Raw genomic sequence first — 61,743 nt, forward strand, 5'->3', positions numbered from 1 at the left:
ATTCTTGGCAGTATATACTATAGTACTACTATGGTAGTACCATCCTGCAGTATTTTACTATCCTGTGCTCTGAACCGTAAACCCTGCCACACAGAAAAATCTGCTAATTTGGCCTAGTTGTCAACTGAAAATATCTATGATTGGGATATGTGTGTGTGTGTATATATATAGACAAATACAATGCCTTACCCTTTAAACAAAACAGGGATTGTTTGTCCATATATTGCAATATAATACACAAAAGCCAAGAATATCTTGTAAAATATATCCTGACATGTTTTACCTCCATAGTTATTGAAGTAAAGAAGCAGTTCATAGGTGCACTGTTTTATTTCATATAATTAATGATAATCATACATACTTAATTGTATGTCACTTTATAAACAGCCCAACAAAAATGGCTTTATCTGTGTATGATACTATAGAAATTTCATTGTAAAATTCTCTGTATATAATACTATGCAGCATACATGGAGCATGTAGTGCTGCACACATATTATGCCAAAACTAAATGTGAATAATAATTATGTTATACTGAGTATAACATACACTTCCCAGTGTAACATGTTATTATGCTGGCTGGCAGGCTGCTCTAAACCACTTTGTGTATCGCCTATTACAAGGAGTACTACACCCTTGCCCTGTGTATAATCTCCTATTCTGACATTGCAGTTTACTACTGTGTGAGGCCAGCACATGTTGAATAATTTGGTGTTATTATCTCCACAGTTACAGGGTAAGGTCTGTTTTTGTCTCACTTTCATTCCTGCAGTTGTCACACTGGTGTAAAGTGTCTCAGGGAAGTGCCAAATCAGTTAAAATGCCTGAGAAACCCAAACTAGGTTCCATATTTTGCATGGCCAATTTGTCTCCTCTTGTCACAAATAGCTATCACATTCCACTGCTTTATTCAATATTTGGCCCTAACTCAAATATTTTTTCCAAACTGCTTTTTCACTGTCATAGTTCTTAAAAAATGCCATTCCCTGTTAACATCATAGGTACATACAAGCTGCTGTGGAGACTCTAGAGCAGATTTATGATCACAACCAAAAGACACATTTTATGGGACTTGTGACCTTGCAGATCCTGCATGTTGTGACCATTATGATTCAAAGCTGCTCTTTAGAGATGCAGTGTCCTACAAGAGACACTGCAGACACTGACTTATAGTTTATGCATGCATATACTGTATGTATAACATAGACATATGCAACTTATGTACTTTGTAAATGTATATAGTGCTATTTGTATACACATTTTTTACAATACAATAACAGAATGGTGGACAGATGTTGCAATAACTAAATATAAAGTTGTAGTTCCATGTGCTACCTGCCCTGATTCTTTCCTATTCCTTTCACCTGGGATTTGTGATCAGCAATTGAAAATGCATAGTGGGCGGTGTTCACGATTGCTAAACATGGATGTAGGCTGACGTGGCACTAATGAATTGAACAGAATACAATCTGGTGAGTGTAGCAGCATTTTTATCTCTACCACAAATACCCAGTGAAATGAAAACAGTTTTATTATATTAGATATCCATACAAAGATAGAATGGGAATAAATAAGGTATTTGAGTCAGGCATTGCAATAATCCATAACAATACTCCCCACTTCCTAGAAGTATGGGCACCCTAGGAACTACTAACCTCTGAAAAACTGAACCCCCATAGTACTGTACTTTACTTATGATGTGTAATATGTTTCTTTTTTTCTCCCATATTATTTTAATCCCAGCATGTTATTTTTACTACTACCACTGTTATTATCACCATTTTTTTTATATTTCTAGCCTTAAGGACACTGGTGTCCACAAAGTTGATCTACTACTATGCATCTGTTATACGCTGCTTTGTAATACTTGCATTTGTATAACACAGTCCGAGAAACATCCTGTTCACTCACCTCCACTCTGTTATGTTACTGCACCTACAGGCATGACATTAGCCTGGGTTTAGACAAACGAAGCGTTCCTGCATTCCTGTGCCGACATCTGCTCTGTGTGTCTGCACTCAGGCCAGTGTTGCGCGGTAGGTTTGGTTTTTCTAGGTTTGAAGCTATTTTAAACAGAGTTTGAACGATGCATGAAATAACCCCCTAACTTATATGGATGATACTGTATCACTACTGGATTCAACCTAATCCAGGAAATAAGGAAGCAGCATTTTTTTCTGAAAAAATGTCATCATATATGCAGAAGGATGCTCTCTCAGCTCGCTGCCAGCTGGGTCAGAGATGTCAGCCATTAAACACTGCTAGGTCTGAAGCCTGGTCTTCTAATGCTTTCCCTTATGCACTTCTTAATCAATGATACAGGTGAAAATGGGCCTTTGGAGGGCTAGAAATACAATTAATGTGCTGGAGGATGAGGGACTAAATGGCAGAATAGTAAAACGACTGCCAAGGGCTAAAGCTCGGTCAGATAAATGCATGTGTCCCCACCTAACCATCCATAGACTAAAGCACTGATCTGCTGGCCCTAAATGGACAATAATGTGTTTGATGGATTGGTTAAGCTTCAAAAATATGACCTTATATCCCCAGGAATATTGTTTCCCGGTAAAAAGACTTTTATATTGGAATTTCAAAGAAGAGCCTGCAAAATAACATTTCTCATGCCCCTTATACACATGTATGCACACACACAAATGCAATTGCTAGGTGCAAGGTGCAAAACCTGCACAAAAAATACATATTTTCTATACAAATTGTGTTCTACCCCTCTGCAGAATTTCAGCATATTAATATTTAAAGATATTTTGTAATATTTAAAAATTGATTAGTGCTAGCACAACTTTACATTTGGTATAATTTTTCTGGAGAAGAAGACAGCACACTATTGATCAGGTGAAACCTAATTGAGCCTAGTAGTCAACTGAAAAGATTTATGATTGGCCAAATATAGCTGATCCAAATGTTTATCCCCCTAGGACCTAGGGGATGAACATTTTGATCAGTTTTATTTGGCCAAGGTCATTAACTGGAATACATGGGTTATGTATTCACGATATAATTACAATTTTTTTTTTTTATCATGGTCATGGAATTCCTCGCTAACCTACAATATCCTTAGATTTTAAAAGAGGGGGTACTTTATTCACTATGTAATACACAAAAGCCATGAATATCCTGTAAATTATTAATTGAGTCCAATAAAAAGGTAATTTGGGAGTTTTGGCTTGGGAAAGCAAGTTGCAGGTAAAACTCTGTGCCTATGGAAATGCATAAATAAATGCTAGAATTCTTTATGAGTAAGATGAAAGTGAGGGTAGTACTGGCCAGACCAGGAATAACTATGATGTAGTTAGCCAGCTTGAATCTATTGACAATATTTCAATATATGGACAAGCAATCCCTGTTTTGGGGAGGACATTTTTTGGTAGATGAATGCACACAATGTCTCACTGTCCTTAATATACTGATTTGGGTGAGTGCAGAGTGTGTTAATACATACAGTATAGGAGACACAAAGTTATACGCGAAGGTGATAGCAAACAGGTTACAAAAGATCCTCCCAGAAATCATCCATAAAGATCAATCTGGCTTCACCACAGGAAGGCAGGGTGCGGATAACACAAGGAAGCTCATCTCACTGATAGAAAAAATCACCCACCTGAACACACCAGCAATACTATTGGCCTTGGATGCAGAAAAGGCCTTCGATAGAGTTAATTGGATGTACATGGAAAAAACATTGCAAGCCTTTGGATTCCAGGGCCAGATAATCCGATCAATCTTGGCACTGTATACAGCACCCACGGCACAAGTTAACAATATGGGCTTCCTCTCAGCACCATTCCGTATCACTAACGGAACGCGGCAGGGCTGCCCTCTCTCGCCGCTCATATTTAACCTGATTTTGGAACCGCTAGCAAAAACGATTAGAGACATGTCAGATATCACAGGAATAAAAGGCTCGACTGCAGAATATAAGCTAGCACTTTTTGCAGACGACATCATGCTAACCCTTACCAATCCGGAAAAATCCCTCTCTAAGTTAACCCAGGTCTTACAAGCGTATAGCCGAATTTCCTACTATAAATTGAATGTGACCAAGACACAAGCACTTCCCTTAAATATCAAGAGAAATAGCAGAGAAGAATTACAGAAAACCTACCCATTTCAATGGAGGAAAGACACAATCACCTACCTTGGAACAGAATTAGGAACCACAGTGGCCAAAACGTACAGCAGTAATTTCCCAAAACTCTTGAACGACTTCCAAACGCAGTTGGAAAAATGGAAATCTCTCTACATCTCCTGGCTGGGACGGATAGCCACAATAAAGATGATGTTGCTGCCCAAAATGCTGTATTTATTCAGATCTCTCCCAATCACCATACCTAAAAGCTATCTTCAACAAGCCCAAAAACTATTGGAGTCATTCATCTGGAATGGGAAAAAACCGAGACTTAAGAGAAGTCTAATGCAACTCCACAGGCAGGAGGGAGGATTTGGGGTCCCTAGCATTGAACATTACTACAAAGCCTCTATACTGGAACAACTTACCCTATGGAACTTACCTGTAGCCCACAAACCTTGGCTAGAAATCGAGCAAGAAAGAACCCACCCATATACCTTACAACAACTCATGTGGACGAAATCACCTTTACAGGTTATAAAAACTAAACCTCTCTACCACACTACCGCAACGGCACTTAGAATTTGGAGCCAATTCAAAGGGAAGAAACAAATTCATATGTATCCAGCAAAAAACTCACCCCTTAGAATATTGGAAGCAGAAATCCCAGAGCTCTCACTAACCAACTGGGAGACACTAGGACTGACAAGAATCTCACAGCTAGTCTCAGACGACTTGCTCAAACTCTATGCAACTTTACAAACTGAATTCAAATTACCCAAACAGGACTTCTATAAATACCTTCGCTTGAGACACTTTCTGAGTCCTTTAGTTGGCAACCTCTCCAGACCACAGACACCCTTTGAACAATTATGCTTCCAAAAAGCAGGCAATAAAAAAGCTCTATCCAATATTTACAGACTAATCCTTCCTGGACTAGGAGGCCTCAAACCATTGCATGCCAGAAAATGGGAGGGAGACTTGCGTCTAGAACTTACAGAACAACAATGGGCCAAATTAGCAAACATAGCCTCCAAGTACACCAAATGTACCAACCATATTGAAAATCATAAAAAGATACTGCACAGATGGTACAAAACACCCTCGCTCCTACACAAAATATACCCGACCATACCTGATACTTGCTGGAGATGTAACATGACATCGGGTGATATGATGCATATATGGTGGAGATGCCACAAAATTTCCCCTTTCTGGACAGTGGTCAATTCCTTGCTTACAGAAATACTAGGTTTACGAATTCACCTGACACCGGAAATGGCACTGCTCAACCAGGGCTTACAAGAGCTATCGCCTACTATAAGGAAAATTACATTTCACGTGCTCACTGCTGCACGCCTGCTGATACCCAGGCACTGGAAAAACACAAGTATTCCCAGCAAGGACGACTTGATTACCCTAATAGACTCAAACCTCACGCATGAGAAATATGCAGCTACGACCCCAACGCAAATCACAAAAGACATTCCCACCCACAGTCTTTGGGTCACCTGGAAAGGGAAACACTACACTACGCAAACTGACTTAACAGCAAAGGATGAAGCGTACTCTGACCCTCTACAGCAGAAAACATGTAATTATGTCAAACTAACCCCCCCCCCCTCCATTCGGCTACGTACCAAGGACTATTACAACCCGCTCCATAGACTATCCCTATACCCCCCCCACCCTGTTCTATACTTACCTCTCTATTCACCACTTCTTTTTTCTCTACTGTTCTTCTCCTTTTCATCCTGAAAATCAATAAAAATTCAAATTTAAAAAAAAAAAAAAAAAAATACATACAGTATATACTGTATATAAACACACACACACATACACACAGTATATACTGTACATATATATGTTAGTTGATTAATAAGTAATGTGGTTTAGAAAAGCTTTAGGACAATAACAATGCCATTAAGAAACAAAATGAAGAGCAAAATGAAGCAGGCAGGGGAAAGTAGTGTAAAAGACTCTACGAACCAAGTTGTAGTAGGTAGAAGAAACACATGAAGGTTAATTACAAACATGCAATACAGTATTTACGTAGCCACTCCCCTGGGAAATGTCAGTTATTGGTACATTTAGAGTATATGTGTTAATAGGACCATTTGATCCAAAGTGTTATTGCAGGTAAAAGTGTTTTGTGGTCTGAGGGCACAAACTAATAGTAAATAGTGAAAACTAAGTGTGTTTATACTTCTCCCGAGTCTGGTTATTTCCATCACTAGAGGAAAGGTGCACAGCCTTTTACCTTGTCAAAAATACAGCAGATTTGGTAACTCAGAACTACAGCTGATCATTTTTTTATCAATGGAAATATTGCAGTTTATGGCAAGCAGGTTTCACCATAAGACAGTGATCCCGAACTAGTGGCTCGTGAGCAACATGTTGCTCTCCAACCCCTTGGATGTTGCTCTCAGTGGACTCAAAGTGGGTGCTTATTTTTTAATTTCTGGCTTGAAGGCAGGTTTTAGTTACATAAAAACCAGGTGTCCTACCAAACAGAGTCTCCAGCCTCCATAGGAGCTACCAAATAGCCAATCACAAACCTTATTTGACATCGCCAGGGACCTTTTTCATGCATGTGTTGCTCTCCAACTCTTTTAATATTTGAATGTGGCACACAGAACAAAAAGGTTGGGGACCCCTGATATAAGAGATGAACAGCAGTTGTAGACATTTCAATCACTGCAAACTTCCCTTAAAAATGTCAGTTCCCTGATCCAAATACCATCTGTGTCAATGTCTTTAATCTGGAGAACTTTGGAATGGACTGTAGTATTGTCAAGCAGCACACATTGGGACTGTAACAAAACTACTTTGTTTGACTATAGCAGGGGTCCCCAACCTTTTTTACTGGTGAGCCACATTTAAATGTAAAAAAGAGTTGTAGAGCAACAGAAGCATGAAAAAGTCCATGGGGATGTCAAATAAGGGCTGTGGTCGGCTGTTTGGTAGCCCCTATATGGACTGGTAGCCTACAGGAGACTCTGTTTGGCAGTACACTTGGTCTTGCAACCAAAACTTGCCTCCAAGCCTGGAATTCAAAAATTTGCACCTACTTTGATGCCACTAGGAGCAGCATCCAAGGGGTTGGTGAGCAACATGTTGCTCACGAGCTACTGGTTGGGGACCACTGGACTATAGCATTGCATTAAACATAGACTACTTCATCATTTGCCATATGAGTTCCACTCTGAGGTACAGATCAGTTTGTTATACCCCAACGCCAACAGTCACTGCAGACTATGAGCCTGGGGGATCCAGTCAAATACTACCCCTCCTCCACTAGCCCCCCCTTCATCACAGGCAAGGTTCAACAAGTCAAACAGCATTATGAAAGTTCTTAGTTTTCCTTTTAAGCTTTCCCCTGTTTCAGATTTCAAAATCCTATTCCTTTTTTCCCTTTGTCCCCACGTCTGCTCTGCCAATAAGGAGAAGGGTCCTGGGGTCCTGCCCTGCAGCAATGATCCAGCACCATAAATTATCCAAACTCTGCCCCATAAAAATCCACAGAGTCAAGTGTTTATTTTGTGGCGTAAAACCTTGAGATTTGGGGTCAGGGAGAAGTGAGCATTTTCAGAATTTCTATTCAACCATTTGCCCCCACTATTTTTTTATTACGGGCGACCATGAGCTAGAGAATATGTATTTATGGCAGGGCAGCTGGAAAACCAAAATGCAACCCAAATCTCTGACCCACTGTTGCACTCTCTGTGCGAGAAAGTAACCCTTTCAGCTTCATACCCTGTAACAGGCCAGCACAGTAATTCTGCAAGAAGCTTTTGTTATTTCAGATATTAAGGGTTTTAAAATTTAGGTTAAATGAGTGAAAAGTCATTGAAGGATGATATACTCGTTTGTGCATGGGAATATTCTGCTGGAAGTGAAAAAATTGACAAATATAAAATAGTTTTGCCCTTCTATGGATCAATACCACTGGAAGCAGGTTTATGAAGGTATGATCTTGCTGGATTTGTTTTCTAAGTTTTTTACATTGTAAAAAGAATGGTAACTAGTTTAAGAAAAAATATGTGCTGGTAAAAGACAAAGGGCATAACCTTATTTATGTATATAGAAGTGATTTTGCTGAAACCTTTGGAGTTGGCCATGTACAAGCTAATCATTATAAACAATTTAGTTATCAAACTATATTCTCATTGGTATGTGTATGAGCCCCCAAATAAGCTATTTTGCTAGTTAAGCTTGGTACAATTGAACGAACTTATAATGTAAAGAGTTTAACTGAAAGATGGCATATAGCTGATCACAATGCTGATTTTAGTGCTTTCTAGGGCAACGTTACTGCAACCATTATTTCTGCTACCATAATCTCATTGGCCCGATGGGCAGGCTTGTGATAACTCTGGAATCAGACACAGTTATCCAACTAGCAACTAGTCTTAATGTATGGAGCACTGATAAAATCATTGGCTGTATGCCACGGATAATGGGCTCTTATTGGCAAATTCTGCAACTTTTATTTAAAATCTGTTTTTTCCATGTTTGGGGCCCTAAATGGACAATAATGTGTTTGATGGATTGGTTAAGCTTCAAAAATATAACCTTATATCCCCAGGAATATTGTTTCCCGGTAAAAATACTATTTTTATTGTAAGTTTAAAGAAGAGTCTCCAATATACCATTTTCTCATTCCCCTTATACACATGTATGAACACACACAAATGCAATTGCTAAGTGAAGGTGCAAAACCTGCACACAAAATTGACATTTTCTATACAATGTGTGCCCCTCTGCAGAATTTCAGCATATCAAGATTTAAGGATATTTTGTAATACTTAAAAATTGATTAGTGCTAGCACAACTTTCCATCTAGTATAGTTTTTACTGGAGAAGAAGACAGCACCCTATTGATCAGGTTATACCTAATTGAGCCTTGTAGTCAACTGAAAAGATTTATGATTTGCCAAATAAAGCTGGTCCAAATGTTCATCCCCCTAGGACCTAGGGGATGAACATTTGGATCAGCTTTATTTGACCAAAGTCATTAACTGGAATACATGGGTCATGGACCCTGGCAACCAAAAAAAACTGAGTAACCGCCAAGCTTCAATATAATTGCAATTTTTAATTTTAACATGGTCATGGAACTCTTTGGTAATCTATAATATCCTTACATTTTACAAGAGGGGTATTTTATTCACTATATAATACACAAAAGCCATGTATATCTTGTAAATTATATATTGTAAATTATTTATTATATTATTGAGTCCAATAAAAAGGTAATTTGAGAGTTTTGGCTTGGGAAAGCAAGTTGCAAGTAAAACTCGGTGTCTATGGAAATGCATAAATAAATGCTAGAATTCAGATTGTCGTTAACCAGCTTGAATATATTTATTTTAAATTACAGGTGGTTTTTCCATGTTTGGGGCCATTGACCAACAATATCCGCAATCAACTTCCAGCTTGGGTAGATCTGAGTAACAATCTGAGAACAATAATGTGGGAAGTTGTCCACCAACAAGGAATTAAGGTGGTCAGAGTTCTCCATCTATTTCTGTGTGCATATGATATGGAAACATACAAAAAATAGTATCATCTAGGTTTTCAAGGGTGCTGAGTCTACCATCCTATTCCTCATGAGGCAACTTCGGGCAATTTTGGAAATCCGAAGAGATTTGTATGCCATCCCGCTGGCAAATTGTATTTTTGCCAATGGGAAAACATTTTTGGGAGATTATTGGTACCCGCAGTAAAGAAGATTTGTCTCTGGGCGACTAATCTCCCCATCTGCCAACACCCTAACAGTCTGTCTGAATAAAGTGAGCAGTGTTCTTAATCTAGTCTTTATCTATATCATTACTTATTGCTGTAAAGCCTAGTGAAATAAACAAAAGGTAAAGGGACAATATAATCATTTGTTTTCTTATCATCTCCACTAATTTTGTGTAACCAAATCATCATACTGCTGGTTTGGGACATCAGGGTCAGGCACATATGCTGCTATGACCATTGAGGACATATCTGTGAGAACTGCGAAAAAATACCTTTGATTACCTGTCACTACTTCCTATTAAAACAGCAGGTAAGTTATTTTTTTATTTTGTTCTTATTTCTGATATTCTCTGCATTTGTTTTTTTATATTTCTTCTATCCTAACATTTCTTTCCTATACAAGTAAGTGTTAGTAAGTCCTTAACATTTAGCATGTATCACACTGTGCTAAATACTGAAATAAAAAACCTACTACTCACTGAAATGTAAGCCTTAATGCTCTAACTATACATGTAGAGGTTTTGTGCTAGAAACCACAGGAAGGTTTGGCAAGCCCTTGATAATGTAACATGGTGTTGTCCAGTTGGCAGGTGAAGTGATACAGGAACAGAAACTGAAAGTTTTAAAGAAATGATAAATGGAAAAATCAAGAGTGAATTAAGGAGAATGTAAAAACCAGATAGAAATTATTAAAAAGAAAAAGCAAATGAAACAATTGTGACAGCAGGAGAAAAAGAGATACACTATGACCATTATGTGTGATTAGAAATCTGGATCAAGAGCAGTCATTTTTGCAACTATTACAAAAATCTGAAGGGAACCAGTGAAGTGGATGACAGAGTCAGAATGTAACCACAGTACAGAAGTGACTGGTGTAGTGTTTGAGCCTGGCAGTGCCAATTATAATACACTAGGTCAGTGCTGTTTCCCTTAGCAATCACTGACTGTTTAAATTTAATTGCATATTGGTTGCTAAGGACAACATCAACAGCAATGTTTGTCTCCAATGTTAATAAACATGCCCTTAGAAAAGACAGTCTGTAAAGCAGGAAGCTGGATCATAGGGCTGACTATTTCAGGCTTTTTGGGTTCAAGCCCACTTTCCACTCCAGCAGCTAGTCAGACCCCCTTTTACTCATAATAAAGATACATAAAATCATTGTTACAATGTTTATTTTGCCGAAGCTTCAGATGTAATTGAAACAGTAAAAAACATTTACACCAAATTTTCTCCTAATTGACTTTCAGTTTAGGGCCCCCAACTACTCCCCTGGGACACATTTCTGGAAACTCTGCCAAAGTGGGTTGCCAAGAAGTTATGTAATGAACAAGTGATGTCTTAGTAGGAAGTATCTGCAGTGAAGCTATTTGTTTTTCTGACTGCCAGTGGAACCAACCACCAACTGCTGGATGTTGATGTGTGGTGAACAGGAGTGGGTGAAGTATCATGTCATTTTCATGTTATTTATGGGATAGATATATGATCAAGAGACAGCTGTTTTGGCCAAATATCAAAGTAAAATCCCTAATTTAATATTCAATGGTGGGCAAAGAGCAGAATTGCAGAAGTTTGTTAAAGTGATTTGTGTTTCACTATTTACTGTACCTAGATTCTTTTTGTTGCTAATGTTGTTGAGGAAGGATTGACAGAACTATGGAAGGATTGAAGAAAGTGAAATTTTGAATGATAGGTGATTTCTCAAGAGGAGAAAAATAAATGGTACAGACAATATCTCTCTTTAATATCAGTATTTAGTATCACAATTAGCATCCTATAACAAATATATCTTGCTTGATTGAGAGAGTCCAATTATATATTTATATATATTTGACAAAAACACATTTTTAACTAATGGTCACTCATCACAAATAGACCCTAAATAAACCCTAAAAATCAATATGGCTAAATATGCCATATTTTATATACTGACCTCAGTGCACCAGCCTAAAGTTTCAGCTTTTCAATAGCAGCAATGATTCAGGACTTCAAACTTGTCACAGGCTCAGTGGGCAGCTTTTGAGAAACTAAGCTTCGTCTTAAATAATTAAGTGGAAAATATGGTTGTCCTGTAATATAAGCGGATACTACAGGGTTGATTATTAAATTCTGACGCTAATTGCACTGGTTTCTGTGCTGCCATGTAGTAATTATCTGTATTAATTACTAATCAGCCTTATATTGTGATATTTATATTCTATGTGTACTGTAAATTGTGAGTGGGTCCCTAAGCTCAGTAAGTAACAGCAGCACAGAGCATGTGCAGTGAATCAGCAGAAAAGAAGATGGGGAGCTACTGGGGCATCTTTGGAGGCACATATCTTTACTGCTAAAGGGCTGTGGTTGCCTTGGGCTGGGACAGAAGCCCAAAGCTTTTTTTTCCAAGGGAAGATGGCTCATATATTACCAGATAAATGTTCAGATGAAGGCATTAGTGCACTCACCATTCCCCTCCTCATTTACATTTTTACTTATTAATCGGATTTTTGGTTTTCCAATAGTGTGGGATCATATTTCTAGCAATTGCTATCATAAATTTAATCAAGAGATCAGCAATAATACTCTTATTGATATAATCATATAGCAATGAGACACATGGGGGGAATGTAATATGCTTCATTATCGCAAAAAACTTTCGCAAAGACACTTGCACCCATTAGGGACCATGTTTGAGCCATTTTTTGACACATTAAGACCTTAATGACTTCCTTGCAAAGTTTAATAATCAGTGTATGCAATACAATTTTGCAATCGTTTTTTGCGACAAAATATTTAACGAAACTCCAGAGCAGGTGTTAAAGGTTCCCAATGCACAATTAAGATTCACAATGCAATAAAAGCCTAACGAGCAATATTCAGTGCCGATTCTAAGGAAAACGCTGCCTGAGGTGGCTCCTGCAATGCCGCCCCCCCTCGCCGGCTTACCTGTCGGGAGGGGAGACAGGAACACTAATGCGGAGAGATCAATTGCGCTCTCTCGCATTAGTAAAGCCGAATTTCTGGTTTAAAAACTGGAAATTTGGCTCTTAAAGGTACCAGGAGCCACTTTTTGTTGCCCCTGGAAACCTCTCCAGCGTGCCTCATTGGCGACGCGCACCGGGCAATATTACATTGCGTCAGGAGAATTTTTATTTTTTTATTTTGCTCTTAGCGAATTGTATTACATTTCCCCCTAAGAACATCTATGTGCAGCTTAAATATTTGCATTTTTTAAAAAATACTCTGTATATATATTCAAAATGGTTTGATGATCTCGTACTCAAACCAAATATGGGTATAGGTACCTCTACCCTTCTCACACCTCAACCCAATCTCTTTAACACTGCCATGTTAATTAAACCCTCTTACTCTTTTAACCCCTTTTCCTTGCTCACATTGATCTGTGGTTTCTTACTTTCTTTGCAACAACTTTACACTATTTTATCCAATTGTCACCTTTTTCCATTCTACTCAATATAGCTTTGATCCTTCCACATAAATAGTATTGTTTTTGGTCACTTAGCTCTCATTCTGCCTCACCTGATCCATTAACTGCTGCCCATCTCTCCTAACTAGTCCATTGGTTTTCAAAATCCTAAATCTCTTTAATACATCTAAATTTCAGTTGTTTAATTATCTCAGCCCCTTTTTGCCTATTGACACTTGTAAAGTTGGATCTGCCAGTGTATTTCTGCTAGTGGAGCAACTTCTGCCACCACTTGTGCTGCCTGTCATTGCCTTGAATGACAATGAATGTGCATTTGAATACATTTGGGCCAAACGCCGCCTGAAGTAGAACAATGAGTAAAATGTATCCTTATATATTGTGGAGAAAACGCTTTGTGTGCCATTGGCCTTAATGTTTATTCTGCGTCCACAAACTCACCCACTTACCCCTTTTCCAGTTAATCCTAAAGTACTTAAGTCTCACCTTCATCCATTGTTCTAACCTTCTTCCTAGTGCACTCTTGTCTCAAACTCTTTTTGGTAGTAGGTTTTTTAGGTTTTTAGCTTCCTGGATTTGTTTTGTTTGTACAAGGTATTAACCCAGAGGTCAGTGAAAGGCCAGTGATTCCTTTTACCTTCTCCTTTTCTTGGAGAAGATCCAGATCTTATCTACCACATGCAACAAACCCACACCTCTGTTCTGGAACAACATGTCTTTGAATTCCCTCCACCCCAGGAGGCACAAACTGTCCCCAATAGAGCCTGAATACTGATGGCAGATAAGTACACTCATAGTCCACTCCTTCCTCCACATTTGTTTCAGACTCTCCCATTGTCTGCTCTCTCTCTCTCTCTCTCTCTATATATATAGTGAATAAAGTACCCTCTCTTGTAAAATATAAGGATATTATAAGTCACCGAGGAGTTTCATGACCATAGAAAAACACGAGCCCGAAGGCCGAGTGTTTTTATACAGGTCATGGAACTCCGAGGTAACTTCTAATATCCTCATATTTTACAACTGGGGGTACTTTATTTATTATAATACACAAATTTTAGTAAGTCATGTGACAGAAATGACATCACTACTCACCGTTTATAACTGATGACATCAGAACTCACCGTTTATAAGGATATAATTTACAGGATATTCATGGCTTTTGTGTATTATATGTATATATATTTATATATATATATATATTTTTTTTTAAATTAGTGGTGAGCACAACTTTCCCTTGTTTGTTATATATATATATATATATATATATATATATATATATATATATATATATATATATATATATAAAACAGTAAGGTATATTATATGTTATCATACACAAGATGAACTTATGGAAAATGAATAAACTATACAATTAAAGTAGGTTCAACACTTATCACTGAACTGGGTTGCTCGCTGATGCAGCTAATGGGCTAAGTCTTAGTAGGTTGTAGGTATATGTAAATGAGACGGGGGGCAAAATAAAAAATGTGATTTTAGCAGGGAATGGTATCATATTAAAGACTTTACTAGTTGCAACTTGTAAAGTGTCATCTTCTTTCCTTTTCTTCCCCCTGTGTACTCACAAGGCTTTTTAAACCTTTATTCTACCAAACTCATACTGTTGTCATTGCATCACTAGAACACCAGACCTCCATGGTTAAAATGTTTCTGTATTGATATGTAAATAGGTTATAATTCCCATGGTGTACTGTGAGGTCTTCATTCAAATAAGGAAAGCAGTCCACCATATCAATCTAGATGTAATCTTTCTTTAATAACATCCACATTCCCCTAATTGCCACCTGCCCGGTATTTTACCGGCCTGGCGGGTAAAAATGTTGCTTGATGCCAATGTTATGTATAGGGAAATACCACAATAATATAGAAAGGCCGGTATTTTTTTCCAGAAAAGGTGGCAACCCTAAATACACTGTAAGTTATTGCCTCAAAGGAGAGCAGCTGTTTACAGTGATTTAGCCTCTGTTTTTGCCATTTCAAAATATGCTGTGCTCAGATTTTATAGTTTTTCAAAATTGAAATGTTTGAATGGACTACAAAGCCCACAAGTATTACAAGCTATTTACTCACATGAGGGAAGTATGTGCAACAGCCATATACTGTTATTGCTGCCATTGCATTTATCAAATTTTAACCCCATTGAATTGTGGCCTTAGGTCACTAGCTTGTGCAAATCCCAGAATGCACTATGCACTATGAAGTTCCTCACTACTGTCTGACACCAGTAAATATTTAAAGGGTGACTGTGACACAGAATAAAGACAAAGGTTTATAATGCTTACTGTGATGTAGTCGGTAATTTATCAATAAATTGGACAATCATCCCCAATGCACCACACTCTACAGGCACAATTTGTATCCCCATAACACTGACCCTGGTAGGCAGCAGACTTAGTTGGCGCAAATTCATATTTAATATATACCTCCATTTCCTGAGAGCTTTCACCACCATGCAAGTTTTTTCAGCAAAAATCCCAAATTTAAATTTATTGAGTGCACAAAACATGGAAGCGCAAATAAAAAAATACTACTTTCACCACCATTCAAGTTTTTTCAGCAAAAATCCCAAATTTAAATTTATTGAGTGCACAAAACATGGAAGCGCAAATAAAAAAATACTACTGGTAGAAGTCAATGTGAATCAATAGGAATGAAGGGCAGGTGTGATTTCACTGCATGTTTTTCTTAACACTTCTAAACAATCTAATTTTCAATATTGAGTTTTCAAGTTTTATGTTTTTTAAATGAAAAAAAAAACTAAAACATTTTTTAATTTTTATAAATCAGCCTCCATTTGTGTTTGTTCTTCTCCAGGCCTGGCAATCAACTGACTTCTGCAACACTGTTTCAAGAGTCAGAGCCAGGACAGCAAGAATGTAAACACAGGCACATTCTGCTTTAAATAGCAATTACATTTACAAATTCCTTTAAAACCTTTCAAGTTTTTTGTTTAATAAATAAAGGAAAATTGCTTTGAATTATATTGTCTCTAATTGTGCAAAAACTGTTTTTGGGTGAAGTTCACTTTTCTCTGTAACTTATGGTTCTGCTGGATAATTTTTCCATAGCAGGAGATTATGGACTGGTGGGAAAAATTCAAGGATATAGTGTTTGGAATAGGAGAACTTCTGTAAGTGTCTATAGTGCTTAGTGTTTACTATCCAATATAACATACCTAGTGAAAAAAATTTTTTCCAAATGTGTTGTGTTAAAGTGCACCTTGCAATAACCATAGCCTACAGAGCGGAGGCAGAAACTCAGAGTTGTGTCGTGGCCATGGTTACATGTAAATACTGTGCAATTTCCGTGTATTTAAATACTTGGCAGATGACAGTAACATTAATTTTTTCTTTTCTTTTTTTGTGTTTTTAACAGTCATAATTCCCTAGAAAAAAAAGTAATATGTTAAAATTAGGAGCAATTGGCTGCTCCACGTAGACATTTTTGTAACTCTGCTGGGAAAATGCATGAATGCAAAAATTCAAACAGAGTTTTTATGCTGTCTTTTCAGTAAAAGGAAAAAAAATCCCTTTATGTGAATTTCAGTCAAGAGCAGTTGCTGTGTCATTAAAGTGATAATGTAGAGGCAAACTGTTTTTTCAGGGGAGATAGCAAGCATTGTTGCCTGGCCAGAAGAATTCCCTCCATTTGGCTAGATGTGAATGCTAATTGCAGGGCAGTAGGTGCATGGATTGCACAGTCACACAGAGTGGGATGAGGGGAGGGGGCTGGCCCCAAGCTCACTGGCTGGCTGAGAAACAAGCCCAGTGACCAACACTAGCAGTGCAGGAGTTAAAGGCCCTTCTATTTCCGGATTTGCTCATTGCTGAAGGCTTGTAGTGGAGCTGGAGAAAGAGGGAGGGAGACAGGAGCATCCCCTACACACAGCAAGAACTGAGCATCCTCCAGGAGGAAGGTAGGAGAGGAGCTGCTGCTGCACCATGCCAGTCTGAGACACACACACACACAGCCTGTGTTTGTTCTGTCTGGAGCTCAATCTCATCTCTGTCTCCATACTCACAGGAAGCCACAGAAAGGGGGTGCATAGACTGGAGCACCAACAGAGGAGGCTGTTTGGGGGGCTGCCGTTTGCACACCTCCCTCCTCCTTCACTCCCCCCACCCACTGCTCCTGAAGATCATCAGTCATTTGGATTTTGACAGATCTTGCAACCTTGATGGACAGACAGAGAGAGCAGCTTTAAGATACCCAGAGAGGAGAGGGAAATACGCACAGCTCCTGTGGCTCTCCATGCTCTAGTCTCCAGCTTGGGCTTCACCCTGGACTCAGGTCCCACCTTGTTCCCTTGCACTGAGGACACTTCCAGTCTTGTCCAGGAACAGCTGCCCTTCTTCCACAAGTCTCCCAGGCGGACCCAACTCGGAATGGCACAAAGGGTAGGTGCTTCCATTGTGGCCAGTTGGCATGCACCCTAGGCCAGCTGGTGGTGGGAGCCTGCTCTGCTGGGTTCCACTGGCTGTGCCTTGGCTGCTTGTATTGTCTTTATAGATTTATCTTAGGTGCATTCCCTAGAAAGTCAGCAGTCTGAGATTTTGTTTTAAATGTAATTTTTTAAATTGTACTTTATGGAAAACACAGTGGGATTTCTTAACAAGTATCAGGGTGATACATGTTTTACGAAAATATTTTATTTAAAATGGGATACAATAAAACATGGTTTCTTTTTTTTTAAATGAGCATACTAACAGACACACACACAACCCCAAATAGATAATTTAAAGTGCACTGTAAAGGGATTTTACTTTTGGACTAAAATCCTGCTGTCCCTCATTAAGCTTACATTTTAACATTCAAAGGAGTACTTAAGGGTGCCCCCCTTGCAGGGCAGTATATAGGATCCTGGGGCTTGGAGTGTGTAGAGCAAGGCAGGGAAGTCAGATTGTGTTTGTAGCATTGTTTTTATCCCAGCTTATTAGTTGCCTGGTAAGTTTTAGTTTAAAAACTTTCTTTTCTAGGCAACCGAGAGGCGTTAACATTTCTCCCCCTGCAGCCAAAACATAACACATCAAATGAGCAGATCCTTATCTCCTGAGCCTACAGCACGTTCTGCAAAAATGTGTGTGCTCAGTTGTTCACATGGCAAAAAGAGTTTCTTAGAAGCTTAAAAATAATATATATTATATTTATAGATATTTGCAACTGTGTGTGTACATTCACACAGAAGCAAATCTAGATATTAACACAATTGGGCAGTTTTACAAATAAACTTTTCTTAAAAAAAACTGTTTACTAATGAGTTCAAGGGAAATTAGCATTCTAGCGCAAGCCTCTCTAAATGTGTGATTTACACTTATATGTTTGTATATATTTGCTAAATAGCCTTGGGCACGTGAGAAAAGGCACTGTTAGAAAACTTTTGCATTAAAATGGTCTCTCTTTAAATTTAAATTACCCCTGCATACTACATTTCATCTCTGTGTAAAATAAAATAAAGCCCAATTTAAACTGTTTTCAGAAGGTGGACATAAAAAGCACATAAAAGCAAGATTTACAAGCATAAAATATTTAACTATCTGTGGTGTTGATTACAGATATTTATTTAGAACATAAATATATAAAGCTTAAAAAGAGAAAATTATGAGTATGCACACTCACACACTGGCACACAAACACACATACACATATATATATATAGATATATGTATTTATATATATATTTATATACACGCAGGAAAGCCTTTTTCTTAAAGTTAAAAACTAACATTTGTACAGAGTACTGAACACCGAACAAAGATAGGATCATTTTATAATAAATACCAATGAGGTTAGAAATTCCCTTCTTAGAATTCTGTTTAAAATTTGGTATTAAGTGAGAAAAAAGGGCTACTTGTATCAAAAAATCCCCAAAAAGCCTATCACACGGTCTTTTCACTGTCTGTAAACTCTACAACTGCTGTTAAACCTCCAGGGCAGGGAACAGGAAAAGTTGAAAAATCCGAGCTTGCAGGGTAAACACAGATATTTAGATTTCTGGAAAAGTTCCTGAACAAATCCCTAAAGTTTATACTGAGCAAATGCCTGACAATGTTGTGAGATTAAATGAATAGAAATAGATGTTTTTAATAGCCAAGAATGGCAGTGTGAGGGTGAAGTATTAGGAGGCTTTAGGAGACTTTTTATTTGCATTCTGTGTATGTGTTTTAATCCTGGATAAACTGGTAAATTTATAATTTCATTTGATATTTTTAAAGGGTTCATTAAAATAGAATATTATGCTTTTTAATTCCCTATAGGCCACAGCAAAACACGCATTGCAAGAAGTTAAATAATTAATGCTTTACTAGGCTTGTCACATTATGACAGAACTTCTGCAGAACTTCGGCACTTTTAAGTTGTAAAATGGCAGTATTTAGATAAAGCAGATTTTTGGACTTTTTTAGCTTAAATAAAGAAATATTTTTTCAGAGTTTTTTTAGAAGTTCAATGGAAACATACTTGTTGAATTCCAGAAATGATGTAATTCATAATGCAGATCAAGCACATTTTATTTTATTCATTTTATCATATAACATTATGGATTCATTTTACAGATTCCGAGTTGAGATCTGGCAGGGAGGTATATGTAATTTTAGGAGGGTGACTTTATTTATTGTTACTTATGAGGGAGATTGGCTGTGTGTTTGCAAATGTATTTGAAATTAAGTTCAGTAAATGGCATGGTATTCCTGTGGGACATATCCAGGACATAGACTAGGTTGCAAGCTAATGAAACTGTTTTCTTTACATGCATTACTAAGAATAAAGGCCAGATTTCCCAAGGCTGATTAAGAGCCTAAGTAATTCTTTTTTAGAATCTGATCTTATGCTCAGTAGAGTTATTTATTTAAACATGTTTAATGTCTATTACATGTAAGAAATATATACGGACATGGATTATATATTTATTTTTATTGCATAACTGTCTATGTAATCTGTTTGTAGATGTACGCATTACTAAAACAAACTGCTTTCATGCTAACAGTACAAGGATAATAATGTAACTCATGGAGAATGTGTATCTTATAGTAACATGCAGTATCTGAATCAAAAAGTAATCACGGAGAATAAAATAAAGTGTACAGATGTTTTTTGCACAGAGCTTCCCATTTAACTGTGTTTGTAAGGAAAAAAGGACTGCATGTTATTAGAATGATATCATTATGGGAGAACCCCTAATATATATGGTTTTCTCATTCTCAGTATGATGAGATGCTGCATTACCCAACGTTGGATGGGATGCCTCTGGCAGGATTTGGGGATGCACACACAGGCCGAGCACTACAGCACCACTCACTTAGCCAGAGTGCACCCTATGGATCTACAGGAGCAGGTCACCGAGTACCAATGCCCCCTGGAATGGGCAGCAACGATGGTCTGAAAAGAGAGAAGGATGAGATTTATGGGTAAGTTAAATGTGCCTCAACATCTTGCACATGGTGCTACTCAATATACCTTCATGTCCTTTAACACTATATTTATATACAGGACTGGAATTTTCTTCAACTCCTCCAAAAAAAAGAAAAAAGAAATCTACTGTATATACTCATTCACTTTTATATGAATGCTGAAGCAGTCACACTTTCCCTACAATGTGGTTGTGTCTTGTATATATTTATACTGCCGTTGTTGTTTTCTATTGTACTGTTTAGTTGCCTGGGGTATAGATGATTATACTGTCCATATTACTGTGTATATAAGGGCATTGGGATGCATGCTGAGGTTAACCAGTCAAGTCTTACTTTTACAGCTGTATTGGTGAATATAATGCGAAGGATAAGGTTAGGAATAATTGAGTACAGTGTGTAAACTGGAGTACTTATGTGAGATTTTGTCCTGCAGTATGATTCCAAAAAACAATGACTTAATACAGTATTTATAGTATACTGTATATGTAAGACTATGATGTCTTAAACAGTGAAGGGTTAAATGGGGTTGTGTTGCCCGTGGGCTAATCTGGTATAGAGTATTTATCTCAGTAGCTGTGGATACTGTATTACTGCAAAGTATGGCCAGCATTGTTTTTTATGGCATTTTTATTCTCATTAACTGATGTTTCTACCAAGCTGTACATTCTCAAAATACTGCCACTGCCTCTACCCTGCATTGTGTTGTTTTAAGTGTTATAATGTTCTTATTCAAATGATTGGATATAGATTTATTTAGTGCATTTATATGTATAATCTGCCTGTATGTTATGTGGGCAGGTTCACTATGTGCATTGTAAGAACAAGTAGCACTGAATAACTGGATACATAAAAGCAAAGATCTATTTTATGGTAGTTCTTATTCTTTCCTGTTTTGGTTGTGGAATCTAAAATTCTCTGCAGTTAAAGTTTGATCTTTAACCATGTAGCAGGCCAGGCGTCTGGATTCTGTAGATCGGTCCTGGTAATTGTCAGCCATGTCTCCAGTACATATTTCTTTATTATAGCCGAAGCATTAGATTACAGGAGCCCACTCTTACTGATGCGAGGCTCACATAACCATAGTGAATGAAAGCTAAAATTCAAGTGCTGCCTGTATTTGTTATTTGCCTTTAATATACAAGGAGTGTGCATATGAGTTTGGATATATCATACTTTTGCTTCTTCAAAGTAACAAGCTTTACAAACACATATTTTGACCAAGACTTACTGGTTAAATGTGGTCAAAGACTCTTCTAGATGGGTTTAGAAGAAGTAGAAGAAGCTTTAAGTAGATTTTGGATCGGGTTTTACATACCCTTTATTGGAAGGCAAGTGTCTGCATGCAGCCAAAGAGTAAAGACATCAGCAGAATGAGGGATGTTTACATTAAAAATGTGGAAGTAATATACTGGGGAGAGTGCAGTTTATCTTCAATCAGTTCATGTAAATAGTGTGTGAAATAACCAACCAACTGACCCCCAAAGCTTGCAGTCCAATTGGAGGGGGATTCATAGTGGTTTTAAAAAAGTGTTTTATAGTATTCGTATGTACAAAAACAGTGATTATTTAAGGTTAATTATTTGTGGACTTCAAAGGCAGAGTGAAATTTCATATAATGCAGTCGCCATTTCTTACATGCATTCACATCACCATGTGTATTTGCGCATGCATGAAGATTCACATTTTATATATATATATATATATATATACACACATAAACACATGTAAATACACACACTCCACTACACTACACACACACTACATATTTATTTTAAAAAATAATCCATAATCCATTTCTATTGTGCTATAATTTGTTACATGCATATTTAAAATCTATAAAATGTATATATCTGCACATAGAGATACACATCCAGACATATGCACATATATATATATATATATATATATATATATATATATATATATATATATATATATATATATATATATATATATATATATATATATATATATATATATAAAACACTCCGTATGGTATAATCCATATGAAAAAAACCTGGCTCATGTTCTATTTTATTGTTTGTTTGTATAAACCTGGTTGTCCAGCAGTAGATAGCTACATTATAAACTGATCTAATTGGAAAATGATGCATATAAGAAATAGAAATACTCAAATGAAGGATCAGTGTGTATTTAGGTCTGTGTATTTGCTTTTGTTACCTACATATGTATGCATGTACACCCTCAGGGTACAACCCACTTCCAGGACGTCACATAAACTATTAATTAATGTCACTAATAAATCCTTGAAAAAAATGCTACATAGATTTTCTAAAGCGTGCAGCATGTGTGCAGTTTCATACCCTCAGTGTTTCTGCAAAGAGAGTACTATTTTTCATTTCTGTCTGTATTGTTAGCACCATACACTTCTGTTATACATTGTGTGGCCTGGACTATAAACTCTTAAATTTCTAAAATTCTCTCTGTTGCCTGTAGCACATGTATCTACTAAGTACCGGGATGCCTTTTGTCAAGGGCTTTTTTTTAACCATAATGTGACACTCCTAGTAGTCATGCTGATAACTTCCCCAAATCTTCTATAGGCACCCACTGTTTCCTCTGCTGGCTTTGGTGTTCGAGAAGTGCGAACTGGCTACGTGTTCCCCTCGTGACAATTCAGGGTCATTCCCAGGGGGCGATGTTTGCTCTTCAGATTCTTTTAATGAAGATATTGCTGTTTTTGCCAAACAGGTCAGTTTTTATTTATGTAAATCCATATACATCCAGGTGACTGGCCTGTGACATTGTGTTGCGTGGCCTTTAAAGCAAAAGCCTATGCTCGCAAACAGAATATTTGTCTACCCGAATCCTCTCCAAATGATAAATGAACAATTCTTCAAGTTGTACAGCACATTGTACACTGTGAACATTTACAGACAAGAAAGGAATTTGTATGACATCCACATGAGCTGAAGAATTATAGGAACAAGCTGTAGAAATGACAAGGAACTGCAATAATTAACTGTTTGCAAAATAATATTCCACGATAGATATCTGAAAGGAATTACTAGGCTGCAGTAGTTAAAAAAGCATGCGTCCCATACGTTTTTTTAAAAACAGAAAGATATTTATAAGTTTGATTTCCCAGCATCCTCAGTTAACCTAATTTTGACATCTCATTCCATGAAATAAATCACCAGACTGGATATGAAGCCAAAAAAGCAGAAACATGTCTGTGAGATAAGTAATGCCTGTGTTCTCAATTTTGAAAAACAATGGGTTAAACAGAAATGTTTCTTTAGCTTATAAAAATCTCATAGCAAGGGGGAAAAAAATCAATAAGAATGAAAAAAAAATGCTAAAACACAAGATCACTCTCAGCGCTCCCAGCAAATGTTTCTTCTTGAACTTAACATATAGAAAAGGAATCAGGTCTCTGACTTTATGTTTTATGGATGGGAAAACGGAGAGGATTTAAGACTTAAAAGGAAGGATGTTGTATTCTGCTATAGACAGGAGAGGTTGGATTCGTTTGCCAGGGTAATCTATCCTTTAGGAATACACACAGCATCACCATCAACAGTTTAATCGATTATTGGGAAATAAAAAGAAAAGTTTACCTGGTATAAAAAGGAAAGTAGGGGTTGAGAGGGCAGCCTTAAGGATAGAGGGCTTTCTATTCAATGAGCCGAACAAATACATATTTTATTCTGTATTTCCAGGTCAGAACAGAAAAACCCCTGTTCTCTTCCAACCCAGAGCTGGACAGTTTGGTAAGAAGAACTTGTTTTTGCTATTAAATTATGGATTGTGAGATTGTTTTTAATTACTGATGGGACATTGTGAAAAAAAGTCAAAAAAAGGCATGGAAAAGTAAATTTCTCTGTTTCTCTGTATACACCCTTCTACTACTGTGCAATATATTGCTTGTTATATAATATTGTATAATAATTAGTGGTTTAGTGTGTCTGATTCCATCCAGGCTAAAATCACACTAAAACAAAGAAAAAGGTATTTTAAAAGCAGATTGAACAATTCAAAATAATTATTGGAAGTCAATCCAATTTTCTGTAAACATTAGTGGCCATGTGAATGTTGACTAGTTCTGACTCAGTCATGTGAAAGTAGGCAAACACTGAGTACCTTTATCACCACGATATGTCTGGAAATATGAAGTCAGTTGCTGCCTATTATTTACAATGGGAAGCATGAAGCATATGGCACACTAGAGGCTTTTCCAAGAAAGAATAGACCTGTTCTCATGTCATAATTGCTTCCATATGCCTAAAACTATGCCATTGTCAACGGGGCTACAATTCTGGCCTCTTCAGCTCCACCATTTTTCTGAGCAAATCATAACAATCAAAATGAGATTGTGAGCTCCTAAGACCAGATTCTGATTCCTATTATTTAACCTGGAATTCATTCTAAAATAATTTTGTATCCATCTTATTTTCTAGATGATTCAAGCCATTCAAGTTTTACGATTCCACCTGTTGGAGTTAGAAAAGGTACGTTCTGCTCTGTAGAGACATATTGTATCACATTTGCTTAACAACACTTTGCTTTAGCAAGGAAAACATTATACAAATGATGTATTTAGGAGATCAAAGCTGCTAATCCTCAGCGTTGCTGGCAGAGCTCTTGAGCTTTCATCCTGCATTTGCGTGTAATCAGGAAGAGTTGATATGTGAATTTCTCTGTTTCCACATAAACAATCTTTACTGTCTGCCAAGTATAAATAAGGCAGGCCATTCCTTGATGTCTGATTGCATGGGATAGGGCGAGTTCAGGAATCTATGTTGTTTCTTGGAAATTCTCTTTTTCATTACTAAGCATTCAGTATAAATAGAGGTGTGGGGCATGGTTATTAGGTACATATTTTTCCAGCAATATCATGCATGTTGTTTCAGTACATCTACACTAGATTTACTGTATCGCACAGCTGTCAAGCCCCAAACTACTACTCCAGTAGCTTTTGTGGAGCACTAGGAGTTAAATATGTGATCTAAACATCCATCATATAGGAGTATAGTGTTGGCTCTTCTTATATGTTATTTTTTTTAATCTCCACTGAAGTCTCTGTACTACCTACAGAATACAAGCCAGCTTGCATCTTCTTAGAGCTTTCTTTAGGTTGGTACAACCATGGTTAACTGTAGGAAATTAAGTAACGCAGCACAAATAATTTGAGTTTTATATCTAAGAAATAGATATCTAAGAAACAAGTCTACTTATTTAGAGGTGAATGGTGGCATAAATGCAGAAAATTGTTAAAAGCACATAGAAGTCTTATTTATATCATGCAGTCCTATGATACCTGGTATTACCCCAAAAAAGCAAGGTGTCTATAGGAGTTTTTGCCCTTATCCCCCCATTTTGGGTTTGTCTGGACTCCCAACAATGGATGTGATAGAACAAGATTTTAAAAAACAGATGGGGCCAATCTTTCAGTCAGTCTGAAGCCATCCTATTCTCTGCTACAAAAACAAGTGATGCCTTATACTGCTTTTAAGGAAAGATAGAAGTATATATGAGAACTTACCCTTTATTGTATAATTAAATGCAAGATACATCTTTGTTAGGATAAATGAAAGCCCTTCGGAAAATTAAATGATCAACATCTTTCCATATTCATTTGCTCATTTGCATGGCAACTGGCTTACAAGTCTGTTTCTTGAAAGTAGATTGCTAGCTTTTGGGGGAAAATCTCACAGAACATGAAGAAAGATACATACATCTCTACTGGTCTCTTTGTGTCACTATGCATATGTAAAGTGTTATGTACAGTCTACACATATGTACAAAACTTGGATTAATGAAATGCACATGTAGAGAATGACTGAAACACATTCAGGTGCTATATGTGCCGGAAACAGTTAATTGTACAATCAAAGCACACTCCCCTGCCTCCTCCCATATGGTGAATCCCATTAGGCTTTGTATGAATTTTGCTGGCACATACCACTTTGAGGAACAGGGGAGGGGACTGCAGAGATGAAAGGCAGTTCTTCACTGTTGCCCCTCTGGTTTGATAAGCTAATGAGCTCATTAAAGGATACAAGAGGCACTGGGGGGTTGTAACCAGATAATCCTCTTGTTAATGTGGTAATTAACCCTTTGATTCCCTTGGCCAGCCTGCTGGGCATGATGGAGGATTAAAGAAGTGGTGCCTAGGGTAACCAAAGGTAGGGGGTAAGGGTGCTGAGAAGGTAACTTCCAAACTTGTAAAAAAAGATTCCATTTAAGTATATAACGCAAAATAATAATAATATGTTTTTCCCACTCTGAGGATCATGGGAGTTGTAGTTAAACAGCTGCTAAAAGTCACATGTTGGAAAGCATGTCAAAGATTCAGAGAACTTTGTTATACATGTTTATTTTATTTGGACCCAACTCACTAAAGTGCTCTCTAACCCCTTTTATCTGTTGCTAGCATCTTAATTCCTTTACACAAGGGATTAGTTAGGTGCCTATATACATTCAGATTTATCACACCAAAACACACAATAATCTAAAATAAAGAAATGAATACCAAACAAACCCTTTTGTGTAGATGTGTGTTTAAATAGTTGTATATCTTGTTACAAAATTGCATACAATACTGTTAATAATCTTTCTTAATGCATATAGCTATAGTTCAGCACCTCTTGGGACAGGGTAATGATTGCAGCAGTTAAGGGGACATCTATATAGATATATATATATATATATATACAGTATAAATATAGATATGTGTGTGTGTGGCATGCAAGCTATTTAAGGGTTTTAAGGGGATTCCCTGACTGATATCTATGTGGAACTTATTGAGATATTGACTGTATACGCTAGAAAATGTATTGAATTCTGTATTGGGGCTGACAAGTCTGTACAGGCACCCATATGAACTGGCTGATGAGAAGATCTTGCAATATTTCAGCTAACTTTAAAATATACTGGCATGACATGTCTCAGTACAAGCTAGTAATTAGCTAGTAATTCTGAAGTTGGAAAAGCTGAAGTTGGCCTGTGATTTATATGTGCAGTTATCCAGTCATGTAGAAAAAGATAAATATTACCTGTCCCACTCAGTTCAGTCCTTCTGGCTACTGCCAAAACAACAGATCTGGGAGCTGTTTATCAGTAAAAATGAAATGCTAAATGTTTTATTGTGGTTTTCTATAATGCTATGTGTGCATTCAGTACTGTACAGTGTGTATGCAGTAATGCACTGGCGTCATGGTACACTGTGATATGGGCTGTCAGTACGTTTGCAGCTGTTAATACAGGAATATGAGTTCAATAGTTTTATATCTTTTGCAGGTTCATGATCTGTGTGACAATTTCTGCCACCGGTATATCACATGTCTAAAAGGCAAGATGCCCATTGATTTAGTGATAGATGATCGTGATGGCTCTTCCAAGTCTGATCTGGAAGATTTCACAGGTTCCTGCACTAGCCTATCAGACCAGGTTTGTAACTTCTTTAGAGGGCTTTATAAAATATTTTGGTTTACATTTTCCTTTCATTAACTCTCTCCCCAAATGGCCCATACAGTGGCATAACTAGAAGTTAATGGATTCAACAGCAAAATCATTAGGGTCCCCTTAACTTTGGGAATAAGATATTTTTAGAAATCTATACTAAAACTTCTGGGCCCCTATAGCTCCTGGGCCTCCCAGCAGTCATAGAGTCTGCTTCCTCTATAGTTATGCTGGGCCCTGGGCACAAATGTCCCCTCTCTAACTATTAGTACAAATATTACACATCTGGGTGCCATTACTAGGATGGAAGACAATCCATATTCATCTAAACTGTATTCTATCTCTTCAGTCATTCTTTTAAATCTTAAGTCCATGGGATATAAAGCAAATGGTATATATATATATATATATATATATATATATATATATATACACAGGGCTGCCATCAGAAATCACGGGGCCCCGTACAACAAAATTTTCTGGGGCCCCCCCTCGCCACCTCTCCCTAAGTATGAAGGCCACACAGGCATTAAAAGATGAAGTGCCCCCCTACAAGTTAAAAAAATAACTTTGGTGCCTAGACCCCTCCTACAAGTTTTGGTGGTCAGGTGGTGGTTAAAGAAAAAAAAACATTGGTGGCCAGGGCCCCACACATAAAAAAAAAAAAAAAACAATTAGCCAGGGCCCCCACACATTTTTTACAAAAAAAAAAACAATTAGCCAGGGCCCCCACACATTTTTTACAAAAAAAAAACAATTAGCCAGGGCCCCCACACATTTTTTACAAAAAACAAAAACAATTAGCCAGGGCCCCCACACATTTTTTACAAAAAAAAAACAATTAGCCAGGGCCCCCACACATTTTTTACAAAAAACAAAAACAATTAGCCAGGGCCCCCACACATTTTTTACAAAAAAAAAACAATTAGCCAGGGCCCCAACACATCTTAAAAAAAAAAATAGCAAAGGGCCCCACACATTTAAAAAAAAAAACAAATAGCCAGGACCCCCACATATTTTTTTTTAAAAAACTTTTAGCCAGGGCCCCCACACATTTTAAAAAAAAAAATAGCAAAGGGCCACCACACATTTAAAAAAAAACAATTAGCCAGGGCCCCACACATTTTTTTAAAAAAAACTATTAGCCCACACATCTTAAAAAAATAGCAAAGGGCCCCCACACATTTAAAAAAAAAAAAACAATTAGCCAGGGTCCCCATACATTTTTTTTAAAAAAAACTATTAGCCAGGGCCCCCACACATCTTAAAAAAAAAATAGCAAAGGGCCCCCACACATTTAAAAAAAAAAAAACAATTAGCCAGGGTCCCCATACATTTTTTTTAAAAAAAACTATTAGCCAGGGCCCCCACACATCTTAAAAAAAAAATAGCAAAGGGCCCCCACACATTTTAAAAAAAAAAAAACAATTAGCCAGGGCCCCCACACATTTTTTAAAAAAAAACTATTAGCCAGGGCCCCCACACATCTTAAAAAAAAAATAGCAAAGGGCCCCCACACATTTAAAAAAAAAACTATTAGCCAGGGCCCCCACACATCTTAAAAAAAAAAAAAAAACTAGCAAAGGGCCCCCACACATTTAAAAAAACAATTGGTCAGGGCTCCCACAAGTTAAAAGAAAAAAAAAACTGCACGTACCTTAGCCAGGGAGTTCAGATGCCGGTATCTTCAGTTTCTTGTGCTCTGATTCGCCAGTGAAATGTAAGTCCCGGTAAAGGCGCATGGTGATTGGATAAAATAGAAGGGAGGTTCAAACTTCTCCCAACCAATCAGAATGTGGCTTTACCGGGACTTACATTTCACTGGCGAATCAGAACACAAGAAGAAGTCATCGGAGCTCGGATGCAGGGGACCGACTGTGCAAGTAAATGCAAGTAAGTGCAGCACGGCCGGGCCCCCCTTAACTCCCCAAAACATCCGGGCCCGGGACAACAGTCCCCCCTGTCCCCCCCTGATGGCGGCCCTGTATATACACATACTTTGTGTCCAGTGCCTGCATTCTTACCGGATTGTAGACAACTTCGGGTGCAAGGGTCAAAGGTTCTCCATATAGTTTACTATATATATAATATATATAATTAATATATATATATATATATACACCTCCCTCACACAGGTGTAAGAATGTGCTTTTATAATATTAGATGCAATACCAGCTCTCCTTTGAGCTGAACTTGCTTCATAAAGAAATTGTTTGTGGGGAAGGGTAAAATCCAGACTCAGCTAGTAAATGCATAATTGATGAGTCCCATCCCAAGATTATTAATTTCTAGTAATGCTCCCCTTCAGATAACTAGGGTCTGCCATGTTTTTCTCTTTATTTCTATCCCCTTCTGCCTAAACTAATGCAGGGAATGCATTTGCCTATAGTTAGACTGATGCATTTTTAATATTCCTCCAGGCTACACAGCGAGCAGGGTAGATAAAGGTCTGGTGCTGAATGCACTAATTCCAAGCAGCAGCCCATTGTGTGCTGTGTGCTTGTCACCCCTGTGCACGGCACTGCAAATCTTAACCCTTTCTACACCATAGACTCACAGCACAGAGCAAGAGATTCCAGAGCAGCTTTTAGAAACAATTTAACCGACATTATATTTGGTACCGTTACTATACCCTGCACTGTATCTAGAAGCTATGGGACCACACAACAATGAATTTTAGACAACTCCCGAATAACAGGAGATTCAGGAAGATCGAGTTACATTCACAGAAAGTTTTTGATGTATCAAAAAAAGCATTTTAGCATAAATCATTATTTTACTTCACATTAAGAACCAGTTTTATATGAACTCTACTTTTGTGAATCCTAATAATACAGTCCATTCCTTACAACATGTGATTTTATCTTTGCCATGAATATGTGAGATTAAGTCATGGTGCTCATTGCATTCAATATTGCTTATCGGAGCGTAAAGTAATGCATACACAGATTTGATTTGTCAGTTTGGCTTGTGAACACATGGTGCATGAGCAAAGCCACCGCTCCTCTTAGTTTTGAATGTTCTGGCTACCGGCCCAAACAAATGGCATAACTGATTGATAGTTGGTTATCGTTAAAGTCATTGGCTGTTTGCACAGAAGTAGTATTTACAAATTTACTTTAACTTGAAACATATGTCAAAATAACCTGTACATATCTTAGCTGTGCAACATTGCACAGGTATTAAATGGTGCAGTTCACCCCAATTGCACCAATATTAAGAGTAAGTTGAGGTTTATTACACTTTTGCATTAACTTCTAACAACCATCAATGCATTTGGTTGTTAAATTAATCAAAAAGCTATCACTTCATTTACTAGACTTTGATCAGCAACATATTAGCATTTCACTACTATTCGTATATGCTTGGTACCCCTATGTCCCCCTGGAAGATCTGATAAGTAACCATTCCAGTGTCTAGAAGTACACCTTGACCACAAGAAGATCTTAACTTACAGGCTTGTCACTGTAATATGTAAACTTTGGCCCCTGGAAGGCCCATAAATATGTCACTGTCATTTTGACTATTGCTCCCAACACATTATTGCCATTAGTACATTATGGCCCTAATTGAAGCTAACCCATAAACATAACACCGCCATTAGTAAACTTTGGTCTTAGTTTCCATTTTGGAGTTACAGAGTAGGTGCTGTTAACATTTCAAAGCCTCAGTGTCTGTACTTCATTTACATTTCATGTCTTCACCAACCCCCCTGGAGATTTTAAATAAGAAATCTGTGCTCTGTAAAGGTTTCCTTCCCATGGGTTGTAAGGGCCTACATACTCTCCCCTTATCCCGCTACATCCCACTGTGAATCTGGGGTTCTCCTTCTATGTACCTCAGGGTTAAGCAGGACAGGGTAAAGGGTCACGACACCGTTATATCCAAACCTACCCAGCTGGAACCCGAAGCTTTCTGTGATCACCTGAAAGCAGAAGCTAACTACACTCCACAGGGGAAAAGGCGCCCAGCCAGAGCCTTAAGGCAGCAAGTCCCTTTGAATGCAGGATTAAAGGGTCACCAAGGGTCAATTCAGCTCCCAGAGGGGGTGTATGTACAAATGAAAATGACCCTTTACATCTCAAGAATGGAGAGGATTGTCTTTCATTCTCTCCTTATCTCTCTGGTGTTTGGGATTTCAAAAAGCTCCAACATAAAGGGCCACAGAAAGTCAGGTTCTGTCAGTGTCCAGTGTGCACAGGAGATTTGTATTCTTATTTTGGGGTGCATGTCTTACTAGGTGTGACAAAAAGAAACACTTATCAATGAGGCACACCGTTTGTTTTTCACATAATGTCACTTTGCTGTAATCTTTATTTTTATTTCCCATCATTCTGTGCATTTGTGGCCATTTTAGTGTTGCCCTACTGTAGCTCTCTGTGTAACCCCAAAGGCTGGCCTTGCTCATAATCTGTAGATTCTGGCAAATCCCAGAGGGGCTGTCAAAAGATGTCATAGATAGCCACTATTTATTGGGCTGGTGGGGGGGCTGTTTTGGGCCTCTGTGTACTGGAAATGCAAGGGCCTATTTTAAATCCCATTCCGGACCTAACCATGCATAGTGCATATATCACCATCCTAACACCGTCTATATTTTTTTTAACATGAACATTTTGTGTTCTTAGAATAACTCATGGCTACGAGATCATGATGAGACAGGCTCTGCTCACTCAGGTACACCGGGTCCTTCCAGCGGAGGACTAGCTTCCCAAAGTGGCGATAATTCCAGTGAACAGGGTAAGATCAGAATCAATTTCTAATCAATTCATTTCCCCCTTTTTATTGTTTGTAGTGGATTTAATCTTTTTTTTACACAGGTGTTGCAAGGCCAGTTCATGAATAGACCGCCATGTCTCTAAAGTAAATATGTTTTAGTTGCTGCAATGTCCGTGTCTCTGGGTAGCATGCATCATATATGTGCCTCAGGAAATGTGCTCTTGTTGCTTTTTGCCACCTTGGCACAGTCGAGGTCTGCATAATAGCACATTGAACTGAAGTGAAAAAGCAAATATGGCATGCACAATAGTTTAGACACCTTTAGGTTAATACTTTGTTGCACTTTCCTTGGCAGAATTAGCAACTTCCGAATGTTTCCTGTGGCCAGCTAAGAGCCCTTGTTGTAACTTGTGGATTTTTCCCCACACTGCTGTATGAAACTCTTTTAGCTCAGACATATTTTAGGATTTCTTGCATGCACTGAGTGCTGGAGATCAGCCAAAAAAATTTCAGTAATATTGTAACTGTGCAAAGGACATTTTTTAACAGTGTCCTGTAAATTGTCAGCTTGTTCTTAGCCTCAGTTATTTTACTGACCACAGGATATTCGCTTCTATTTTCTTTTTTTTTTATATTTGTTTGACTCCGTTATTTTCTTTTTGCACAGTATTTTCGTGTCACTGACTTACCCTTTCTATGCATTACAAACAGCCAAAAGTTCTTTTATACAAATGCCAAAGCTCTCTTATGTGATTGCTCCAGACTTTCATCAGTTCCATAAGCATACTAGTTTAGGAATGTGTTTGTTTTGTACGTTTTAGATGATGACTTGGGGTTGTAGAAAAGGCTTCCTTCTCAAAAACTCATTGCAGGTCAATGCTGTGTACAACTACACTACTGGCAGCTATGTTTTTATAGCAGGTTGATTGTATTGTGTCTTGTTGTACAAAGAAACAACTCAGCCAACCATAATCCAACCAATCAATGGACAATAAAACTGATTTTAATAAGGGACAATTTATCATCATCTAGATGGGAAACCTTTCAATAGATACCTGAAATGACTGCAATCTGTAAGTCATTTGAAAGTAAATTAAGTGTCAAAAGACTTCTGACTACCTTATCTCAACTGGAATTTTTTTCTCTGTATTACCTACTACAAGAGACCCCTTCTTTCCATATTGTACTAGTGAATGAGCAGTATGACATGTCTTCTGGTAGGTGACCATGGGTACTTTTATAATGGTGAGCCATCAACCACTGGCTGCAGTGGTTTGTTTTATAAAATGCTGGTTGAACTACATAATTATAGCTACAAGAAATAGTTGAAGTGTATATTTGAGTGCAGGCCCCTCTGGCTGTATAGAAATCACAGCTTGTCTTTCTCCCTCTGCCAAACCTATACCCCTCCCCTACAGAGCCCCCTCCTTCCAAACTTCAAGGTCATCAGATAAAAGTGTGGAGTCAGTACTGTGCTTTAACTCAGCTGCCTGAGATTTTTTTTCTCATCTCTGTAAGCTGCCTCTCATTCATAAATCTTTGCACCCCCTCTACCCTTCACCAAGCTCCCTTTTCCTCTCCCCCTCCCCATGCTGCTTCACTGCCTGTCTGCTTCATTGACTCACAGCGAGGGTTGCCATAAAGCCACAGGGAGTGTTGGTTAATCACAGAATAATCCTTGGGGGGGAGTCCTCCCATCAGCCCCTAGATCTGGTATCCTTCTCTCCACTCTTCTGCCCCCTCACCACCTCTCCTTCATTCAGTCACTTCTTGCAGTATGTAAACGGGATTAGTGTAAAATAAACAACTTGGGGAGTTGCGCTGGCTGTAACATGACCAGAGACTTAGTGTGTATATATAGCTATATATATTTAGGCCAAAGAACAAAACAGGATACAGTACAACAGGGACAGCTTAACAGCAGAGTTATGATTGCCAAAGTATGACTTTGTGAGATGTTAGCCAGCTATTAAGGAGATTATTTTATCATAATCATCACATAGTTAACAAAATTATCAATTCTGACCATGAGTTTAAATTCTGCTGTTTTCTTTTTCAGTCCTTTAAGAGATCTGTCTTTGATAAATGTATATATTTTAAAAGTTTGGGGGGGTTGTGTAACAGCTTCAGGTAGTCTTTCCTATATCTCTCCCTCACTGCTTATAACAGCCATAGGTGACCATGATATTGTTATAGAAAGAATGTTTTCAAGGTTTTTACACAGCACAATGCTAATTCTCCCAATGGGACAAGTTTTCAGTCACAAAAAAAACCTTTATTTTGATACTACTGTCACCCAACTGGCACTGGAATGACTGGTAGCTGTTTGCAACTATTATGATTGAGAATTATGCTGCCCATGGTACACAATAGAGAACCGAATCCAGGACTTGGTTCGGGATTTGGCTAGGATTTGGGCTTTTTCAGCATATGCAAATTAGGGTCAGGAAGGGAAATCAAGTAACTTTTTGTCACAAAACATGGAAGTTTGCATATGCAAATTAGGATTTTGGATTTTTGGATTTTGGTATTCGGCCAAATCTTTCATGAAGGATTCGGGGATTCGGCTGAATACAAAATCCCTAGTTCAAAATAATAGATATGGCCTGAGAGCAAAAAGTTTGTGTTCTGCAATACTTAGGGGGACATTTACTAAGCTCGAGTGAAAGATTCGAAGTAAAAAAACATCAAATTTCAAAGTTTTATTTTGGGTACTTCGACCATCAAATAGGCTACTATGACCTTGACTATGACTTTGACTTCGATTCGAACGATTCAAAGTAAAAATTGTTTGACTATTCAACCTTTCGATAGTCGAAGTACTGTCTCTTTAAAAAAAACTTTGACTACATACTTTGCCACTATAAACCTACCTAGCTACAATGTTAGCCTATGGGGACCTTCCCCATTACTTTTCTAAGGGTTTTTTGATCGAAGGAAAATCCTTCGATCGATGGATTAAAAACCTTCGAATCTTTCGATTTGAAGGATCTCATCGTTCGATCGAACGATTTTTCCTTCGATCGGTCGATCGTAGTATTTGCGGTAAATCCTTCGACTTCGATATTCGAAGTCGAAGTCGAAGGATTTTGCCTCGAGGGTCGAATTCGAGGGTTTATTAACCTCGATATTCGACCCTTAGTAAATGTGCACCTTAATGTCGTGTCCTAGGCAACTGTATTGATGTGTCTTGTTCTGAAATGTATCATATGTAGAACTGGCACTGCATTTATCCTACCATGTGTTCTGGGGTATTATACATGGAACTGGCACTGTATTTATCCTCGCATGTGCTATTATGTATCGTACATGAAATATGTATGTTACCATACATTCTGGCATATTACACATAATATTTTTACTGCATTTATTCTGCCATGTGTTCTGGGGTATTATACATGGAATTGGTCCTTTGATACTATGAAGGAATCTGTGTAAAAAGGGTCTTTAATTAACCTATCCAAACTTAAAAAACACCCTTCATCTATGAGAGAGTGTAACTGATATCCCTTCAGTATTTAGTAGAAAGGCCTAAAAATTGGGGGGAAATAAAAAAAAGCATATTTTTGGATGACTTCCAGCTGGGATACAAATGCAACTTTATTTAAGTGAGACAGTTAAAAAATGCTTGGCAGAGGCTTTTATGGCTGTAGCCAGATGAGCAATTATGAATGCTGCCAGTAGTGATTCCACAGTGATACTTGCTTGTCACTAGGGAAATGCTAAAGTATTCGTGCACAGGGTCTACTATCTGTGCACACAATGTTATATTAAGCTTAGCCAATTGGCTTCAAACTGCTGCTCCATGTAGAATGGCTACACACAGGCTGACACAACAACTTGTGCAATTTGGCAATACCTAACCAAATCTGTGTGATTGATTGCATGCAAGACTGCCTGTCAAGCTCCAGGTCAGCTGATGAACGCTACACATACAGTACACTGATGGACTTGTCATCTTACCAGATATTCATTTTTTGGCAAGAAACAAAACTGTGACCATATAGGCTTTTGAAGTTTCAAAAATGATGGCATTGGGTCCATTTTTCAGTGGACCAAATTGCATCGAATAGTTAATATACGGTGACATAGTCAGTCCCATGGTTCAGGCCTAAAGAGACTGGATATTGATAATTAAAATTGTATGTGGCCTTTCATGTTGCGTAAAAGAAACGTGCTAACATGGTTGGTAAATGTTTTATTCAAAAGTTCAATTTTAAATTAGTGGTGTAACAATATAGGAGCCCACCCTGTGTCGGTGGGGCAGGGACTGTGTCAATGACAAACAGCCTAAAGTACTGTGGAAATATGTTAGAGCTACAGTATATAAATAAAAGTTAATAATAAAAGTAATCCCTAGAAGGATAATCCTTTAATTCTTGCATGGTATAAAGACTGGAGTGAAGATTTTCCAAACATATTTGTGTCCATTACCTGCAAGCTAAGATGTTATTATTAATTTGCATTATAATGGCTTTATGAAGTTATTTGATTGTGGCACACACGTTTCAGGTCTTTCCTATTATACATTATGAACAGCAGTCAATATACCAGCTTACTACCGATACAGAAAGCTGAATAGCGTTCACTTGGAATCTGTGACTAGAGAATTCATCTTATTTTGTGTCCTATTCCATTCCATTTACACTTATCTATTATGCTGACAGTCTGAGGACTCACCCCCAAGTGACCCTTATCTTTATTAGAACCCAATTAAACACTCTCTGCCTTATCCCTATCCCCTGTATATGTGAAGCCTTTGTTCTGCACATCCCTTTGTTCCTGATGTTTAGCATTATAAGAACACATGAGTAAAGCTCCCCATAGATGCAAAGATTTTTCTTGCCGAAGGACCAATTTTAGCGAAGTCCGACCAATCCTTCGAAATTATGGTGAAGTTAGTGGGATTCGAACGATTGTACATCTTCCGATTTTTCATCCGACATCTGTCAGAAAATTGATCGGAAAATTTATCGGTCCCAGTGCAATCTAGCTGTGTTTGCAGGGCCAAGCAGGCAGCTCGCCTTTGTTTTCCTGCAAATGGTCTTTTTAGTTGATGAACAATTCTTACGATCGTTGCAAGATAATCGTGGTCTCATGATGACAATCGGATCTTATAAAAATCTTTACATCTATGGCCAGCTTTAGGCAAGATTTTGCATAGGAGAGTCAGCTAGATGAATAGGAGAAGATGGGTTGTTGAAGATGTGAGATGGAGCTCAGTGAGACCTTGCAACACAGGGCTAAGAAGACACAACTCTGATACATAATTTACCTCCCCTCCAGGCAAGCTTTTAAGCTCTTATTTTGCCGCAGGTTATTGGAGCTGAGCAGCTGTTATTTGGTCCCCCAGACTCCCCCCCCCCTCCGATTTATGTTTATAAGACAGAAGCGTGTGTGTTTGCCTGGGCAGGAAGAAAAAAGAGCTTACAAGCCAGCAAATTGTGTGCAATCTGAAAGGGATGCCCACAGATTAGTTACAAAGGTGAAAGTATATTAACATTTATAGAATAACTGTGGTCTGACATCATGAAACATAAATAGGCTGCTGAATCTGTAGAGCTCTACGATAAAACTAGGCCATACCACTGGTTTGTGTATTTTCGATCAGCTATTAGTAGCAAGATATGGGTATCACAAATACAGAATAATCATGGGTGTCTTCAGAAAATTTTCCAGCGGGGCAAGTAAGCTAATATCAGATAGGATAGCATCCCACTGAAGATGAACCTATTGTTGTTGAGAATTACATTTACAAACAATTTATTAGAACTACCTATGTAGCTGGATATGTCAAGCTGGGGCAACTGCCCACTCTTGCCCCCTTATGCAGACACCCATGAGAATAACCACTAAATGTAGCTAAGAATTAGGCCTCCATTGACTTCATGTTTTGTTTTTCCAATAGGTGATTGTATGGATAACAGTGTGGCATCACCCAGCACGGGGGATGATGATGACTTAGATAGAGACAAGAAGAGAAACAAGAAAAGAGGCATTTTCCCCAAAGTTGCCACGAATATAATGAGGGCGTGGCTCTTTCAGCACCTCTCGGTAAGACCATGAAAGTACTGAGTCTATATCACACTTGCTGCTTATTTGGATCAATGTTACCCCATTCTGTTATTATACAATAATTTTATCAGATGGAAAAAAGGTCAATGATATCTATGCCATCTCTCAGTCTATCTATATCAAGCAAGAGACAGACCTTCACTTTTTCATTTATATGAATGGGAGCTGCAATATCATTCCTCATTAGAACGTCCAATTAAATATGATCCATTAATTTCACTTAAGCTGTGAGACCCAGTGTCCAATTTGTCATTCATTAAGGGCAATGGCACATGTAGCACTTTGTCGCTTACAGGAGATTGCCATTCCTAAGACAACAAAGTGTCTTAAATACCTTTTAATACAGAATAAGAAGACATTTTCCAGCAATTGACCCAGATCATCATGTGTGAATACAGCTATCCCCATTCTTCTGTATTAAAAGGTATTTCACTTTGTCGCCATTGACTTAAAGGACGAATATGTTAGCACACTGCCCCTTTTAGACAATCTGCTTGGTCCTGTTTCAAAATGCACAACTGTGCATTCAGTGACATTCACTATTACATTTTTAGAGCAAATAAGCAAGTTTCCTGTTTCATACCTTATAAGAAACAGCTGGAAATTTCAAATGCAAGAAAACTTTATTTAAAAAAAAAATCACATGCTAAAAAATTACTGATTTCCCATACATCAGACCAAAGAAACATCTAGATATGCAGTATATTTCTGATTATATCGTAACAACCATTAATGGAAATGTATATATAGGCATGTATGTATGTTGATCCCTGTTTAGGCTGGGGGGTTAAAACTGATCTAATCTATGTTGGCTATGTTATCAGCTGTACACTTTGATAAAAGTAAGAAACTAAAATGCAGAGTTATAAAAACATCTTAATAGACTGTTATGCTAGGGTAATAACTTCCATTACTATAAAAACAGTATTACTCCGCCTTCATATTATCTATAGAAACCTGCCTAGTTCACCAGTGTAGAGAAGTTCCAATTAAAATTTACCAAAGCGCAGAATAAAAGCTTTGAATCTCTACTGTTCTAACCCATCGAGAGAGCCTCAGGCAAAATTTCAGCTTGCGAAGTAGAGAGAAACAATTAGTCAGAAGGAAGCTTGTCCTTGCCTAGTTAAACAAAGCAAAGTTAATGAACAATGACCAATTAGTTACTAATTGTCAAAGCTATAAACCTATTAGAAGCTGGTAAACGGGTAATCAATTCTAGGTAATTACCCTGAACCTTCTTAGCAGAAGTCACTGGGGAAGAAAATCAAGAGATCTGCTAGCTCTCTGAGAATACATTGCAAGAATCATTGAAATTACAGAAGCCAATATGGCTGCAATTGCTATTTTAAGTGTTTTTTTTCAGTACAGGAAAGGTGTGCAACTTCATAAGTGTTGTGAAACTGTACAGCTAAAGTTTGTTCTGCTACTTATTGTAAAGGTCACTAAAGTCTTAGCTGTATCCTTGCCTACTGTTTTCGGAAAAGGATCGTTTTTAATTTTGACGAATCTTAATGCAAAGGTGTTTTTGTTTGGCATAGCAATAAATCAGTTGCAATCATTCAGTATAGTCTCTTGTCCAAATCTGTGATTATGCTATAACAGATCCTATGACAGGGATCTTGAGACTTTTTGGTTCTGAACCCTAATTGTGATCAAATATTCTTAGCTCATAAACAGGTAATAATATATGAAAATGTGACTATAGTCACACCCTTATAGTACCAGTTGTATCTAGGACCATAAATAAGCTTTCACCCTCAAATATAATCCTAATTGGGTTTCATAACGGCCCCTCTCCTAGGGGAACCAGACATACAGTCTTGGACATATTGTCCTATAGCAATTCATTAACAGTGGGGGTTTCTACAAAATAATAGACCAGGCCAGATGTCACCCTAGGAAAAGACAAGCTAATTATACCATCTGCATATAATGCATATTGCAGCTTATCATAACTCTGCCTTGACATTATGTTTTGAGTCAGTAAAAAGGAAATCCTCACAATCTCCAGAATATGGACAAGAATACAGCAGAGATTTTAGGAGGGCAACAAATAGTTAACATTTGCTGGGAATAGTGCTGCTTGTGGACAAGAGACTACCATTTTCTTGTTTGAAGTGTAGTGGCTGAGCTTATGAAAAAAGTTGGCTGCCATTGTTGTGCCTACATGTGAACTCTAAGCATCATCTATGTGTTTAGTGGATGGCAAAGATGTGCATTGCTATCAAAATAATAGGCACAAATAGCAGGAAATCAGTGGTACCTGACAGTTGTGGTTCAGCAAATGTGTGAGCCGATTTCTGCTATTGTATGTTGCTCTTACCTTAAAGTATGTGTTGGAAATATTTCTGTATATGTGTTGCATCTTGTTTGTGCCTTCACAATGAGACATACAATAGAATTTAGCTCCTTGCTTATCCACACAAAAAAACAAACAATTAAAACCTTTATGTGAAGCTGCAAATATTTGTCTCCCAACAAAGCTCTGGTCTGGTTACCCTTAGAAACCTTGAAGCCCTGTGCATTTCTCCAACCCCCCTTTTTATCAGGTCAGGCTTTTGGGCCTAGCGCCTGTAGATGCCTGAGCCCATGCTCTTCATCTGTCACCAGGCTGTCAGGGGAAGGTCTCCTCATGATGGCAACCTTAGACCCTCAGTCTCATCCATCATGGCTGGCCTTGACAGCTCCATAGTATTTTTCCTAGGATCTTCTAATCAACCTAGAGGCCAGTCGTACATTTCCTGGGTCCTTGCAAAAGAAAGCAATGTTTATGCCTGTCCATCTGTTCCAAATCTAGTATAGATACCCAACAGAAAACAGCTTTCCCCTCAAACCCCCCCCCCTTTTCTTTAACAAACCAGATGGTTATACATTGTTGAAGGGGGTCTTTTTTTGTCTTTGCTTCATTTGGCTAAAGTCTAACAAACAGAATTGCCTTAAATAAAACTTTAAGGGTGTTTGTAGGCATTCACTTACTTTTATACGATCTTTGGTTGCCTAAATAACAAACACTAGACATATGTGGTTGCAACAACTGAAATATAAAACACTTAAAGTATTTGGATCATATTTAAATATATTTTTACAAATTACAACAACTGTTCCTGAAACAATATACCATCATGATGCACAAAAGCAGAGCCATTGGTGTAATATAGTTAATTTCTATTGCAGCACCCTTATCCATCTGAAGAACAGAAAAAGCAGCTAGCGCAGGATACAGGGCTCACGATATTACAGGTTAACAACTGGTAAGTCCTTTCTTCAAAGATACCTAAATCTTTTAAGTAAAGCAATTAATCACTAACTGTTTAACTAAAATGTTAAAAATTGTAGTTTATATTATTTATCACTGTCATAGAGATATTCAACATATTCTTTAAATGTGCATGTAAACAAATACCCTCTAAAATATAAATAGAGATATTCAGCATATTCTTTAACTGTGCATGCAAACAAATACCCTCTAAAATATAGAATAAAAAATATATAAAAGTAGTTCTTGGCTAATTATAGTTAAATGAACAGTTCAGGTTTTAAACACCCACAACAGACTAAAACAGCAGTCTTTACCCTTTCTTTGTGGCACAGATTATATTAAACACTTATTATCTTTTGTTGCAGGTTTATTAATGCAAGAAGACGCATTGTCCAGCCTATGATTGACCAATCTAATCGCACAGGTAAAAATAGGAATTGTGAATTTGAAAAAGATCATTTTCCTAAATGACCTATAGACATTTTTGATACGTGCTGAAAAGTAAAAGTTTATACTAGTCAATCTGGCACCACCATTAAATGTCACTTGTAAATATCACAAGGATGATATATGGACTGTTACAATATTTTTCAATTTACAGGGCAAGGAGGTGCTCCCTACAGTCCAGATGGTCAGAACATGGGAGGATATGTCATGGATGGACAACAACACATGGGCATCCGACCCCCTGGTGAGAAACTTATATTTACTATTTGTATTTTATTTTGTCCTGTCCTGAGCTCCCATTGGTGGTGGATTCTGCACAGAGTTTATTTCTCCTACTTTGAAAGCTGATGGTGATGGGTAACAGTGAGTCAGTTAGAATATCAATAAGTGGAAACTTAATGAACCAGAAAGCAATCCTAAAATATAACGTTTCAATAGAGGTTTATGGATATTAAGTGGTGGGTTAGGGTGTTACTGTATGCAGCATTAGATATTCATTCGGCTTTCACAGCTGCAAATTCTGACATTCACCAAAGTTCAAGTAATACATATCTCCCAATAGGATGTTTAGCAGTTTTGTTGATTCTAGATATTTTATCAAGTTTTAAAGGAAACAACATTGCTTTATTACTATGTAAGAAACCTTAAATCAAGGCATTGAATTCTACAGTTAAAAACTTTGTACAGTGGTGTTTGGATGATACATACAGCGCTGCATGGAAAAAAAATCTAGGACCCAGCTTTAGTTTTTACTCCATTGCCAGTTAGCACTGTGCTTTGTCAAGTAAATTTTCAAAGAAAAAGCACTTATGCTGTAAGTTGTCTCTGCTAGGACCTTATTCAAGTACAGAAGTACAACATGATGAAGAAAATAGTCTGCTAAAGCATTATGCGTTAGACAAAAAGGAATTGAACACTTGTGAAAATCATACATAGGTCTAGGATCATCCTCAACACCTGTATTTAGAAAAGTGTATCCCATTGTCCTCCCCGATAGTCCTGGATAAGGATGGGATAATTAGAAGGTAATGTAATAAACTGTCTTAATTTTGCAACTTGTCTAGCTGTTTAAAAAGAAATATCTGATTGGTTGCTTTTGGTTACTAGATGTGGGCAGACTTAAGACACTTAATTATATTACCATGTTAGAATATCCAAATAATTTAGTATTTTACACATTTCACAGAGGGAGGGGGCTCATCGGTGTGCTATTTTGTGGTCTCTTGTGGTCTTAGTTGCCTGTCTTCCCCTTACTAGGAGCCATGGGAGGATTAGGCATGGCCGTAGGTATGGAGGGGCAGTGGCACTACATGTAACCGCTGCCATCTTTCTCATACTAGGGATGTAAGTAATATTTCTCTCTATATCTCTCTCTATCTACATATATATATATATTCTGGTCAGAAAATGGTATGAGGGAGTGCTTGTCAATCACAACTCCTTCCTACACATTATTTTCTCAAGCACACAACCAAATATCCCTTCTGTTCTTCACCTCACACTGGCTCATTACATGTAATTTGTGTATTTGTATTAACACTCACTTGCATGTATGTCACTGCATGTGTCCTTAATGGGAAGCTGTTGTTTTGAGAGACATTTAAATGGAACATACTTCGTCTTATGTCAACACAAATGAACTTGCTTATTGTGGAGGTGACCATAAGCTGAATTGCATTTTATGTACCAAGCATGTAATATGGGAAATACAGGCAAGGATTTTTATGGGGTTGGCAGAAGAGAGAGGGACTTTGGATAGTATGTTTTCAGAGGAAAAGAAGTTGGAAAAGGTGGATATAAATGGGGCAAGGAGATACGTTGATACAGTTACAGTGTTAATAAATGAGTTTATAGGTTCCAGCCTCAGCAGGAACCAAAATATTAGGCGCAAAAGATTTATTAAAGAGAGAGGGGGCCTCTGTGTCTCTCCATGTCTGTCAGAGTGGTATGTAGCCACAGAGATCAGAGAAGGGTAATGTCGAGGAGTATATACAGTGAGATGATACTACACTAGCTGAGAAAGGGGTCTTTTGGAGGCTCAGGAAAGCTAGTGGGAGGTTGAGGCAGCAAGAGAGAATTAGCTACAGAAGATGAGATAGTCAGGACCCCAGCAGCAGCTAATTGATACGCACCAAGCTAAATACTCCATCTCCCTTGCCGTGTCCAATTGCCCTGACTGCACAGGTATGTAGATTTCTCTGCTTCCGAGTAGCGCTTCACCACGGGTCAGGAAAGGCCTCTCACTGCTACAGCAGAAAGAGATTCCTTTTATTAAAAAGGAATTTTAACCTCTTCATAGCAATAATAAGACAACTCGAAATTTGGATGCATGGGGTACATATAAGTTTAAACTGTGAATTTAATTTTGGTTTGCTTTGTTTTAAAGAAAACAAGCAGTTAATATAGATGTATTTCTTTATCACATTATTTATCACAGTAAGTTGTACTGTAACATTGAGTTGTACAGAAGGCTTAATTAGAAGGATTGTACTTCAGAATTCAACAAAAATGTTCCTCGCGTGTCACCCTAAACCCAGATCCCTAATACAAAAAAAAAAAACCACAGTAACAGAACGTTGTTTGTGCATAAGAAGCAATGGGACAGTATGCAGCTCCCATGAAACCTGCATGAAGACAAGGCAAGTGGTAGAAACCAGAATTTTGTAGCAAGACAAAAGCATAAAGGTGCACATAAAGGGCCTTTGCAAAAAGCATTACAATGGAGGTAGTTTTGATCTTTGTACTGCACCTTGTGAATTGTGATTAGAAATTAGTCCTGTAGTCTCTTCATCTGATTTGCTTTAAGGTAAGGTTACCAGATCATGTACATCTCTAAAAAAAATAGACCTTATGTTATTGCAATATAATAATAATATAGCATTTAGTAGAAGTGTAATTGCTTTTTCAAATGATATAGAGAGAAATGATGTTTGAGAAGCGCCCAAGGTAGCAAATAAGCATTGCTTACCGGTCAAGGTCAAGGGTCACCAACACAATGCATTGGGGGTTCAATAATTACTAGCCTATGGTTTGGAACTCCTGCTTCTATCCATATGAATATAAGCTGCTTAGGCATTCTTCATATATTGCAACAAGGAGCACCAGTGAAACCAGTGTGCTATGATTGGGTTGTGCATTTACTGTGGTTGTCTATGAGGTTTTCTATGTCTTTTGCAGTTCCCATGTCAGTAAAATCAATGCAAAGAAACATGTAATATGTACAAACAACATACATAGATCTACTACTTTACAGTCTTGCCATCATTGTCTGAAAGGAATTAAAAGAATAGTTTGGTCAAATGGCTGATGGTTCTTTATTTCTCTTTCAGGCTTCCAAGGAATTCCTGGGGATTACACAGCAGCCCCAAGCACTATGCCCATGGGATTCCCACCGGCTGGGTACACACCTGCCATACCGCCACACTCCGCCGGTCTTCGCCACGGACCGTCTCTACACTCCTACCTCCCAGGGCACCCTCACCACGCCTCTATGATTCTGCCAGCTGGCGCCTCCCCTCACCACCTGGTATCAGCGCAGAGTCCGGCGGACGCACTTCTAAATGGTCAAAACATAGACATTCACGCTCACTAATATCGGACACCTTGGGCGTTAGTTCAGTGACATTTTTATTTTACCTCCAACTTCAATTTTTTAAAGGGTGTTGGCTAAACTTTATGTGCTTGTCCTGCAAAAGGGATAAAACAAGTGTTCAGCCCTTTATCCAGCTCACTGTAGCTGCAGAGTGGTTAGAAGCAAGTGGATGATAACAGGACATTCAGGAGAGAGGACACGGGATGAAAGCCATTCAGGTGGAACAGTGACAGAGTCAAGCCCAATGTGCAGTGGCCCTTCCTGAGAATCAGCATCATTTAAAATAAAGGAATAACACTCTGATGGAGGAGAAGAAACATTCTTTTTAAGCACACCCTTCATTCCCACTATTTGTTTATGGATGGACCAAGACAAGATGTTCACATGTGGACAGATGAAATCTTGAGGATTTACATTTTAGGAACTTGCTTTTTTTTCTTTTATGTTGTCACTTGAAAGCAGGGACTAAGTTAACTTGTACATTTTTAAGTAATATAATTATTTGGGTTGATACATGTCTTGTTTTACCTGTTTTTTTATGATAAAGGAAAAGAACTTGAAAACTAAATGCCACTGTGGATGTATATATACATGTAAAAATATTTATAGCACCTATAAAATTCAGGGTAAGCAGAGGAATTTTTGTTTCATGTTTTCAAGTACAAATGCACCTGGGATCCCCCCATACTAGGGTCATCCATGTTTTAGGCAATAATTGAGCAGTATATTCTAAGTGAATACAGTGGGTATAAGAAACCACAATCTTCCCTCCAGTGACAATGCCTAGCATGCTGTCAGGCAAGCCTATTATGTGGGGAGATCAGCACTGGTTAGGCTAAAATTCTTTGGTAAGACAAATTCACCTTTAGCCACCTTTAGCTCTCTTAGATTGCTGCAGGCAAGGGTGATCAGCTTCACCGCTCAAACGAGATTATTATGGTTTTTTGGGGGTCACTTGACACTACTGTGATAATCTTGAAACACAGACTTATGTACATGGTGTCTCTTAGCCATGCCTTTAAATATATAACTGGCATTCAGTTCATTTCCACAATATGTTTCCAAGGTTTAGATACCTTTAGGTTTTGCTTTCCATCTGTTTATTGGAACACTGCCTGCAGTCTGAACCTATTATTATATAATTGTGGTACAATGCATTGAGAGGGTCAGTGGTGATCAATCACTTTTTGTCAAAATTTTGGAATCATTTAGAGTACATTCTGAGAGCCTGACCGGGAACTTGTGGTTAGAGGGGATATAAATAAATAAAAATGACACAAACTTGCTCCGCATGCTCTTTTGGGCAATACCATACTTCAATTTTTTAAGCTCTTTAAAATCTTCTACTGCTAATATCAGGCTCTCAGTTCAGCAGCTCTGACTTGGTGTCCCATTGGCTTTCCTGAGGAAAATAGGTGAACCTTGGAACATTGTGATGGTGTAAAGGAGGACTATCAAAACATTCCTTGTTACTTTTGCATAATTCACTTTAATTTCTAAACATGCTGCTGCAATGGAGAATGGATTCAGATGGATTATTATTACCTCGTATTTATAAAGCGCCAACATATTCCACAGACCACCATGGTAGAAGGGTATGCAAATCAAACATGCATATAACATTTAATACAGGAGGTGAATGCATCACAGGCATAATCTGATGGTGTTGTCCTATTGCTGAAGGGGTAGTACATGAAGCGATGGTGTAGGAAAAGTTAAATAAGTCAATGGGTAAAATGAGGGTGACAAAATCAGTGTCTATATTAGCACCTGAGGGCCTGTGCTTAGGTAGGCACTGCTGCTTCATAATTGCACCTAAATCTGACACTGCCCAACCAAATCTGTGGTCAGCTTAATGCTATTTACCTGAAAACTTGTTTTTGGTATGATGTAGAAAGACAATTTCAGTTTGGTCTCCAGCTTTTTCTGGCACAATTTTTCAGTTATATAATGTTTTTGTTTTGAGGCTCTAGAGCAGTGGTCCCCAACCAGTAGCTCGGGAGCAAAATGTTGCTCACCAACGCCTTGGATGTTGCTCCCAGTGGCCTCTAAACAGGTGCTTTATTTTGAATTCCTGGCTTGGAAACAAGTTTTGGTTTCATAAAAAACAAAGTTTACTGTCAAACAGAGCCTTCTGTAAGCTGCCAGTCCACATAAGGACCACCAGTAGTCAACCACAATGTATAATTGACACTCCATGCTTGTGTTGCTCTCCAACTTTTTTTAACATTTGAATGTGGCTCATGGGAACCCCTGCTTTAGAGTTTGGTATTGTAAGGTGTAAGCATGCATTATCTATATATCATTATGGTACTGGCAAATTCACTTGATAATCCTTCCTACAGTGTTTTTCATGCAATGACATGCTTGTACTGGCAAAGATGGGGTGACAGTTAAGTATAGACAGGTAAGTATAGATCCATTAAACCTTCAGAGGTTTCCAGTCTGTGGTGATGGATGTCAGCCAACCAAAACTAATTTTAGCCTTCTTAAATGAATTTAAGCCTAATGAATTTTTGAATTAGAAAAATTAAGCCTACTGATTATTTTAGATTCATTATCTGTGAGTAAAAAATGTTGTTGCATTTAGTTGTCCAGAGCTTTAAAGTCATATGACTTTGTGCTCATCAACTGAATCTAAAAAGTTGTCACAATTTTTCACAAGGCCCTGGTATTTTTCCACCCAAAAAAACGCACACTACTAAAAAAACAGCTCAATCAAAGTAGCACCAATGTAAATTAAACTAGTTGCATAATTCATTATTGTGCTCTTTCTGAATTTGGAATGGCTATAATATAACCTGGGTGAAATCAATGGCTATGACAATAATATTGAAACATAGAAGTAATTTAAATTTTAATACAAAACACTCCATCCATTTAGCCTCCAAAGAACCCACATAGATTATATGCCTTTAATGTATAGATTACCAGGACTCAACCAGGAACTAAGAAATTGGAAAAAGTCATGGTTTAGTCAAAATGATCCTTTCTCTAAAACCATGAGACCTCCTGCAAATTTTCTCCTAAAATCCAAACATGACAAATGGGGCAAGGAACACTTTAGGTCCTTTATCTGGATTAAGGAATCAGCAATGAGCCTCCAAAAGCTGTGCTGTGGCAGGATCAGGTTTTCAGATAGAGAATGTAGTGGTGCAACTCAGAAAACCCCTTCAAAAGCAAGGTTGCAAGAGAACATGTGCCGCACCATTCATATAAATTCTAAATAGTCCTAAATCCAAATTGTGGAATGGAAAGGGAAGCAAAGTGGATAGCTTGAGAGAGCTTGAGAGTTTGCACAGGAAAAAAGGAAACTTTTTGTCATAACTGACAGAGTTCTCTGCTGTATTGTCCTGCCAATCGCATCAGTCCTTATTAGGAACTTAATCAAGGTAATCAAGATAAAGGTCCTAATGGGGACCATAACTTTGAACTTGTACAGAAAGGAAGGAAATGCAAATAGTGTAAAATATATTCACTGGACTTCACTCCTTACAGATTGCTGCGTAAATAAGAGATCTTGTGCTACGGGAAAGGCTTTTTTACTTGCTTATGACACAAGAGCAGCGTTGTGTCTCTCTATACACTTGGCATGTGTAGTATTACTAAAGGTGGCCATACGATGCGATGTCGCAAAACGAGCGGTGGGCAATATCGGGCTGACCCAATCGTGGGCCCTAGGGCCCAACAATCGGATCCCAACGAATGTGAGCGGGCGGTTGGATGAACGAACAGATGCGGCCACGATCTGACAGGATTTTTAGTCCCATCCGATCGAGATTTGCCCGACTTTCGGCCAGATCTCGATCGGGGAAGCCCATCGGTGGCCCCATACAGGGGCCAATAAACTGCCGACTCGGTCTATCGGCAGCTTTTATCGGCCCGTGTATGGCCACCTTTACTTGTGTTTGTTCCATACAGAATAGCACCTCAACATGTTTAAAATGCCTTTATTTCCTTAATGGCCACAAAATAGCAACATCATTTTGGGTGGATGCTAACCAATTATCAATACTGAATAAGCATAGTGTAAAACTTGTGGTTTGCTGGTACAGATGTGGGATCCCTAATCTGGAAACCAGTTATCCACAAAACTCCAAATTACAGGAAGATCATCTCCCATAGACTTTTTTCAATTCAAATAATTCAACATTCTAAACTATATTGCCTTTTTCTCTGTAATAATAAACCAGTACCTTGGACTTGATCCCAACTAAGATACAGGTATGGGACCTGTTATCCAGAATCCTCGGGACCTGGGGTTTTCCGGATCTTTCTGTAATTTGGGTCTTCATGCCTTAAGTCTACTAGAAATTCATTTAAACATTAAATAAACTAAATAGGCTGGTTTTGCTTCCAATAAGGATTAATTATATCTTAGTTGGGATCAAGCACAAGCTACTGTTTCCGGTTAAGGGGTCCTATACCTCTACTGTATAATGTATCTTTATTGGAGGCAAAACAATCTTATTGGATTTTTTCTGGATTATCATACGAAAACAAGCACAGATCACAAGCATCTTCAAATTGTAAAAGGGATATCTACCATTGACTTCTACATGACCTCGACAGGTTTTAGCTAGAGTATTTTTGAATTCCGTTTTTTATCAGATTTGGGGTAATCAATAATAAAATTCAAGGTTTTTTTCCTCTAAAAATTCAAGTTTTCCTATTTAAAACCTTGACTATAAAAAATCAAAGCTTCATAAATAGACCCCTAACAGGTTAAATTTGTTCAACTTAAAGGGGTTGTTCACCTTTGTTGTTCAACTTTTAGTATGAGAGTGATATTCTGAGACAAATTAATTTTTTATTACTGAAGGTTTTTGAGTTATTTAGCTTTTTATTCAGCAGCTCTTCAATTTGCATTTTAACCAATCTGGTAACTAGGGTCCAAATTACCCTAGCAGCCATGTATTCATTTGAATAAGAGAGTGGAATATGAATAGGAGAGGGTCTGAATAGAAGGATCAGTAATAAAAAGTAACAATAACATTACATTTGTAGCCTTACAGAGCATTTGTTTTTTTAGAAGGGGACAGCGACGCCCATTTGAAAGCTGCAAAGAATCAAAAGAAAAAGACAAATAACTATAAAACTATAAAAATAAATAATGAAAACCAATTGGAAAGTTGCTAAGAATTGGTTGTTCTATAACATGATAAAAGTTACCTTAAAGGTGAACTACCTCTTTAACACAAGAATTTGGCAAAACTCAAATTAATCTCATCAAACTCCCTTCCACTCCTTTATCAATAATTTTTCTTGAAAAAGTCGTAGTGAAAAAATGCTGCGACATAATCGAGCGTCAATTCGTATTGCACAATTGATGCTCCTAAAACTAGATTTTATCGAATTTCACTTAGAAAACTTGACTTTATCGAATTGCTGCTGTGAAAACTCAACTTTATCAAATCAAAAACTCGACTTTAACGGCTTATCGGACAAAAACCCCAACTTTATCGGATTATCGAGCACAGATCACAATGTTAACAACTTCAGGGACATCTGCCATTGACTTCTACATGACCTCAAAAGGTTTGAGAGAGGAGTATTTTCGGATTTTTAGCAGCTTTGGGGGTATAATAAATCTCTAAAAAAATTTAGTTTTTATTTTTCCAAGAAAAAATTAGAGGTCTCCCTTTCAAAATTTCGACCAGAAAAAATTGAAGTTTAATAAATGGGCCTCTAAGTGTTGAGATTTGGCTGAATCCTTGATTTGGTGTATCGCTAATGCTATGATTTGCATATTTTTTCATAACTGCCTTTTCTTGAATGCAGACACACACATGCAGTCTCTGCCCATACTAGTTATATCAATTATACCCATTGAGGGGAGATGCATTCCATTTGTGCATCACAGTTGAGGGTTCCTCCAGCATGAAGTCTCTATAACTTAGAATACATTTCAAGATAAATCTTTATTGTGTTAAGTAAGACGACAGTAGTACTACTGGTACATAAACGGTAATTATTTTCTTTTTTCCACTCCTAAGTGGATTGAATTAACTGGAATAAGGAACATCTGCTTCAGTACAACTGTATTATGTGTACTGTGGAAATAGGCAGATAACGTTGGATTGGAAAGTTAATCCAATAGAGAGATCCTGGGAGAGGCCAGACAGTAATGCAGCTTACCTTCAGGGCAAAATGTGTATAAGGTGTTTTTAAGCATTGATTCTAGGGCTGTCAATATTCTTTTTCTTCCATAGTGTATTTTCTTTTACCAATTATACTTGGACCTTTGGCTTGGAACATATAACTTGTAGTAGACTGATAAATAAAAATAATTGCTGATTGAGTAACCTGCAGTGATGTAATTGAGCACCTATTATGCTAGTAAATCAGTCCTTCTGTATGTTAATCTTATAGAGCAGTGATCCCTAACCAGTAGCTAGCGAGCAACATGTTGCTCACCAACACCTTGGATGTTGCTCCCAGTGGCCTCAAAGCTTATTTTTTAATTCCAGGCTCGGAGGCAAGATTTGGTTGTATAAATAGCAGGTGTACTGATAAACAGATCCTCCTTTAGTCTGCCAGTCCACATAGGGGCAACCAATCACCAATAGCCAATCACAGCCCTTATTTGGCACCCTAGGATGTTTTTGCATGCCTGTGTTGCTCCCCAACTCTTTTTCTTTTTGAATGTGGCTGTTGGTGCTTCGGGACATTTTAAGTGCTGCATTTTGAAGAAGCTCAAAAACATGCCGCGAGGTTCCAGAAACTGAACTGATAGACTTGTACTGACATTGCATGTGAGAACATGTTCCAGTGCTGGCCTTATTTCATTTGTCTGGAAAGCAATGTGCAGGCACATGGGGGAAGGGAATACTTTTGGGTGTTCTGGTGCCACATTTTTGGGAAACTTATCAACATTGCACTCATTGTACTTGAAACCTCCCTTTGTGTCGTTTGCTTTAAATCAAACAAAAGAAAACAAACCAGCTGGTTTCTTTGTGATTCAAAGCAATCACAAAGTTGAGGCATTATACTGTAAATTGCGAGGATACTAATCAGGAATGTGTGGGACCAACTGAAATATTCCTTTTTGTTCTATAAAAAACAGCAAGTTTAATGCTTGCCTATAGCATCTCTGGGAGTAGAATATACAGGGATATAAGCTAACCTGGGTCCCCCCTACACCACACACGACATAACCCACAATTCCCCTGCACCCCACAAGCATATACATTTAGTGGCAGATCCTTGCTTGGCCTACTCTCCAATGGTCCCCTGTATCTGCAGGTTATGCTCCGCTATTGTTAGATTATTAGATAGGTGTTTGATTTCTATTGTAATAAGAGAAAAGTCACACACTAGCAGTCATAGCAGCTGCAATTATATTCTTGTACCCTATTTAGCACATTTTATTTTGTCATTATGTTACACCATATTACGTTTTTTTTTCTGAATTTGCTCATGCAAGTGTATATTGGGAAACATTGGAAGCTTGTATTTTTGATTAGATCGAATAGTAGAAGGAGAAGACGTTTTTTACCTGGAGCAGGAGATCATTGTATGCCTTAAATTTGTATATTTTGGCAAATATTATAACATACAGATGGTGAAAGTTAGTCTATAGCATTGATCCCGACCAAGGTATCATGGGCAAAATGTGGCCTCAAAGCAGGTGCTTATTTTCCAATTCTTGGCTTGGAGGCAAGTTCTAGTTGCATAAAAAATAGTTGTACTGTCAATCAGAGCCTCCTGTTGGCTGCCAGTCCTCATAAGGCTACGAAATAAACAATCACAGACTTTATTTGGTACCTCAACTCTTTTTACATTTGAATTTTGCTCATGGGTAAAAAAAAGTTGGGGACCCCTGGTCTATAAGGTGACCAAAAAACTTTGTGACATGAATTGCCACCATGTCAATAGGCCCCCACAATCCACATCAGTTAACAGTGAAGGCAATAGTTCTGGTGGGAAGAGTCCTCCCTAATGTGCAAGAAATTTCATAATCATATTTACATATTTAGTGAGTATTAAAAAGTCCATAATGTTTAACATTTACTCAACCTTCTCTATATTGATCCAAATGGCTAATAAAACCTCCCTGCAAGTAGGTTTACCACCTTTTCTGGAAAAAAATACTGGACTTACATAATATAACCTGCTCCCAATATTGCTCAGTTACTTAAAGGAGAAGGAGAGGCTTTGGACACTTGGGGGTGCCAAATGTTAGGCACCCCCAAGTGATTGTATTAATTTACCTGGAACCCTGGGCCAGTGCTCCTATCAGCAGAAAACTGCACTGGCCGGGGTTATACCAGTGAGCACCATAGAGCGATCCACTTCCGTCTTCCTCTTTCTTCACGCGGCTGCGCATGCGCAGTAGAACGAAAAGCAGAACTTTAACTAAAAAGTTGCCTATTTCGTTCAACCTGGGCTTGTGCAGTTTTCTGCTGATAGGAGCACCAGCCCGAGGTTTCAGGTAAGTCAATACATTCACTTGGGGGTGCCAAGTTTGCAGATGTGATAGAAACCTTAGATTGTAAGGTCCACTGGGGCAGTGAATGATATATAATAAAGCACTGTGGAATTATACTTGTGATAACTTGTGTATACTTGTAATACCTTGATCATGAAAAAACAGGATACATTTTTTGTGCTTAAAATCCACAAATAAGAAACAGAATGGTTCCATATCCTCTGATACCGGCAGAAGAGTTTGGGTTGTCTGGACCTCTACCAAGTCAGATGTTGGCAACTTTGGTTGAGAATGGTGATATTTGCAAGTGTCTATAAAAGTGTTGCTGTCCTGTTGTACTACAGTACTACCTTTAGGAACACTGTTCTATACAGGGAAGATCCTGCCCAATTTGCCGCCCGAGGCGGCCTTTGTTTTTGCATCCCCCCGCCTCCCCCACGGCACTCACCTTCAGCGCCGGACGGTTGTCTGTGGGGGGCCCACGTCGCAATTGCTCTCTCTGTACTAGAAGAGCCGAATTTACAAGTTGAAAACCGGAAATTCGGCTCTTAGTTACCAGGAGCGGCATTTTTGCCGCCCCTGGCAACCAGGGGGGCGCTGCCGCCTGAGGCAAGTGCCTCAACTCGCCTCATTGGCGGAGCGCCCCTGGTTCTATAGTATCTGACTGGTCCTATCTCCAGAAAAACAATCATATTGTGTTCTAATTACAAGTATTCAGGTCCTGACATGCATACCATTTTTTGCTTCTGAATAATGTTTAGATGCAAGTGAGAAATGTATCCTCTTTAGCAGGCATCTGAAACAGATATTTATATGACCAAATTAAACCTTTCCCTCATCAATTTTACAGCAGTAATTCACTTTTTCTAATTAAATGTTACATTCAATGCTTTCAACTGTTTTATGTTTCTGATTTTTAGCAATTTAATAAAAAGCTGTAATACAGCACATTCTAATAATTTCAACTTAAGTGCCATCATTACAAGCAACAATTTAGTCTAAAATAAACTTAAAGTAATACAGCATTTCTTCAATTGAATATGTGCAGAATGAATCCTCATGGAAGCAAAGCAGGGATGTAACCTGCTCAAAAAACTGGTCATAATCCTCCATCTTTGTTTTCTCTTCCTCTGTCTCTTTTTCTAGAAAAGCACAATAAAGGACAATGGTGACAGGGTTGCTAGGAAAACCCAAAAGTGTTGTAGTGTTATTTTCAGCAAAGACTGGATTTTTCTTTTCGTGAATACTGGAACAGTTAATTCTCATGAGAAGGGGAGAACTAGTTTACATAATATGCCTGTCTGGTTTGGAAAAGGTGTGATAGCACTTTAAATTGCAAGAGCACAGACAAGATATATTTTGAATATTTGCCAAGGATATAAACAATTGCTACCAGTAATATTACTCTCGTAGTACAGTTTCACACATCTATTAGTATTATAAGTGCAAACTCATAATATCACTAAACTGCCCAAAATTAAGTCATGCTTTCTGCCAATTAGAAATTCTTCAACCTAATTGGCACAGAATTGCCTAATATTCCAGTCTAATTCAGTGTTGGACTGGGCCTCATTGGGCCCAACATATGTTTTGATTTCTGACATGAATGGCCCACTCTTTCAACAATTACATATAATTAATGTAATACAGTATAGATGGCTGTGGAATTAAGAAGGGTCAATGGGAATTGTTTTGGGCTGGTGTTCTTTGGTACACCAGCAGGCAGGTTGAACCTTGGTCAAAATGGTGATTGAACAGACTGTTATCAGACATGCAGGATAATCTTATTACCAGACGACTGCATTGGTCTGTGCATGCACTTATTAAATGAGCAGTTCGCCAGAGCCCCTCGGTGATCCTGTGGCTAACACCAATACCTGAATATGTCATCTATGCGTTTAATGGCCATCAGTAACGTGACATTTTTGTAGAGAAAGAAATAAAAGGAATATAAAACGATATTTATATTCATATATAACATATTTGTTATATAATTAAAGGTTTGATACATTCCATTACTAGCATTAAAATGCTAGTAAAACAGAAAAATATTTTAATAAAATTCCAAAAGTACTTAAAAGATAACGCTGTATCTTATTTTTAATTCCATCACTAGTCCAACATATGTTTAGGGGCCCCATAGCACTTCATAATATCACAGATACATAAAAACCCTGCAAAAGTTCCAGAAGTATCATGATAAGCAAAGTGATACTCACCCCATCAAGGTGTGTGTTTTATTGCTTCCCGAATGTCAAATTTAACGCCATTATTTTACACCACTACAAACCTCTCTCTCTCTCTCTCTCTCTCTCTCTCTCTCTCTTTCTCTCTCTCTCTCTCTTTCTCTCTCTCTCTCTCTCTCTCTCAATCTTCTAAAGTCAACGGGAAAAAGACAGGTGTCAAGTAAGTTCTAGTAGAAGGCACTCTGGAAAAAAGTGTAAAAAACATGATAGATGAACACCATATTTTCCCATCAAATTTTCAAGTGGCTGCTTATTTTTACGCTGGATTGTTACACAGAGGTACAGGGGTCATTGAAAATCAGTACAAAGCTTTATTTTACATGGCAATGCCTGGTGATGTATGGTGCATTTGTAAGCCATTTTTTACACAGTATGATAATTCGGCCCCTTAGTCTGTCCTGAGTACAGCTAAAAAAATAAAAAATTATAAAAAAAATTAAAACCAATTGCAAATTGTCTAAGAATATCACTCTCTACATTTTACTAAATGCTAACTGAAAGGTGAACGACCCCTTTAAAACAACCATTGCAATCACAGTATATGCAACTCTGCAAGAAACCAAGTAACCTATTTTATCTGGACCTGAAATGCAAATGAAACCATGATTATAAATAAGGAGGAACATTACACCATTTATTTATGATGTCATTTCCGCTTCTGTTTAAGGTTCTTTGTTCTCATACTGTTAGTTTTCCTTTCTCTATATAAACTACAGTTCCCAGAATTCTCACTAGCCAGATGTTTCATGGAATGCTTTATAAAAAATACTTTTCAAATGCTTATAAAAAAAAAAAAAGCACAGACATTCCGGCTCCGTTTTCAGGTTTTCTACATCTTTAATAAGAGCCTTGTCACAGAATATTTTCTCAACTATTAATTTATAGTCTGCTGGGATGGGCAAAGTTGGGCAATTCTCATATGCCCAAATAAGCCAGGCTTTTGGGAGTGATTTGAGGAGAAAAGGAAAATTGGTAGAGGGAGCAAGGGCAAAGCTTGACTTCCAGCACCTCATTGGGTTTAGAGGTTGAAGCGGATGGGACAGAGCTGAACACAAGGTTCCCATCTGACTTTGCATTGTATGTTTTGTAATTTCGAGACCACCAGTGATATAAAGGCCATGTCTGCACGCTTCCCAGCTGCACTTCTCACACATACAAGCCGTCATTCTCAGCCTCATTTTGCTGGACACAGCTCTGCAAAGAGTCAGTGTGGCAGCAGGGACAGTGGTAGAGGGTGGGGGTGGGGGGTGAGCTGTCCGTCTGTCAGGCCAGTTGATGGATGAGGGTTGGTAAAGCTGCAGGAGGAAGCATTACACACAAATACTAATAAAGGCATTAATCATTCCCTGACAGTTGCCAGTCACCCCTCTCCAACCCCTACAGCTGCTCCCTCTATTCTCAACTACTTTTATACCTTGCTGCATTCTCACCAGTCTGCTACATTAATATTACTATTATTGTTATTAACATATACAGCACCAACATATTCCTCAGCAGTGTACAATAAATGGGTAATACATTGAACATACAAGTAAACTACAAGTGATAACCAATACAAGAGGTAATGAAGGCCATTGGAAGGATTGCTACATGCTCTGTATAACTATTCTTACAATTATTATTATTAATAATAATGGTAATAACACATATTTATAAAACACCAACATATTCTGCAGTGTTGTACAATAGATGGGCGTATCAAATACACATAAAAAAAATCCATCAAACATAAGATTACATACAAATATTTATAGATGAAATGTAAAAGAGCTGGTTCCCTGAGAAGAGGCACAAACCCCCTCCTGACATATAGTCATACTCACTCTTGCTTCCATTTCTTTAAAACAAGAGATGCAAAATATTGCTGCAACTTTTTTGTCTGTCCTTTCCCCAGAACATAGAAATGCAACAATATAAAACTTTAATGTATGCATCTATCCAGGATTTAGTTAATGCAGCTGCATGTGACTATGGGTAACCCGTAATTAAATGGAAAAGTAAGGTATTTACCCAGACTTATGGAGTTGACATCCTGAGGATGCCTCTTTATAGACACTATGATGTAATTATTGAGTTGTAATGACTGGAATTCCATTCAAGTTTTTCCACAAAAAAAAAAAAAAAACATTACGAAAAAGTCCACCAAACAACTCCAAATTGATTGTAGGAGGTCCCCAATAGGCTAAAACACCAATTTGGCAGGTTTTAGATGGCGAATAGTCGAATTTGAATTCTTAAAAGGAACAGTACATGATAAATTTCAAAATTCGATTTTTTTTTTAAACTCGAATCGGATTTGGACTATTCCCAAGTCGAACTACACTAAAATAAACTCGAAATTCGAATTTAAAATTTAAAATTTTCAATTTGACCCTTGATAAATCTGCCCCAAAGTGTTTTTTCATCTGAAAAGGATATTTACTAATTCTCTCACAGCATTTATATACCCCAAAACACTCTGGCTTGGGAATTTGGGAATAGGGACAAACTAATAGTTCTACTGATCAATAGCTTATTGGGGCTTATTCAGATATTGATTGGGCAATCTGTAAAATACTCACCAAACAAGCATCATGCATGGTCAACTCATGGTTTCCCATTTGGTTTTAAGTCTGAATCCAAAGCCTCAAATTCAGTTTACAAAAAAAACAGCACATTATATCAAAGTGTCCCTTATTAGACCTTAAAATATTGAATTCCATTTTGGCTTAGCAGATCAAAGGGGAAAACTCTGCTATTTTTTCATTGACAATTTCAATGATTTTTTCTGTAGATTAATTGAAAATTATAAAAGTATAGTACAGTATAATCTGTGCTCTGTAAGCTCTTCCCTGCGTATCTACATCTAGATTTTGTTTTTTTACATCGAGCCTTGTTCTAAACCAGTGATCCCCAACCAGTAGCTCGCGAGCAACATGTTGCTCTCCAACCCCTTGGATGTTTCTCCCAGTGGCCTCAAAGCAGGTGCTTATTTTTGAATTCCAGGCTTGGGGGCAAGTTTTGGTTGGATAAAAACCAGGTGTACTGCCAAACCAAGCCTCAATGTAGATTGACAATCCACATAGGGGCCACCAAATGGCCAATCACAGCCCTTATTTGGCACCCCAGGAACATTTTTCATGCTATTGTTGCTCCCCAACTCCTTTTACTTCTGAATGTTGCTCACGGGTTCTAAAGGTTGGGGATCCCTGTTCTAAACAGATGCTGGTGATATACCCAAAATCTCTATAGCAAAAAATGCAGGGCTGCCATCATGAGAGGGAGCAGGACTTATGTCAGCGTCCCTGGTGATGCAGGGGATGAGAACTGCAAAAGAGCTGGGGTGAAATTGAGTGTATCAAGGAAGGGCCAGTTGGGCATAGAGGGTTGGTGATTACTTAATGCAACCTTGCTAGAGTGAAGCAACAATAGCTACATATAGATTGATTAAAAATATGCAGACTTTGTATTTTACAAGTATATAAATATGGAAGAGTTTTTACTGTTTATTTAAGGTTAACCCTGTATTGTAGGTCATATATCATAAGTTCAGCATATAAAATACAGAATTTGAAGCTTTAGAAATGTGTGTATTATCCATAATTGGAGTAACCCATGGCTTACCAAAAGTCTGTTCAAAGGTGTCAAAGTGGTTAACACTGCTGCCCTGCAGCACTGGGAAACTAGGTTTGACTCCAGGTCATGGTATCATCTGAAAGAAGTTTGTATATTCTTATTTCCTCCCACACTGTAAAAACATGGAAGCAGGTTAACTTGATCCTGATTAAAGTGTGTGTGTGTGAATATGATAAGGGCCTAAAATTGTAAGCTCCAAAGGGCCAGAGAATGATGAAATGCTGCAGAATATAACAGTGATATATAAATAAAGAATTATTATAATGTCTGAGCATTATTAAAAGAGTTAGAAACATAATAAAGTCCTAAAGGAATCTGCCAGCCAATACAGGTTGTTTCCTTTCCTTTTTTGTTCTGCCTTCATGTACATTTTTAATATGTCAAAAATAAGCAAAAACAAATTTGAAATAATTTTGCTAAAACAAGGGTGAATGTTGGTTAGAGTCAACAGTTCCGTTTTTGCACTTCAATGATCACAGCCCCAAACTGTGAAAGTATCACCAATAGCTTGCTTTCTGATGTTATTCTTTAAAAAATGGGGAAACAAAGGTGTCTGTAACTGAGAGGGTCAGTGTTTCTTTTTGCTGGCTGTGAAAAAAAGTTAATTTCCAGTGAGGGCCATAAAGGAGAGGCTCTTGGCGATGAAGTTCACTCAGACGTTAAGAATGCAATAATGCATCACCACTTACCCCCCCTCCCAACCATTTAATTAACAAAAACTACCAAAGTCTTGACAAATTTACAGTTCAGAAAATGCTAGTGGAGCCTTGAAGGAACAGAAAACACTTAGGATCTGTCTATTTTGCTTGTTTCTTTTATAGAGCAAGAGATTTATGTTTGTGTGGGAGCTGTTAATAACCCAGTGCAAAATCCCAGGCTGGCCATGTGATGTATGGCTAGGAGGATACCAGCTAATGGAACAGGGTCCCCCACCACAATAGCCTGGCTCTGAACACGGACAGATAAAGCATGGTCCAGTTGACACAAAAGCAATGAAGTAAAATATACGTAAAGCTTCATTCTTCATGATAGGTTTAACTCATTTTATTAGAAAACATATGTATTATTTATTATCCCCTAAAACAGGAATTCCCAAAATGTGGGACCGGTTTCCATTCGAGAGCAAAAAACAGTGAATGGGATGTCCATCATAACATTTGAACTAAATTAAATTATATTTTTCTGGCCTGGAACTTTACAGCAGGTACCTTTTATGTATATATATATATGTAAAATTAGGGTTGTTTAGTTTG

The 61,743-nt window shown here is 37.9% G+C and overlaps 1 protein-coding gene across 3 annotated transcripts; it reads left to right on the plus strand.

Moving 5' to 3' along the window:
• Window positions 1-16,968: 16,968 nt before the first annotated feature.
• On the plus strand, window positions 16,969-46,833 carry meis3.L (Meis homeobox 3 L homeolog). Of its 3 annotated transcripts, none has more exons than XM_018228705.2 (13): window positions 16,969-17,675; window positions 20,479-20,681; window positions 23,249-23,396; window positions 24,368-24,418; window positions 25,106-25,156; window positions 27,948-28,097; window positions 32,735-32,846; window positions 38,734-38,879; window positions 42,075-42,151; window positions 42,525-42,583; window positions 42,761-42,850; window positions 43,864-43,950; window positions 45,936-46,075. In XM_018228705.2, exons 1-12 carry the CDS (start codon window positions 17,664-17,666, stop codon window positions 43,920-43,922), a joined length of 1,158 nt encoding a protein of 385 aa, XP_018084194.1. In that variant the 5' UTR covers window positions 16,969-17,663; the 3' UTR covers window positions 43,923-43,950; window positions 45,936-46,075.
• The last annotated feature ends 14,910 nt before the right edge of the window (window positions 46,834-61,743 follow it).

Source organism: Xenopus laevis, chromosome 8L (assembly GCF_017654675.1).
Source record: "Xenopus laevis strain J_2021 chromosome 8L, Xenopus_laevis_v10.1, whole genome shotgun sequence".
In the NCBI taxonomy this organism is placed as follows: Eukaryota; Metazoa; Chordata; class Amphibia; order Anura; family Pipidae; genus Xenopus; species Xenopus laevis.

Bases quoted from the DNA above. Each gene is read 5' to 3' on its own strand.
- meis3.L (XM_018228704.2), top strand. The intron at 20,682-23,248 runs GTAAGTTAAATG...AATCTTCTATAG, and splicing joins GAGAAGGATGAGATTTATGG to GCACCCACTGTTTCCTCTGC. The intron at 28,098-32,734 runs GTTTGTAACTTC...TTGTGTTCTTAG, and splicing joins GCACTAGCCTATCAGACCAG to AATAACTCATGGCTACGAGA.